We start from the raw sequence: 72,089 nt of genomic DNA, 5'->3' as shown, positions 1-72,089 counted from the left end.
CTTAGCTAAACTCTTGAGTAAAGAGTCTGATCATGAGTTGATTCAGGCTTTTGATCAGCTTCAGCTCCTTGTGTTGGAGACAACCTGGGATCCTTTCCCTGTTCTATAAGCTTTACCCATTGCTTCTCTCACAGACTCCTCTGCCTTCAAAGCCACAAGAGTGTGCCAAGCCCAGTTGAAGCTATAACTCTCTCTGACTCCCTTTCATGTCCCCCAGCTGGAAAAGCTGTAATGATAAATAAAAAGAAAGGCAAAGTGGGTACCTATCGGTGGCCCTGCCAAGGTATACCACTAAGCAAACACTCCATGCACAGCAGTTAGTGCAAGAGGTTTACTGGGGGAGGCGGAAGAGGGAGAGTGAAAGAGAGAAAGGCTGTATGGGAGTGGAGACATGAAAGAAGCAGACGGACAGACAGAGAAACAGGGAATAAACAAGAGGAAGAAGAGAGGAGCAAGAGGCAAGAGAGGAAAGAAGAGGCAAAAAGAGTGAGCTGCACCTGGTGGGCACTTCTAAGGGGTGCACATGTCACACAGCAAACTGTGGAAAAGCACCTGGCGACAGGTGATGACGTAACTGCTTTGGAGGCAGAGGCAGGCTGCTGCCCTGGTGGAAACTAACATTCTTCTCTTTTGTTTACTAGAAAAAGGTGAAGAAATTGAAAGGGTTAGTAGGTGAGGTGGGAATGTGGGCACCATGTTCTCTAGGCTACTTCCTTTTGTCTGGGAGTGTCAGCATCTTTGGGGAACCTGAGAAAGCTGAGATGCTAGCCAAGTCCTAGGATAGCTGGCTGTTTCACTTGTTGTCTGGGCTCTGTGAGACCATCAGGTGCTAGGAAAGTGCAGGCCTGGATGAAGCAGTTTGTGAGGTTGGACCACTTGGGGGTAGCCATTTTCATGCTGTCTGGGATGCAGATTTTGAGGGGATCTGGCAGGATGCTGGCAGAGTAGAAGATTAAGTTAAGAAGTTTAGGAAGAATTTTTTTTCTTAGATCCTAGTAATTGAGGAAGAGGAGTCCCAAGACCAGGGAAAGGTGGGGGAGATCCCACATCCAGGAAGAGGCAGTAGGTAGGGAAACTTAGGCTGTTGATTGACAGTACTTACCTGGAGTCTATTGGATGACCTGTGCGAGGTAGATTCAAGTCGACTTCCTGGAGCTTACAAGAATGTTTTGAGTTTACAAAAAGAGATTAGTTTTAGACACATTAGCATTCCCACTGTTTGTAATCTGTACTGAAATCCACATTGTAGAGAAGGCAGTATACTCACACCTTTGTGTCATAGGGGACCCAAAAATGATTCTGGTTAAAAACATTAACACTCTTTTCTCTATCCAGAAGACTGAGTGTATATAGGTTAGACAGATGTTTTTAGCACAATAAGAAACACTTTTAAGTCTCTACTTAGAAAACAACCAAAGGGGATTTAAAATCTTGAGCTTGTGACTATGATAATAGCAGTGGTACTCTGCCAGAGCTAGATTAATAGCTTATCAGAACTCCATTGGTTAAAGTTAAGACTCAACTTTTGAAATCTGACTACAACAATAGTATATCAAGAGAAAGAAATCTGAAACATTTTCATTATTTTTATATACCTTAAATCACTTTCTTTTTATCATCATTTAAACTTTTTCATCCTCAGACCTTTGTAACTTGCATTTATATGCCTTAAGTCACTTTCTTATCACAATTTAAGCTTTTACATTCTCAGACCTTTATAACTTACATTTATACACTTTAAAACACCTTAGACCCTAAAACATTTTCTTAGATCTCACACCTTAAACTTTAAACTTTACACCTTTTTCTATCTAATCATTTACCATGAGACACAGGTGGTTGATTACTAAGGGCAGTCATTGTAGAGCAGTAAAAAGTTACATTGAAATCTGTTCTGTGAGTTTATCTCTTTTCTGAGTCTGGTAACAAGGTAAACTGTGTCTAGACCTGGTAGTGGCTCTAGGCGAGTGAGGCCTGTGGCCTGAACTTTACACACAAAGAGAACTGAGGAGGCAGCTGAGGCCTTGGTTGCTGCTGTTAAACTGACAAAGCCATCATTAGCCTGGTCGGCAAACACCATCAGAGGTCTGCGAAGGATAAATTTCACCCGAGTAAGCTGAAGGGCAAACCAAGCAGCTTCTGAATCTATTAAAAATGGCAGAGACTCACTGGCCACCTAGACAGCAACCCCAGGTTCCTCCATGGTTGTTGGGGACAGAGGTCTCAGAGCAGCATCAGTCTTCAGCTGCCAGGCCCAGAAGATCTGACACTTTCCTGTAGGAACTCATGAGGGGCGGCACCTACCTTGTCTAAGCAAAGCAGGTCAGTAACTCCCTGCTGTCCTGTTTGTCCACATTCTGGACAGGGTCTTGGTAGCAGTTAAGATGAAAGGCAATTTTTTGGGGTTTTTTTTGTTTTGTTTTTTGCTTGGTGTCTGCTTTGCTATATTTAAAGCACGCTCAAGGTGGAGGTTCTTCTGCATCCACCTATTTTCTTTGGAGGAGATAGGGGTGCTGCCAGGAGCTGACACATTTCTCTATCATGAAAGGCTTGTTTTTTAATTAAATACTTTAAATGCCATATTCTGCAGATCTCTGAAGCATTTGAAGACCACCTATCTATTAGATATATCTGATTAGGCAAACTTTGCTTGTTTCTAGTTACTTGTTTTAGGCTTAACTTTGAAAACATATACAGGTGACTAAGTAAGGCTTATCCCTGTAATTAATTATATTAGTACTTAGCATGACTACAATTAAAGAATTTGATCATTTATAACATGACTGTTAACTTGTGTTCCTTAACAGTCTATAATAAGTTAGCAACTTTCATAAGACTAGGACTTACATTTCTAATATCATACAAAAGCCCATACCAATCCAAAATATTTGAGAGTTGGTGCTTCCTTAGTCTAAAAGGAGATACAATGAACAGTGAGTTCATTAGGACTAAGAAGTGTCACATGATATGTACTCTTTAGCCTTGGTAAAGAGGTTGCCAGCCTTGTGGCTGCCTATATCCTGATAAGGTCACCAGCCAAGATGGAAGAGAGCCACACACATGGTTGCTCTTGAAAACATGTTTTCTTAAACAACAGTTGAATCTAAGTTACATGCACATATATGCAGAGTTGAATCCAAGTTATATACATATACACGCAGAGTTAAATCCAGGTTACAGTCACACATATATAGAGTTAAATCCAAGTCACATATGCACACACACACACACACCTACCTTAAACAGGAGTTGAATCACATATATATACTCATGTATAGAATTTTAATTATAAGCCTTTTGTTATAAATTTAAGGCCAAAGTTTGTTACAAATTATACAGATTTTAAACCATACTCAATGAGCAATTTACAAATCCTGAGATAAGAGTTTACAGTATAATCTTAAGATAGTTTTATTTTTTTGTGAGAGCGGAGTGCAAAGAAATCATTGAGATAAAAGATTTTTAGGAGTGGGGAATTGTGGTGGTATTGTGTTCCCCAAAATATTGCGCATTCTAATAACCTTATCTGGGGTCAGAGAACAGAACAGCCACTATATTAAACATAGGTTTAGGCAGTGGTAACACACGCCTTTAATCCTAGCATTCTAGAGGCAGAGATCTGCCTGGATCTCTGTGAGTTCAAGGCCATACTGGAAACAGCCAAGCATGGTGACTCTCGCCTTTAATCTCAGGAAGTAGTGGCAGGAGGCAGAAAGGTATTTAAGGCATGAGGACGAGGAACTATAGCCTGGTTAAGTTTTAGGCTTCAAGCAGCAGTTCAGCTGAGATTCATTCTGGATGAGGACTCAGAGGCTTCCAGTCTGAGGAAACAGGATCAGCTGAGGAATTGGCAAGGTGAAGTGGCTGTGGCTTGTTCTGCCTCTCTGATCTTCCAGCATTCACCCCAATACCTGGCTCCCAGGTTTGTTTTTATTAATAAGACCCTTTAAGATTCATGCTACAGGAAAGCAGAGCCTTAGAGATAAGGGACTTTGGAAATGTTGCAGAACAAGTTCAGGTATAAGATATTTGGGGACCATTTGTCTGTGGCAGTAGCAATTGTTAGCGATTTGTAAGAATTTGGAAATTAAGTCTGTCAATTTTGGCCATTGATTTGTATTGAGGCCAGGCTGTTGTAATAAAACCTGAGTCTGTGGAGGAAGAGAGAGAAGGTCACCAAGTGGAGCACTGTCTGAGTGTGTTCCTGTAAGTTCCAGGAGGAAGTTGAGAGTGGAAGCGAGCTGCAGGACTGCAGGTGGAAATGGAGAGACAGCATAGTGGGTCTGCAGGACTGCAGATGGAAACAGAGAGACAGCACAGTGGGTCTGCAGACTGCAGGTGGAAACAGATAGCACAGTGGGTCTGCAGGACTGCAGGTGGGAACGGAGAGAGACAGCACAGTGGGTCTGCAGGACTGTAGGTGGAAACAGATAGCACAGTGGGTCTGCAGGACTGCAGGTGGAAACAGAGAGACAGCACAGTGGGTCTGCAGGACTGCAGGTGGAAACAGAGAGACAGCACAGTGGGTCTGCAGACTGCAGGTGGAAACAGATAGAACAGTGGGTCTGCAGGACTGCAGGTGGGAACGGAGAGACAGCCCAGTGGGTCTGCAGACTGCAGGTGGAAACAGAGAGACAGCACAGTGGGTCTGCAGGACTGCAGGTGGAAACAGAGAGACAGCACAGTGGGTCTGCAGACTGCAGGTGGAAACAGAGACAGCACAGTGGGTCTGCAGACTGCAGGTGGGAACGGAGAGAGACAGCACAGTGGGTCTGCAGGACTGCAGGTGGAAACAGAGAGATAGCACAGTGGGTCTGCAGGACTGCAGGTGGAAACAGAGAGATAGCACAGTGGGTCTGCAGGCTGGCTGCAAGGTGAGAGAAAGCCAGGAAGGAGCAGAAGAGAAGAGAGGTGTCCACATGGGTCAACAGGCCACAAGAGCCAGAGCCACGTGGAGAATACAGCCGGCTAGATTAAGCTGTGGGTCTCCCAGGCTACTTGGAGAGGGGATAAAGCAGGAGAGATGTCCACCCGGGGGCAGCAGGCTGCAGGAGCCAGACAATCACATATGTGTCCACGTGGAAAGTAACACAGGCAGAATCAGACTCTAAAATTTGGAACTAGATTCACTCACAGACAAATGATCCGAACACATCTCACAGATCAACAGATATGTAGTGGCGAACCAGTGTGTGCTGAGCAAGACGAAGCCGGCCTCTTCGTCTCTGACTCCCATGTTGCAACAAACATACAGACAGGACATTTCCGAAGTTTAGAGAGGGAAAGCAGACAGAAACAAGCAGGTTTTGGAGCAAAGATAAAGGAAGAAAATGGAGAATTCTTTCTCAGTTCCCCACCGCCTGGTCCAAGGTATACTGAGGCCAGATTTGGTGAGATGATTTTAGATCTCCTGCCTGCTATAACTCCCCATCTTCTCTCCTCTTGAGTATCCATTCCCTCGTGGCTCTCATCGACCCAATAGTCTTCAGTGACACGTATACCTACCATGTCTTTTTTTGTTTGTTTGTTTTTCAAGACAGGGTTTCTCAGTGTAGTTTTGGTGCCTTTCCTGGAAGTCACTCTGTAGACCAGACTGTCCTCGAACTCACAGAAATCTACCTGCCTCTGCCTCCCAAGTGCTGGGATTAAAGGCATGTGCCACCACCACCCAGCTTTTTTTAAAAATTATTTTTATTTAATGTGCATTGTTGTTTTGCCATGGGTGTTGGGTCCCCTGGAACTGGAGTTGCAGATAGTTGTGAGCTGCCATGTGGGTGATAGGAATTGAACCTGGATCCTCTGGAAGAGCAGTCAGTGCTCTGAAATGCTGAGCCATCTTTCCAGTCCCCCACCATGTCTTTTTTTGCAGATCCATGTCAGTATAATTTATGTACCATATTAAGTAAATACCCGGGTAAGAATGATGCCAAAGCATACATATCTTACAGTTGTCCAGAGCAGTTTTTCAGGCCGGCATTGTTTTAGTCTGATTTTTAATCACCACACAGGAAAACAGCTTAGGTATTAGAATCAAAACACAAAGAATGTTTATAGTACTAGGAGAATCTGGAGTAATAATCTTCAAAACAAATCAGGGTCAGCAAGATGGCCCAGTAATGGTGCTTCTTGCCAAATCTATTGACCACATGAGTTTGATTCCAGGACCCTCATGACAAAAGAGAAGAACAGAGTCCTGCAAGTTGTCCTCAGATTTCCATAAATGCCATGCACATCAACACACCCAAATAAATAAATAAATGTTTTAAAAAAATTGATGCAGAAGTTACAGGTGAACATTCATGGCATGTAGTGTGTGTGTGTGTGTGTGTGTGTGTGTGTGTGTGTGTGTGTGTGTGTGTTGGGAACTGAGCCTAGGGCCTCCTACATGCCAGGCAGGCACTCTCTCCCTGGGATATCTCTCCAGCCATCATAACCACTTTCTTACTGTGATTCTACAATGGTATAAAGCCCAGTCTCTGCTCAAACCTGAGATGCTCATTATTTGTCAGCTGCTGGAGGTGATGGCAGCTGATGGTTCTTGCTGAGTACTCATAAGGGAATTAGCCTTAGCCAAAAAGAGGCATTTTGCCCAAGATCTTGGTGCCTTTCTGGCCACCACTTTCGAATGACTGATAAATGTTAGAGCAAGAACAGACAGCCTTGACTCAAGTACAACAAAAATAAACAGCTGTCCATGCTGCATCCTATCTGTGAGTGTCAGCTCAGACCTCGGCTTCTTCACAATCCAACCCATCTGTCTGCCCAGTCCTGCTCCCTTGACCTCTCTAGAGGCATTAATGCCCAGAGTCCCAACCACAACCAGCCTGGGCATTCCTCTCTGGCTGGCAACAGATCCTGACAGTCTTACCAACCTTGACAGTAGATTGTATGATAGATACCTTCACAGTAGATGGGCTTCTGTGTTCAAGACACATGTGTGCTTTTTATTGAACTTGAGAATGAGGGGGGAAGGAATGATCCAGCCATTTAAAATTTAGAAGGTACATTTGAGGAGGGAAGATTTGAAAATACCATCATGTACTTCAATTTCATTCCCAGGAGATATCTAAAAAGAATTGATGTAAAGTTTAAAAACTTCCCAGAGGCTGTAAATACATCAACCCATTTCCTTCAGTGATGCACTAGACATACCATGTTTGAGGTAAAGTTGAGAGGGAGGGTATGCTATCAGTCATGTGTAGGGATACAGGATATGGCATTTATAAAATAATGGAGCCATTTCAAAATTCAAATTAGTAAAATTAGCAATGTTCTACCATCTTTAAAACAATAATTCAGGAATTAGTTCTTTGAAATTCATCTACATGCTCTATATGGTCAGTGGGGGTGGATAGGACCGTGACCTGCAAAGGCCGTCTTGATGAGTGTTAGTCCTGGGACATGTTGGATCTCTATGTTTTTATTCTTCATGAAGACTGTTTCCTGGATGCCATTTAGTGTAATGCTCATTAAATTCCAACTAGTAATTTTATTTTTGTTTTAAATTCATTTCCAAGCTCTAAGCTTAAGACCAGGGTATAGGACAGTGAACAGGAATGTTATAGCCCATTTTGACATCAAAGCTGAAATCACATCAGGCATGCACCTTTAGTATACAAATTGAAACGAATACATTTACAATGTTTATGCTTGTGCTCCACATAGTATGCCATGCTCTGCTGATTTATTTACATGAAGTTGTCCTGGTATATTAACTGTTTCAAGGGGTTCTCTGTTACACAACCTTAAGATCCAAGCTGAGTCTGCTGTCTAGTCCATATGTCAAGACTGGCTTTACAGACTGGGACCTATCAGGCAGTACGCAGGGTCCAACTCTTTGTCTTTCTAGCTAAGTGAAGAGTTGCTGTTTCTCTCATCTGTGGTTTTCCGTGAATTTAGGTCAGGTAAGTGTGCAGCTATAGCTCTCTGTAGGACACAGCTATGCTGAAGCATGAAGGACATTATCCTTCCTCAGCACTGGTGCTCTCAAGTTAATTTTGGAGTCCACTGAAGTATGACTGCTAAGGGATTAGGTGTGGGCTTATCCACCCTCTTAAGACCATAGCGTTCCACTCACCCTCGATTGTCTAAAATGTGAGAGAGACTTTCCTGGGTTGAATGCTAACCAAGGTAAGTGAGTGTCCCCCATGTTGCAGGGATCAGAGGCAGGGCCTTGCTTCACTTCATCTATTACTCTGAGAGCAATTCTTTGCTGAATTTCCTGTAATTTCACTATAGAATTGGTAAGCAGAAGTCAGTGCAAATCTTGGGCCATCAGTCATACCACACCATGGCCACAGACTTTGGGAAGTACATACTATGGCCTCTCTAAGATAGGTCACTGGTTTATTTTTTTTCTAGTAAAAGGGCTTCTGAAAAGTATGATGTTCCTGCCATAGATAGCATTCAATCCAAAAATAAGATAGGAAAATACAAATGAATATCAAGAAATAACAGACAACAGACTCAGAACAATAAAAAATCCAGATAATGGCATCATTTACATGCATTCTCTGATTGTGCTTAACATTTTTAAGGAAATAAAAATTAAGATGGAGAATACCTGCAGAGACCTGAAAATATTTTTGAAAGTATCCAAATGGTATTTCTATGCTCCAAAATTTGACAATCAAAACCAATAACTCAAAATGGTCTTAACAGTAGGCAAGCCTTGCCAGGAGAATGCCATGGCAAGTCACTGCATGGCCTCCCCTAGGGGAATGAAGATTTTTCATCTTTGAACTGCTCTTTACTTCTAAACCCTGGCTTTAAGTGCTCAGGCTGGATTGGCATATCTGAATTGTCTCCTTGACTTGGAAGAAGCCTCTCTGGGCAAGGAGCACCTGGGACCCTTCTCTCTTTCTCTAGTCAACCCCAGGAGGAGCAAAATCCCAAGGGAAGGAAAGCAGTCATTTATATGAATGTAAGAATTATAACTGAAGAAGAGTGGAAAGCTGAGCAAACAGTTGATAGATGACAAGGACATTAAAGAAGCAACCCTTGCATATGTGAGCTGAGGAGCATTTGGAAGTCCCTTCCTGTTCCCAAGGGTTTCTCCTGTCTGCTTCTCAGTATCGTCATCTCTGTAGTCAGTTACCTTCTCACCGGGAGCCCCTCCTCATGTTACTGAATGACACTGTTTATTCTCCAAGGGAATAAAATGAGTATCAGTAAGAGAATAATTCCACAAAAGACTCCACTGACAGTCTTTCCCACTTCTCTAATGGTATCACTTTCTCCAGTTTCAAGTGTGTTCAGAGCCAGCTCAAATGCACACAGAGCCAAATGTTCTCTATGGGCAAGGACACTGGGCATCACATACAGCTGAAAGATGCTACACTTTTCTGACCTTGATTCAAGGCTAGAACACTAAAACAGGGTAACAATCAGAAAACAAAGGAAATAAGAGAATGGTGAGTCAAGTTGCTGGCCTAGTCCCATGTATAGCAGAATGAGGTGGAAAATGGGGCACTGACCTGGTGCTTCCTGGTGACAGAGCTCCATTCTTCATCCAAGCTGTTGATGTACGTGAAGAGTGAGGTCTTTGAGAAACGGTTTTCACCCGTTTCTTTAGAGTCACGTGGCTGAAAGACAGCTCTAAAATGTCCAAAGTCTTTAAGAGTGCACAACTATCTGGAGCCTGAGAGACCCACAGAGGTTCCAGGGAAGACAGGTAATGGAGGATGAGCCTGCAGAGCATGCAATATCTCCAGAACAACCTAAAGAAGGTAAGTCTTATGGGAAGATACTTTTAGAAAGTGGTATCGTGGAATAGAGAGGTGCATGCAGCAGGAGAAAGGGTCTACAGACAGAATGCCGTGACCAGGGCTGCCACCAAAAACCACGTGGAAGTCCACGACCTGTGTGTGCTGCACTGGCTGCCACTGACAAGGAAGCTTCCTTTGCAGTGATGTTGATGACTGCAGACTCGACTCATGACTGAGAATGAGACAGTGAAGGCTTCTGTGACAACAGCCCCTCCTCCCCTCCCAGCACACAAAGAAACAGTCCAGACAGGAAGCTGGTGAGGAGAGTCCTTGAAATTGTGATAAAGATGCTGAAGTGTAGCTCTTCACAGTTGATGGCGTCTGGCAGCTGGGGTGACAGTGGGGTGGGAGTGGGAGGGTGGGAAGGGGTGGAGAAGACTCAGTTTTCTTTAAGGGTCCGGCCACTGAGAGTTGGACCATGATCCAATGAGTATATGGGCAACACAAATTAGCCTTGGTGTATTTTTCTTTTTGAGGGTGGGAGGGTAGACCGTGGAGGAATGGGAAGTGAGTGTGATCAGGTGCACTGTATGAAATTCCCAAAGAATTAATGAAAATATTACATCAGGGGAAAAAAGAGTTAACAGTGCACATGGTCATCTCTTAAAGTGACTGTAATTCATCACACTGATCCTCGTGTTCTTTCCCACAAAAAAATACAGTGTTGACCTAGACTGGCTATTAAGGTAGTAGAGGGTTTGATGCATGTATTCCACACCCCACCCTCATGGGTGTGGTTTAGACCTAGATTAAAACTGGCAAGATAAAGCAAAGGTTTGCTGACCTGTGGTATTTGGATACTTTGGGTGAATCTTGGGTCAAATTCTTGTTGAGAGTCTAAAGAGAAAGTAACAACAATGCCCTGTGACATCAACATGCCAGACCACAGGGGAAGTTAGTCTTTAGTTCTTTAAAAGGAAAAGGATACTGCCACACAATGCAGAGTCTGGGGGAAAGCTGCATCACTTCAGAGGAAGCACCTACTTTTTTAAAGACCTCATTAAAAAATGCTGACCTCACGGATGCCGGATGCAGAGAACAGTGCTGCTGGGAAGTCACGGCTCACGTTTTTCAGGCTCCACTTTCCTCGCTTGCACTTCCTTCCCTTGCAGTAGAAACGGGGGATTTGAGTAATGCCACAACAAAAATGTTAAATGCAAAGAAAGAAAAGGGTAAAATCACTGATAAGTGATTTTCAAGCAATTCCAAGCAGTGACCCGGAGGAACTAGAGAACGAATTTAGACAACACTGAAAGCCTGGGGTTTGTAGACTATGGAATTGATGAGAATCCAAGTAAACCAATTTCTACTGCTTACCATAGAGCAGAGTTTACATATTAAACCACTGATTTGCATTATTGTGAGCTGACTGCCTGTGTGTGAAGTCCTTTGTGATTATATATTGAAATTTAAGAACGCAAAGTCATTTTTCATGTTGTCCTATCTTTACATATTTTCCAACACTAAGAAGACTGGATTTTGACGTTTGGAAAGCTCATGCTCAGCTCAGGTTAAATGTCTCTGCTTCGTTCTGCACCACTGTTTTCACTGAGGTACTCAACATCTGGATATCATCAATATCTGGATGCCATCTTTCTATGGGGCAGGTCTGTGGGAGGGTTTGTCCAAGCAGGCTGACTGGGTCTAAGCGTAAAACACATGGACTAAAGGGCTAATCTGGTCAAGATGGTGATTTCTACGCAGATAATCACCACTTACCACAGAAATTGCTGCTCTCCTGTCTACTTATGCTCACTTTAAAAGGGTTATTTCACTCATCTTTGCAACTGATTTTCCCCTTCCACTTTTTAATTAATGTGTGTGTGTGTGTACACATAGAAGCATGTGCATAAAGAAGCCAGGTATCATTCTCAAGAACACTGTTGGCCTCTTTGAAACACTGTCTATAGCTGGCTTGGAGCTCACTGCCCCGCCTGCAGGGCTTCAACAGGTTCTCGACCACCCTAAGGACAGAATGATAGGGACAGGAGATACAAGGAAACACACCAAGTCTGGATTCTGATCAAGGTGCAACTTTATTTTTCTCCAAGAGGGTTTATATAGTTTCTGCAGGGTGGGGGGAGCAAGAAGCTGTCATCTGCATAAGGTAGGGCAAGCTAAGGATGTTTGTATAGGATGTTTACAGGGTGAAAGGGTCAAGGGCTCTGCCTCAATGTCCTGTTGCTAGGCAACCTGACTGTAAGATGATCTAGTTCCCTGTCTTATGGGGGTCTGTATTTTTCCACTAACTAGAGATTCTATCCTTGTCCCTGACAGCTCACTAATAAGAGGTAGGCTGACTGGCCGGCAAAGCTAGGATCCTCCTGGCTACCTGGTCAGCACTGAAATTACAAACATTCACCAGCACATGCAGTGCTTTTAGGTAAGTTCTGAGTGTCAGAATCAACTCCTTATACTTGTCAGACAAATCTTTACTGACTGAGTTATCTCCTAAAAGCTAGCCCCTAAAAGTCTGATGTTTTAAAGAAGACAGAGACTAATTTAGAAGCAGCTTATTGAAAACAAAACAAAACAAAACCAGAATGTAAGTGAGATCAATGCTAACTGGTCTAAGAAGGTAACATAGTATAATTTTGATCCCAAATGTTTAACTCTCAGCTCAGTGAAAGCAGAGCAGAAACAGGGCAGAGCTTGGCATGGCCTCACCTGGGTTTGGTTGTTGCCGCTGCCCAAGTGAAACACAGGCTGTATGGCGTTTTAATGGTGTTGGTTCATTGGGAGATTTTTCTCATGGGGACAGAAATCCAAACTACAGACCCCAGTTCTCGGAAATAGCAAATGTTTTCACTGTTGGCATCCCGAGGTGATATTAGATCTTCAGTGAGAATGAGGGTGTAGCTATCTTGAGGCTGGGATGAGAGGACATCTTCAGTGCTCTCGGTGGTCAATTAGCCCAAGATCTGAAGATGTGGTACCTGGATCATTCTGTAGTGAGACAGTGAAGCTGCTTTTGGTGCCCTAGAAACAGCTGCTAAGGAAAGCTGGGAGCCAACCTGGTGCAGGATGCTTGGTGACTCTCATAAGGGAGTCTCTGGACTCTTTGGAATTGTTGGGAAAATGTAACCATGCTGAGGTAGAAGGGGACAAAGATGGTTTTTCCCCCAGAGCCAAGCAAGCTATAGGACGGAGTCACCAGCAGAAGATGGCATGCCATCGGTGCAGCTGGTACCAGAAGGACAGCCCGGGAGCTAGGCGAGATGGCAACCTCTGTCTGGGTACAAATGACATCGGAACTCTCTCAGATCAACACTTTAAGAATGGCGTCTTTTGATACTAGAGAGAGTTCAGGGGAATGTCATGGTAGATGGCACAGTCATGTGTACTGTCTTACAAAGTTATTCTGACAATGGTTGTGAGTCTGAAAACACTGTGGTATTACAGATGGAATAGGCAGGGAAACCGCAGAATGCAGTTCTTAGATATGCTTAAAAGATAAACGTCATATATGATATTAGTGTTTTAAAATAAATTTTGAAAAACTGAGTAGTAAAGTCTTTTGAGAGAGCTGAGTAGCCATTTTCTAAAATCGTTTCCTATTTTACTCCACGTAAGTAAATAAATTTAGAGGAGAGGGGGAAAGCATAAACACACAAAATCAACTACCCATGAGTAATGGAGGAAAAGATGAGAATTATTTTGGGGGAAATTTCATGCATAAATACACTGAAGTTACATGATTTCCACCCATTCCCCTTCCTCTTCCACTGCCCTAGGATTCCCGACCCTTTTTCCTCTATTATTGTTACATATGTATACAACCTACTGAGTCCATTTTGCGTTGCTTCTATGTAGATGTGTTTAGGGCTGACCACTTGAAACTGGCAAAGCTATCAGGGGCTCATCCCTAGAGAAGTCTGATTCTTCCTTTCTTAGCATCCTCTGACTGCCCATAGTTCTTCATCTGGGGGTAGGGCCTTGTAAAACTTCTGCCGTCCCTGTTGGTACATTGACGGATATCATCAGTGCTCAGGTTTTATTTAGGCAGCCATATTGTTGAGATTCACGGGTGCAACTTCTCTGTTGAGTCTAGAAGACACTATCTTGTAGCAGGCTTCCTGGTCTTCTGGTGTTTACAATCTCTATGCCCACTCCACCTCCTTCGCCATCTTCCCTGAGCCTTAGGTGTAGGGGATGTATTATAGATGTACTAATTGGGGATGGGTAGCTTAGCAGGTATACTAACTGGGCATGGGTAGCTTATGCCCACTTATTCTTTGCATTCTGACTAGCTGTGGATCTCTGTAGCAGCCTTCGATTGCTGCAAAAAGAAGCTTTGATGAGGGGGTGTGGGCTACACTTACCTGTGGGTGTGTTTATAATATAGTCAGAGGTTATATTGATTTAGAAAAATGGTGGTAGTTTCTCTTCTAGGGTTCATGAGTTCTCCAGCCATGGGTAGTTCGCTCAGTTTACAGTATCAGGCATGAATTCCCTTCTATCGAGTGGCTCTAAGTCCCATTAGACAGATGTTGGTTACCCTCAAGAAATAAGTACCATTGGGGATATGGCTGGTCATTGTTGTGGATCACGGGCTTAAAAGCTGAGTAGGACTATTGATTTTTTTTTTCTTTGGCAGCTTGAATAGCACCTTCTGGTACTGTGGGAGTTAGTTCTCAGGAAGGAGAATTCCAGGTCAGTACCAACTTGATTCCTCCAAGCTTTGTGTCTAGAGTGTGTGGTGCCCTCAGATACAGGGTCTTACCTTTTTTCCCTTTTCTGGACTACATTCTCTTAATATAAATGCAAGGCTTTTTTGCCTAGTGGTATGGTATGTGAAAGTTCAAATCTACATTTTCTGGAGCAGAAAAGCTGTTTGAGGGATCATTGCATCCATAAGAAAAGTATTTGGACTAGACAATTCCATAAATATGGGAGAGAATAAAGTAGGGACTATCTATATACCAGCCTCAAAACTTTCCTTACAGTGACAGGGTCTCTCACCATTTATTTCTATGCTCAAAAATATATAATTCATACCATCTATCATACAAAATGGGAAATAAGACACCCAACTCCTGTTCACACTGGGCACAACAAACCCCCTATATAATTTGAAAACCAGTCACTTCATTTTTTCCCCCTGAGTGCTGGCAAGGGAAGTCCACAGTAGACACAGTGCAGTATGGCGAATGGCGGTTGAACAGGACTTCTGAATGAGGGCTGGTTCTGAAAGGACACATGTCTGACATCAGCAAGCGGGGTTTCTAGGCGAACAGAGTCAGGCAGGAAGGGCAGCCCATGCACAACACGTTCTTTATAATTCCCAAGGGCTTGGCAGTCAGATACCTCAAACTGAACCCTCAAGGGCTGCTTTCCAGACCTTTTGCAATCAGCACTGTTTATTTTGGACTGCTGTAAAAAATTACTGCACACTCTAGAGGCTTGAGACAACAGAAACTTATTTGCTCACAGTTCTGGAATTTGAAGACATGAAATTAATGTGTTGGCATGGCCACATTCTCTCCAAAGGCTCTAGATAGAATCCCCATCTCTCTGGCATCTGGTGGCTCCTAGCATTCCTTGGCCTGTGGGATCTTATCTTCAGTTTTGACTCTCTGCCCATAGGACCTTCTCTGCTTCTCTCTGTGTGATAACTGTCCTTCTCCTGTCTCTTGGAGGACACCAGAATTAGCTCAAGATCCTTACCTAATTACTTCAGTGAAAATATTTCCAAATAAGGCCACAATCAGCTTCACTACACACTTTGATGATTACAGAGGAAAAAAAATTAAATACTCAGCCATGACAAGTGCTTGGCAACTATTATGGTACCTGCAATATGTTTGCAAATGGGAGGAAAATACAGACTAAATATATTTGGGTTTTATCTATTAGTTATATGTACAGCTCAGGTTGTTTAGGAAAAGTGAAAACGCCATTCAGTGTAAAGACCTGACATCAGAATAAGCTGTTGCCATATGTGGAATTAATGCCATCTTGGTAAGTTTAGTGACTCTGGGCCTGTTTCTTCATTTTCAAAAGAAGTAGCTTGTATATCTTTAATCTCTAGATAATGACAGGGTTTTTGTTTGTTTGTTTGTTTGTTTGTTTGTTTTAAACGTGGAGAAGGGCTCACTCATTGTCTATCTCAGTGAAAGACAAAGGAGACCTAAGCCAGAACAGATGTGATTTAAGATATGAGGATAATTCATGACTCCAAGGCTTACAGAATAAACAGTAGCTACCAAGTATCTTGGCTCTCAAAGTGGATGGAAGCAAGAATGCTAAGAGAAGGCTCCCGGTCATTGAGTGATGTGACCACTGCTGTCTTCATGGTGACACTTCTCTCCTCTACCTACTGCCATTAACCGAGCAGTCATTCTTACATCCTCTGAGGGAAGATTCCTCATGGCAAAACAAACAAGGGACATACGCCAGCTCTTCATGTGAGTACCTGAGATGCTGCTTAAGGGTGTCTGGGGTTCCTTTCCCCCCTTAGACAGTCTCTGCTATCAAAGACATACACAAAGTTTTTGAAAAGATTTCAAAACGTAACATGACAATGAATGCCCTTCCGATTCTAATACCGTCCTATGGATGTGGGAGGGGACACACGCACTTTGCATGCCTCAGTTCTTTCATCCTGTTCCACTTTCCATTTTAAATTCTTTCTCTTTTGCTCATGGCCTGTGTTATCTTCACATTTACATTTTAATAGTTAACAGGCTTGTATTTTTAGTTATTTTTGGCAATTTTATGATCACATTTGGCATATTCTGTACCTATTTCTTGAGGGATGCATTTCAGAAAATTTCTAACTTTTGAAAGCTCAAAGGAATTAAAGCCTTTCTTTCCACCTTCCGTTTTCTCATTCCTCTTTTTTTGAAATCAAGGTTTATAACCATGTTCTGCTATCTTAATTTTGTATTGAAATAATGAGATAAACAGCACACACCCTGCTAGTCTGTCTACTCCTCTTGTTTTAATGGGTGTCGCCAACCACTTTTCATAGCCATGTTTCCTGACTTTTCTCCCTTGTCTTTAAGTTTAGGATGTAGTTTGGCTTTCCCCAGGCCCCATGATAGTGTGGTAGGTTTTGCCTTAGTATTGGGTGTTGTTAAGGAGAATGCTAAAGCCAGGCTGCTACTTCTCCTTCCACCCCTTCCTTCCACAGAAGTGACAGCTTTGTTGCTGCTTAGATCGTGGGCCATCCTCATCTAGGTCAATATGCAGATTCTCAAGAACTCCATTTTAAGTATATGTATAATATTAAAGTAGTGTTAACTATACAATATGCTGCTGGTCTATTATTATATATTCATAGTAGATTCTGATTTAGATGGTAGAATTTAGAGTTCTGTTGCTTGAATTTTAATCCTTGAACCTTAAGTTTTTTTTAAGTAATTGACCTCATCTCTTATTAAATGGATTTACTGGCCCCCTGGAAAAAAAAGTTGCCAGGGTATATGCAAAGGGTAATTTACTTTTGGGTGGTGACTAATTCCTTGATTTGTACTTGTCTGTGTTTTGAGGAAACTAACACAAAATGGAGGGAAGCATTTTAAATATTTTGAAAGGAAGTATTTCTTAGACAGGCATCACTTCTTGGTCTTGACAGCTTGGATGGGCTGATAGGTTTATGTACAGAAGTGTGGTTGGGGGGGTTTGCTTTTTTAGGGGAGCCTGCCACCCAGCTCCCTAATAAATCACTCATGGGGGCTTATTCTTACTCATGAATGCCTGGCCTTAGCTTGACTTAGTTTCTTGCCAGCTTTCCTTATCCTAACTTACCCCATCTATCTTTTGCCTCTGGGCTTTTCCCGTTCTCTTACTTCCATAAATCTTACTCTTACTCTGTGGCTTGTTGTGCGGCTGGGTGGCTGGCCCCTGGAGTCCTCCTCCACATGGAGTCTTCACTTTATGTCTGGACATGGGAAAGGGGCACTCGGGGGTGCTGCTCAAGGAGTCTTACTCACACTGGTTTTGTCTTTCCTGTGCAGCATCTGGTTCTTTCACTTCCCCCTTAAGTGCTTCCTGGTTAGTAAATAAAATACTCGGTTCTGGTCCCTGAGATTCTTCACTAAGCATCATTTCCAACTGAAGCATCCAATAGAAAAACTCCTGCTACTGAAAAACTCCGGTCTCTCAATGAATTTCCAAGCTGTTCTACTCTCAATGGATGAAGAACCCAAATATTCTATGACTAATCACTTTCCTGCTGATTCTGGGGTTACTTAAGCTTGTGAGCTTCTGCTCAGTTGTTTGTAATATTTGTGCAAACTTTCTATTCTGCATTCGGTGGTCATCTAGAAAGGACCTTATTTTGGGCATGTCAGGATATGAAATCCATGTTAAAGAGATCACCCCAGGAGGAGTCACAAACTACTCTGTAAGATAATTTGTGAGGGACAAAACTGAGAACACAAGTAAACTTCACAGAACTGAGATGGGATTTCTTCTATCTTTAAAGGATTTGGGATATAATTAAGTAGGCACCGATTCTCTAATGTGTAAAGTAGGGGCACGTCTGCCCTGAACACTAACACAGGCATTGGCTGCCCCTGTCGGTACATCAAGACCAGAAGATCCTCTCTAAGAACTCTAGCTCACCAGGACATATGCTGTACCAGGGTACGACTCTAGTTTTGGCAAGAGTGAAATTTTGATGGGGAATATTATTAGTAAAGTGTTTTTGATCATGTATCTTGACTTTCCAATGTACTAATATTATGTCAAAACATATGTAAGCATAAATTTGCACATACATAAAGTACAATGAAATAAAAATGGACAAAATTATTCCCGTCCACCACTGGACTGTCTGAAGAGCAGTACTATAGAATATGGCTGAGAAGGAAGACATTACTTCTGACTGTTGATCTAGGAAGACTTTATGGAAGAGATGAGGTTCATTAAGTAAATTCTAGACAATAAAGGTGGACAGAGTTATTGAACAGAACTTACCAGGAAATAAAAAAAAAAAAAGAACAAAACACTCAGCTGGCCAAGAGTTCTCTTTTTCTTGTTCCTTTATTAAACCTTACAGTATACTGTAGTGATTAACTATTTATCTCATTGACTTGTTGAAATGCTGGTCCTGCTACTTGTCATCCACACAGACTTGGATAAATCACTTCATCTACAAACAGCTTAGGTAGCTAGCATACTCACTGCCTGGATGTATAATCCTAGTGCATATAACTAGCTTTAACTTTTTTTTAATTTTATACCTCATAGAAAGTGAATTCTCTGAGACCAACAACAAATCATTTGCCTATTATACGGTTTGGTGCTTTACTTGAAGTAGGCACTCAAATATTAGTTAAAATGTTTGATTAGGAGCTGAACTTGTGTGCAGAGTTGAATATTTGAGTAACGAGTATCAGTAAACAATAAGGGAATGACATGGTAGGATCAGGCCGTGGGGGAATCACAACATCTTGAAGTACACTATGATTCAAGAAGTGATGACAGAGTTGGGCCTGGTACCACAAGCTTGTACTTCCAGCTATTTAGGAGACAGAGGCAGGAGGAACACAGATTTAAACCCTGCCTAGGCCACAGAGTGAATATTTTACACACACACACACACACACACACACACACACACACACACACACATATATATATATATATATATATATATATATATATCTATCTTCCTGGCCAACTTAGAGAGCCCCCACCTCAAATTTTAAGATGAGATGAAGAGATGGTTTGGGGATCTAGTTCAATGGCAGAACTATAGGTGGCCTAGGCAAAAAAAAATGAGGTAATACAGCAATGAAGTTTTAAGAGAGAGGATTATTTTAATATTGAAGACAGAAATCTCGTTTGTCTACAAAGGTGTTGCTCTCCCAACTGAGGTAGATTAGAGTGCATGCGTATTTTTGTCCTTTATAGTTCACTCTGTGCAATACATACTCTCCTTTTCTGGTTATTATTTGCCAATTTCCTCAAATCTTTAAGATTAACTTGCTCCATGATGTTAGAGGTCCAGACATTTCAGAAAGATGACAATGTGCATCTGAACCAATGACACTAATACATAGCTCCTCGAGACCACAGACTGTAAGGTGAATTAGATTTCAAATCTGCTTCTCTCCAGTCATTGTACACATCCCTTCCCAATGCCTCGCCTCTATATTCCTCAGCCTACCTGGGATTAAATCAGGTACAAAGCCCTCTTTAAGAGCCAGGAGACAATCTCAGGCTTCTTGTTACCTTCCCACCCTCTGTCTGAAGGAGCTAGCCATGCTTCCTTTCTGCTGGGAAAGAATTGCTTCTCAAACTAACAGGACTAGAAGTTTTGGATGCCAAAGACTGCTGGCAGTGACAGGGAGTGTCACCTTCCTGACACAGCTGTTACAGAATGCCAATCATTATTTTCCACTGTGGTGTGAAGGTCACCTCAGGCAAACCAGAGAATATTTAGCCTCATTGTTTCAAACAAGTGGGAAAGCATGTCTGGTTGTGTTACTGAGAGCTCCCTTTAAATAGTACCAGTCAAAATCTTGAGTGCCCATTTTGCCAAAGAAGATGGTATCGATTGTAGTTTTAAATTAAGTTTACTTCACTGGGTAGTATGAATGTAAGTATACATATGTTCACTAGGCAGGTTTTAGAAACATTTCCATAGGGAAGAAAAAACTGTAGCTCATGTTAGTATGTATTCTCAGGCATCTTTCAGTGACATATAGGAAAGTTCCTTAATTGTATTTCTCATTTAACTACCTAGAAAGATATAATTTCCAAATTACTTTTCAAAATATCCCTGCTGATAAGAAATGGGAACAAATTATAATGTTAGCAATGAGAAGACAGGGTTGCTGGTGGAGGTGGGAATAGAGGGTGAGGTTTGAAGAAGCAGAAATCAAAAGGCAAAGGGCAGGGAAATTCAACTGGGCAAGCAGTTTTCTAAAAGTTACTTTATAAACCAGAAGTCATCTCTGGCCAATTATTCTAACTGCATAATTTCAGATCATTGAGAAAGCTGTTTAAAACCAGGAAAAAAAGGGGACAAGAGTTTTAATATTTTAAAGAGAAATGGAATTATTAAAACAACCAGAACCATACTTTTAGTGGTTTGGATGATAATGATTCCCATAGCTCATGTTTGAATACTTGGTCTCCAGTTGGTAGAACTGTTAGGGAAGGATTAGGAAGGTGTGGCCTTGTTGGAGGAGGTGAGTCATTGGGTGATTCTGAGATTTCAAGACTCCTGCAAGATTCCTAGAGCTCTCTCTCTCTGCCTTGTCTCTGCAGATTAAAATGTGAGCTCTCAGCTGTCCCTGTTACCATGCTTGCTTTGCCATCAATGACTTTAACCAGCTATAGTCATTTGATGAGAATGGCCCCCATTGGTTCATATCTCAATATTTGGTCCCCAGTTAGTGAAACTGTTTGGGAAGGACTAGGAGGTGTGGTCTTGTTGGAAGAGATGTACTACTGGGGGTGGGCTTTGAGGTTTCACAAGATGTATACCATTCCCAGTGTGCTCTCTGCTTCCTACTTCTGGATTAAGATGTGAGGGCTCAGCTGATCCTGGCACCATGCCTTTGTTCCACCATCACGGACTCTAACCCTCTGAAACTACAAGCCCAATGACATGCTTTCTTTATACTTTGCCTTGGTCATGTTTTGTTTATCACAGCAATAGAAAAGTAACTGAGACAATACTGTCTCATACACACATCTTACTAAACAACACAAAAACAAGACAACTTTGTACAGAACTAAAGGAAATGTAGAAATGCTGAAATCCCTACTTCTGGATTTTATCACTAACTTCTTACATTGTAACAAGGACAACAACAATGGTGGAAAGTGAACCCCAATCCAAAGTCTAATTCTGTTACTACAAGGAGGGGGAAAGGCAATGTAGTATCTGTGACAGTCAGTTGAAGCTTACGAAAACCCAAACTAGGGCATTGTGCGCAAACTGCTGGCACTTCATTTATGAATGACAAAGTACTGTGAATCTTTAACTAGGGATTCATTAGAAAACTCAACACAACTAAAGATCTAGCACTGAATTTCATTTAAAAAGGTGGGGGAAATTTTCTTACTACAGTGGAAGATGTGTTCAGTTGTACCAAACAAAGACAAATGTTCAGTCATGGAAAAAGAGCAGAATATATAACAGTAAAACCCCCAAGCCCCACCAGTAAGACAACGCAAGAGAAACAGTGTTAAGACCAAAGTTCTAAGCAGTTGCACAAAATTCACTAATTAGTAAAAATAACTCAAACTGCTGGCAACATACTTCCATGTTACTAGTACAGATTTATCTGGAGAATGCTAAAGTTGCTGAACTTAACTTCAGTTGTTAAATGTCCATTTGGTCTTAACAGAATTTCTGTTGGATAGTCTACACTGTCTCTTAACTATGTATTACATATAATATATATTAGTATATATATTTAAGGTAAGGCTCTTCCTTTTAGAAAAGAGATATACTCAGTAGTTTTGTATTATTTCTAGTACTATAAGGTTCTACTTCTGGAAAATTTAAGAGTAAATCTGTATTTACATGAAGACTTAAAATGACAAAATTAGCATCACAAATTTATTTTATTTAAATATTTTTTCATTTATTTTACATATGGACTGCAGTTTCCCCTCCCTCCTCTCCTCCTGGTCCCATTCCCTTCCACTCCTCTTCCTTCTCCATTTTGCCTCCCATGGGATTGAACAAAGCATGGCACATCAAGTTGAGGCAGGACCAAGCTCCCCTTGCGGCAAGGCTGGGCAAGGTAATCCAGCATGGAGAACAGGTACCCAAAAGCCAGCTAAGCACCAGGGACTGGTCCTGATCTCACTGCTAGGAGCCTTACAAAGAGACCAAGCTACACAACTGTCACATACATGCAAAGGGCCTAGGTCAGTTCCATGGGGGCTCCATAACGGTTGGTCCACAGTCCAAGAGCTCCCACGAGCTCAGGTCAGCTGTCTCTGTGGGTTCTCCCATCATGACCCCCCTGGCTCATACAATCCTTCTTCCTTTTCTTCAGAAAGACTCCTGGAGCTCAGCCCAGTGCTTGGCTGTGGATCTCTGCACCTGCTTCCATCAGTTAGTGGATAGAGTATCTCTGATGACAATTAGAGTAGTCACCAACCTGATTACAGTAGATGGCCAGTTCAGGTACCCTCTTCACTACTGCTAGGAATCTTAGCTGGAGTCATCCTTATGGATTCCTGCAGGTTTCCCCAACACCAGGTTTCTCCCTAACTCCGAAATGTCTCCCCTCCATCAAAATGTCTCTTTCATTACTCTCCCCCTCCATCCCGCCCCCAATCCACCTCCCTTACCCAGCCCACCCAAAACGCTCCCTCAAGTTCCCATCCCTCTATTTCCCCCACCCATGCCCACAGTTCACCCAGGAGATTTCTTCTATTTCCCCTTCGCAGGGAAATCCATACATTCCTCTTTGGGCCTTCTTTGTTATCTAGCCTCTCTGGGGCTGTGGATTATAGATTGGTTATCCTATACTTTACTCCTAATATCCACTTATGAGTGAGTACATATGTTTGTCCTTTTGGGTCTGGGTTATCTCACTCAGAATGATTTTTTTCTAGTTCCATCCTGCAAATTTCATGAGGTCATTGTTTTTTACAGCTGAGTAATACTCCATTGTATAAATGTTCCACATTTTCCTCATCCATTCTTCGGCTGAGGGGCATCTAGGTTGTTTCCAGGTTCTAGCTATTACAAATAATGCTGTGTAGTATGACTGAGCATCCTTTGGGTATATGCCCAAGATTGGTATAGCTGGGTCTTGAGATAGATTGATGCCCAGTTTTCTGAGAAACCACCATATTGATTTCCAAAGTAGTTGTACAAGTTTGCACTCCCACCAGTCAGTGGAGGAGTGTTCCCCTTGTTCCACATCCTCTCCAACATAATATTTTGGAATCTGAGTAAACCATTACAACCAAATCACCATACTGCTACTAAATCAGTATGAGGTGGCATATATCTCTTTACCTCTCCAAAGTTGCTGCCACACATAGGCAGGTATGTATGCTAATGATGAACATATAGGGAGCAGGTTATAACTGAGTTATACTGGTTAGTCTCAAGAGCCCATAAACATTTGTATCATTTGCCTAAGAAAAAAATACAAGTTAATTTTTATTTATATCCTAAATATCACAGAACAATTGAACATTAGTAGACCTGAGCACCAGATGAATTCAGACTACAAACATCAAGTATTCTGGCCTATCATCATGTCTTAATGAGCTCGCACATGTGTCTAAGGCATGCTCAAGCAAAGATGGTGGCCTATTTTTATATACCAAGAACAAAGAATTTCAAAGGTATAGATAGATGACTTCAGAAACTCACAAAATGTCTGTCATTCATGTTGGAGTTACTTTCTCAAAGTTCTTTTTCAGACTGCTTTTTTTTTTTTTTTTTTTTTTTAGTTTTTTGAGACTGGGTTTCTCTGTGTAGCTTTGGTGCCTGTCCTGGAACTCACTCTGTAGCCCAGGCTGGCCTCTGCCTCCTGAGTGCTTTTGTAATGGTCTTTGTTCTAGTATCACTTCTCTCTACTGACTTATTTCCTGGCTCAAGAACGACAGCTGGAGAACAGGGAGCCTGTGTCCCACTCGTCACTGTATGTCTAGCTGATGCTCAGCATACTAACTGAATAAACGGATTCCTCAGTTTACATGAAAGATGAAAAATAACTGACAAACAGGAAAGTATTCTTTCTCCTCTCCTTCCCTGTTCTGTCTCTCACTCTCCCCTCCTTTCTCCCCACTTTCCTTCTCTCCAGGACTGTGAGTAGATAATCTCATTTTAAAGGTGCGTTATTCTAAGTCACATGTGGAATATTCTGTTGCCTTACATAATATTCTAGAACAATTATGAAAGCTTATACAAACAGAAAAGCTTTGATAGAAAAATCCCCAAAACTATCCATAAAAGATATCTACCCCTTACACCAGTTAAAAATACACAGATGATGCAATTTTGAACATGGTCATTTATTTTATGCAGTTGTTTGAATCCATTGTTTAAAAATTCTCAAAAGGCACTTTAAAAAACATTTAAAAATACATTTTTTCTGACTTAATGGTGATCACTTAAAATAAGCAAGTCACCAGACATTTTTAAACCCTTCATTGACACTATTACTTTAAATAATTTTTAAATTCCAAAACACGAACATTCACTGTATAATACAAGACACTGCTTAGCAGTGAGGTTAGTTTCCCTCTAATAAAACACTTCATGTAGATCATTCATTTATAGCGCCCTGCAAAGTTACTCAAATTTAACTAATGTAACTGAAAACTTAGGAGGTAAGGGAGTTGAAACGAAGTACATTCAACTGTAATGCTACTTTTAAGTTGAATCTGTATGAAGTTCTCATTTTAATCTTTGTTAAGATTTCAATACAGCTCTGATATATAACCAACCGTCTAAGTTATCTTTAATCAATAGAGGTTACATTAGTGTAAAATATACCACAGCTTATCTACCAGATTTCCCACAAATGTTTCTATCAGGCCTACTACAAATCAAGAGAAGGGAAGTCAATGTGTTTTTTCTTTTCTTTTAAGAGGAGGGTAAGTAACTTTACTTCCTTTAACTAACAATGTAGGACTGTTATAGGTTGTACACGTTCAATTAGGGTAAGTGGCCTGAGAGCCTGTTGTAGGTTGTACACGTTCAATTAGGGTAAGTGGCCTGAGAGCCGGCAGACACTACTGTTGTATTTTTAGCCTCATGGGAAACCTAAACATAGTAGGCATAAAATCATCACAAATGATAGACATTCTGATCACCCAAATCAACCTCAAGGAGACAGCACTATAAGGAGTTAGAAAGTGGAGGTTAAGCAGAAAGAAAGTATCAAAGACAGAACAATGACCTCCTGAACTCACAGTCCAAGGACACAGCTAGGTAGGAGCTGACAAACCAAGTGAGGATGTCTTTCAAGTACAACAGGGCCTCGATCTAGCAATACAGTTTGACAGGCTAAGAGGGTAAAAAGATTCAAACTCAAGAAACAACCATGAAAACCAGTTAGCAAACTTAATGCTCAAACCCAATTACTACATTCAAAACACAGTATATGAACTGGTCAGTGATTTATTTTGTCATCCTTTATAGTAACAAATTGATCTCTGAAATTTAGATATGTTCAAATAGTCAAACTCTGGGACAAAAACCTGCTTCGTTATTTATGAATTTCCCACTAGCAAAACATAAGCATATTATTAATAGAGAACATAAGATTTTATTAAATCTTATGCCTTGAAACCACACTATAATCAATTATTCACATGACCGAGATCTTAATCTAAAAGATGGCAAATAAACCATTATCCCACCAAACCTTGTTTAATGTGCTCTACCATATACTTGGGAGAAAAAATTTGCTTCATTAGATCACAGGATAGGCAAATGATTTTGAAAGTGACAAAACCTAAGCTGATGGTATCAATTAGCAGAAAATACTTGGTGTATTATACAGTAGCATTTACTACTTCTACTGGAAATTTTTATCAACTAGTGGACATTTTTCATGATATTAATTTACATATGTTTTAATGAATCCATATGTACATATTAGTGCTTACTGAACCCTTTTTGCTCAGTGTGAAATGACTCAACTTGGAGGATTATAGATTTTGATAGGGAAGCAAAGAATTTTGCCAAAACCAATGATGCACTGACCCTTAAAATGCTATAGCGTTTTACTTTTAAAACAGTATGATCCTGGACTACACTGATTTAAAACATGTTTTAGTCTTTGAAAAATGCCTCTCTCCTGGGCAGAAATCCTGAGTGTGTTCCAAAGACTATTTGCACCAAAATCAAGTAGGTAAACAGGCAATGGATCTCAACACAGGATTAGGTTGAGACTACCTTCAGGTCTTCTTTAAACCAAACTGCTAGCCCCTATCTTGGAGTTTCTGACTTAGGTGACCTGGAAGCGGTGGAGAGGGGCTGCAAGTTCCAACAAGCTGCCAGCAGTGCTAAGTTAATACCTCTCACTAGAAGGCATCTGCTTTATGAATGCATACTCCAGGGCCTCATGCTAAAAACCAACACGAGATCTCCATCTCAAACTCCGGGTAAGGGTGAGAGAATCACAACTTAAGAATCACCATACCAATTTTGCTCTCTGACCACTTGGACTATTACTGGCTAAAAGTACCAGATGGTATATAATATTCATACATGTCTGTGTGTGTATACATATCTCATTATTCCACACATACATACATATACACATATATGAAATTAATCCTAGAGCTGACATAATACAAACACACAGGTTTGGACTATAAATCCCAGCCTTTTTCCTTACTAGCATTATGACAGTGGAAACATTATAAAATTCTTTGAGCCTCAGTCTCCTCATCTACAATATGGGAATAATACCCAATTTGTGAAGATTAACACAAATGTAAAGAATAAGATCAGTACCTGAAATACAGCAGGCACTAGATGAATACTACATATTACTTACTGTTAGAAATATGCAAAATATTTCCTTTAGATCTGATCATTTATCTAAATCAAATTATTTACACTCCAAGGTAACAGAATAAAATCTTATACTTAAAACCATGTCCTTTTCTGGGCCAGACAACATTCTAATAATCTCATGTCTATTCATTTATATAATCCTCATTTAATATTCTGTGAGGTAGGTAGTATCATTATCCCTAATTTTTAGATGAGGAGATTCAGGCACAGAAAGATTAAGTGAATTGTTCAAGGTCACATAAATAGTGATGGGGAACTTAAAAGCCAGGCTGCTTGACTTTGTAGCCCAGGATTCATTGCAACGATTTTTTTTTTTTTTTTTTTTTTTTTGGTTTTTCAAGACAGGGTTTCTCTGTGTAGCTTTGCGCCTTTCCTGGAACTCACTTGGTAGCCCAGGCTGGCCTCGAACTCACAGAGATTCACCTGGCTCTGCCTCCCGAGTACTGGGATTAAAGGCGTGCGCCACCACCGCCCAGCCATTGCAACGATTTCTTATGAATGAATGTTAAGGTTTTCAGAGAAATCATTTACTCTGCTAGTAAAGAAGAGTAACACACATAGGCCACAGATGAATTCATGTCCAAACCATGGTAAAGAGCTGTTCAAAGAACAGACTACAATGCCTAGGGTTCCAGTAGATGGCACTACCATGAGACCAACTCAAACCAAAGTCATTTGTAAAGCTGGTTTGATTTTCATCATGTGGACAGTGATCCATAACTAGCCAATGAAATAAACACCCCTTCAAATATATCATCTATAGAGGTTATGGTTTGGCACAATAAATATAAATTACTTATACTTATTATTCAGCCAAACTACAGAGTCAATGGTGTAATAATCATGCAAACTTAACATAATGAGAAATGTAAATCATTCATAATTAAAAATAATTTTATGGAAAATCTGTAAAATATTCTGCTCTACACTCAGTATTGCTGATGACAAAAAAACAAAATAACCAAAAAAAAAAAAAAAAAGTTTTTCTATCCTCTCAGGAACTCTGTGCAGCCACTGGGGTTGGAATGATACACAGATTCCTTCTGATAGCAGTTTTGAATGGGACTCAGCTGTTGGAATTACACTGGCAAGATAATTATCTCCAAATAAGAATTCAGCATGAAGTAAGTTGTTATTTATAAATGAAGTATATGATGTTTTAGTTTGTCGATGTGTTCTTTACTTGCTAGTGTTATTACTTAATTCTGGCCAAAAGCCACATTCAAAAATTTTTGCCAGTGTTAACAGGCACATCAGACATAAAAATTAATTTTAAAAGTGCTTTAAGTAAGTTATGAAAGGCACAACAAATTTCATCTCCACAGGATGAAAATAAAAGGAACAATAATTATGTAGTTGGAAAGACTTCGAAACAATCGATTTACAATGTCATTAATAATTCCCGAGAGCAGTACCAATACAAGAAAAGCTTGTCCAAATAGCATTAAATTTAATTAAGTTACCCACAATTAACAAAGGGTGAATTTGGGAACAGAATATTTTTAAATGCATGTTTTATAGAATGCTGCCAATGCTTTGAGTAAATAAGCATTAATAGTGAGAATGTTATTCAAGGGTCAAACATTTAGAAAGGAGACGATGGGGACTTGGTACAAGGTTAATTATATATAGAACTAAGCATATAATGCAGTCAAGGCCCATAATAATCAGAAAATGTGGTTTATTAGTGAACTTCAGGGTAAGTGTCAATCTCATTCTACTTCTTGAGGAAACACTGCCAATTATAAGTAATAGAATCACAGACAAGTTTTCATTCGGCAACTGGGAGGCTGGTTTGTATCGTATACACATGAGCAGAGTGTATACTGAGCAACAGTATTTCTTTCTAGCTTTAAGGCAGATCTGTTCAGCACTGTGTTCTATCGGTGCGGTGTAGTAGGTGATTACAAACAGAACCACTCCAGCTTTAGTGACAACACACACTGTCAGGAACAGGGACAGTCTTTCTAGCTCTTCTGTCACCATTTGAAGAACACAAACTCTTCATTCACACACACACACACACACATATATATATATATATATATAGTGTATGTGTGTGTATGTATATATTTATATTTATATATTACTGTATCAAAACACATTTTAACAGACTTCACAGCTCTTTAAATGCTTCAGATTACAGTCATCCACTGGAAAAATTTCTATATGGAATGTTCACTTCAGATGAGTTCCTCAATGGGATTTCAGGGTTTTGTCAGAAAGGCAGGAGTCCTTCAGTGCAATGTAGACCATTTAACCTCAGTCCACTCACGTTCTGCTTTCAAGGGTTGCCCAATTTTACTTTTGTATCTTCTTTTTTGTTTGCTTGATTAATTTCTTTTAGTATATCCTCAGGCAAGGCAGGTTGATATCTATATAAATAACCATATGGGCGAAGATGATAAACGAGGTATTCTAATTCATACATAGTTGTAGAATCAACATAGTGAAAAGAAATTGCAATATCAGAACAGCAACCAGGACCCTAAGAAAATAACAGAATTGGACATTGTTAATAAGCGGCACAGTAGCACACATTCCACACATTCACACTAGTTATAATACTGAAGCATCAAAGCTTGAGGGAGAAAGCAGAGGGGCCTAACCCATCAGATGGTGTAAGACGCCAACAGTTTTCTCAGTTCCCAAGAATTTAAAACCAAACCTGGAACTGCCAAAGCACTTTACCTAAAACTGTGTTTTCTAACACTATTTAGTGCTTAACCATTTAAAATTCTTGATTTCTTCAAATTAAAGGGGACGCTATACAAAGAATAAGGCTTTATTTGTCTGATATTTTTTAAATGGATGGCTAAAACATTGTTCTTAAGCATTATAAATAAAATACAGTAAGTAAAAAAGAACTATAAATTAGAAAGAAAACAAATTAGCCCCTTGTAGGTGACTCCAAGCTACTGGAAGGTCGCAAGAGTTTCAAGTGAAAAAAAAAATCATCAGATATAAACAATGTTACAACAGGCAGATTCTTAGCTAGTTTTAAAAGTTCTCAGAGGGCTGAGAATACGGCACAGTGGTAGAGCACGTGCCTAGTATGTGTGATGCTTTAGGTTCAGGACTGAAAAGAAACTGTCTACATTTTCATATATGTCAGTTAAGTAAAAAGCCCAAGTAAGATGGTTCCAACTATACTAAATACGTAGGGGAATCTTTAAGGAGTAGCCCCTGGAGATGGAGGGAGGGCCCAGTGTTAAGAGCACTGCTGCTCCTGCAGAGGACCCAGGTTCAGTTCCTAGCACCTACACACATGGTGGTTCACTATCACCCAACACTGCAGTCTGAGGATCCAACACCCTCTTCTGATCTCCTGTAGCACCAGACATACACACAAGCAAAACAGTCACCCACAAAAAAAAAAAAAAAACTAAAACAAACAAACAAAAGATACAATAATCCGAGGGAAACTATACATTTCAACAACAATTCAAAAACTTCCTGGGCAAAGATATCATTTTCATTACATTAATGAGTTATATGCAAAGAAAGCTACATGAGTGTCAAAACACTTTCAGAAAAAAGAGGGAAAGCAATACATACTTAATGGTTCAAAAAATCTTAAAGGTAAAAGGTTCAAAACAATATGGGCCAAATCCCCAAAGAACCACACAGGACTAGAACCCCAGGCTCTGCCCCTCCTACAGGTGATGCTATGGTATACGATGAAGTTGTACTACATAAGTCTAAGAAATGATACTATAACAACTTGGAAAAATCAGGAGCTCTCCATCTCAGACTATGTTTCAGACAGACTAAAGTTAATGTACAAAAAAAAAAAAAAAAAAAAAGCCCTGAAATAAAGAGTAAATTAGATTCTGTCATTTCTCAGCTCCATAGCTCTGATCAACCTATCTTATGTCTTAACTTGCTACATAAACAATTTTGTAAGCAAGTGTAGTGGCACAACTCTGAAATCACAGCACTCAGACACTGGAGCATCACTGCAAGTTCAAGGCCAGCCTCCTTTCTCACACAAAATAACAACAAAACAAAACAATTAAACCCAAACTCCAGAGCAACAATAAAATCCATATTCTTAGTGGTTATTACAGAGAAAAATATGTACATTTAGAAACTTTAAAAAAAGGAATTCATACTGCAAAGAGAAAAATTATTGTAAGATAAATGAATAATGGTATTTTGGTTTCATGCTGGGTGTTTTAGAACCTTCTGATAAATTTTAGAAGATTTATACAATTTCAATACTCGCATTTTGTTTTAGAATCTTCAGCCTACTAGAATACATTTTTATAAGGAAAAAAAAACCTTACAATTTAAAAGCCATTATGAATCAAGTAGAAGATACTTTAATTTGCTCTTATAAAGCATACTGTTAAACATGCCCATTTTGAAAAGTACCCTTAAAAAGAAGGATATTCTTTCTACTGCTTACAAAATGGCAAGCCTTGTGTCCTTTGCTACTGCTGTGCCTGTATGGAATATCTGACACTCTTTATGAAATGCCCTGTGTATCTGGGCATATCTGTCACATGATTGTAATGGTGAATTTGAACATATCTTTATATGAGAAGGGGTTCAGAACGTAAAGCAGAACATCAAGTCTTCTAATAGCAGACAGAGAATGTCGTATGCCATTGGAAATACTGGTGGCATGAAGTGGTACCCGGAAGTATACTATTTATATGTCAGGGCCAAAAAAGACAGCATAAAGAACTAGTGACTTGTCTAAACGCATTGCTAATCAATAACAGAATCTGAAATGCCAGGTTTGATAATCGTAGCCTCATTGAGTAATTCACTCTAGTGGTGCTTATAATAGGCATGTAGGTTTTCTCCTATCAGCAGTAAACAAATTAATTATAGCATATTCAGATGAATGAAGCAGAGAGATATATCAATGTCAATATATCTCAACATGTAAAAATGGAACTTTGTAAGAAGATGTAAGTGCTATAATTTGATTTTAAAATCCACAACAAATGCTGACTTATTTATGTTTGTATCAACATGTAGGAAAATATAAAAGCTTGCATGGCGATGAGTAACATTTAATTTCTGGCAGTGTTTAGGGGAAAGAGATAAGGGAACCAGACTGGAAGGACACAAAGGCCTCAACTGTCTACAAGACATCTGTCAATAGAGTTATACTTGGTCAAGTCAGATGCACATCTGAGATAGTTCATAAAGACAATGGTAGTCAGCTACAACCCTGAGAAATGTATATTAAGATACAAACTAGAGCCACGTTTATCATTAAAAACTGTCATAGGCTATAATACACTGCAATTACAAGTAAATGACAGGCAGATCACAACTATTTTACAAATGAAGAAACTGAGGCTCAAAGATTAGCCAAATCTTGTACATCAAGATCACCCAACTATGAAGTAGAAGAATAGGATTTGAACCTAGTCTTTCTGAACCTTAATTTTCTCCCCTGATAACTATAAGGCTCATTATTTAAATTTTCACACAACTCGCTAGCCTTACCCAAAGTTTGGCTCAGGGTCATCTCCGTATGGTAGCCTACCCCACTTCAGGTCACAGTCTCCTTGATTTTCTTTTGTGTAGTGGTTCTCAACCTTCCTAATGCTGTAACCCTTTAATACAGCTCTTCATGTTGTCGCGACCCCCACAACCATCAAATTATTTTTGTTGCTACTTCATAGCTATAATTTTGCTAGTTATGAACTGTGAAGTAAATACTTGTGGAGACAGAAGTTTGTCAAATGGGTCATAACCCACAGGCTTTGGAGTACCTGTCATTATCTACAGTCACATCTTTAGAAGTGTGCCTATTCATTCTGTAGCTCTTTGTGTAGAACATAAAGAAACCGGAACTTGATGTACTGACTTCCATATGCTAGTGGCTGGCATACAGAGGTATCAAGAGATGTCTACTAAATGACTGGCTGGGGCCTCTATTCTCATCTGCTTTATTATACTGTCAGTCTATACATTAAAAAAAATTCCAGTTATTGATACTAATGAAACACGTGCATATTAACTAGTCTGTTGTTTTATTTTCAAGTAAACAGAAGTCTGACCCAAGTATTTATACAGTAATAACAACGTCTAGACTTACCTCTACGGGAGGATAATAGTTGTAATTCCAGTACCAAAATGTTTTTGGTAGATAACCTTTGATTAAGTGGTGTTCTGGTACAAATGGGTGGAAAGTTTCTTTCCCAGTGGTATCTCTGGAATCTCCAGCTTCTACATTTATAATTTCCATGCACCTTCCCAGTGCTAAGTCTTCGATGGAGGAACTATGCGTACATTTTTCTGTTTTAAATGCATCAACAAATCTTCTCAAGGCTTCTTTGCTTAGCACATACCCTGCTCCTCCACTCATGTAGCCCTGCTTCACATACGGCTTAAACCTCCTCCCGAAGTAAATGGGTTGTTCAGGGTTATACCTTGATAGCAGCCATCTTAGATTGTCCAGTATGACGTAAGTGTCATCATCGGCTTTCATAAACCAATCAGCATCTTCTAAATAATGGTCATGCACATACTGAAAAGCTTTAATTGTTTTCCAGTAGAGTTGCTCTCTGCCTTCTTTGGTTTTCAATCCCACAGCAGGGAAGTCTTGATTTTCTTCTGAACTCATAAATAACACTTTATTACAACGCTGGGCCCATGTAGCTTTGACATGTTTGGCCTTTTTCTCTAGGTTTTGAGGGCTTGTCATAACCCAACAAAGAATTTTAACTTTCTGATAGAGGTTCTCAGCAATGTCCGTGTTCTCATCTATGAAATAAACATTTTTAAAAGTTACATTTACATGGATGTAAAATCCTAATAAATCATACCAAAACAACTTTTCATAAATTATTTCCAAGGCTCTATTTACCCATCTGTTATTAATGACTTTGAGAAAAACACAACTTAACATGACTTGACATTCTAATTTCCTGTCAGTTTCATCCACAACATCTCTGAAGCATTACCAGCTCCTAAGTGCTTACTACCCGATCGAATTGATCAAAAATACCAACATCCTCTGGGTAGTTGGTTGAAGTGCAGTAGTGTAGCTGGCCCCACCCCAGAGCCAGCAATCCATACTCAAAGGCCATCTCACACAGTCTCTCCTCGCTACTTAATACCACAAAGAAAGTAGAGGAGCATTCCTGGGAATTTCTCACTGCTGTGAACGAACTTCTAAAAGACAGAAGAATAAAAACAACAACAAGCAAACCATGCTGCTCAAGTCAGTTCAGTTTTGAATGTCATGAGTCAATTGTTATAAATTTTGACAAGTACCCTGAGGTGTTCTTGAAGACTTTGATGATGCCATCACTTCAAAGCACAGGAGTTAATGTGCTCAGATAGTACTATGTACTCATTCCCAAATGCAAACCCAGCAGTTAGAAACAGAACAGAGCAATAGGTAGAGGTAGGATTTCTGGAATTATCCAGAGCAGTGTCTCTATAAGCTACCAGTTTGCAAAGCCATAGGAGGCTCTGTAGTTGTAACCAACCGTCTTATTAAATAAGAAACACAGAGCCGATTCAGAGAAGAAAGCCAAGAGGTCAGAGCTAAGAGCCTTACCCTTCCTGCTTCAGCCAAGAGAGCTCTCCGAAAGGGGGCCTACTTCCTGTGTGTATGTCTTTAAATAGTCTTTCTGTTCTGCCTTCTCATTGGTTGTAAACACAAACACGTGACTGCCTTGTCACTGCCTGTATGTACAGCCCTCCAGGTCCTCTATGGTATTGAGATTAAAGGCATGTGTCTCCAATGTTGGCTGTATCCTTGAACACACAGACATCTACCTAGCTCTGTCTACCAAGTGCTGGGATTAAAGGCGTGCGCCACCATGCTGTCAGAATATACAGCAGAATACCACAAACAAGGTTTGATGAAAATGTCTACTACACACAGTAGTGAGCTTAGGAACTTAAACTGATCCATAACCTGGGTGTAAACAAATTTCAGGCTGTCCACCAAAATGTGAGCATCACTGGTCTAGAGGAAGAGTTCAGTCTGAACATCCAGACTAGTGCTTTGTAAAACCACCTTTCTTCTTCGAAAGTTGTATACATTATACAGTGTATATTGGTCATCCACCACTATGTCCATCCAACTCCCTAGTATCCCACCCCTTCTTCCCTCAACTTCATGTCCTCTTTGTGGTTTTATTGTTATTAATAACTTGCGCTTAATTAGTACATAGTTACGTATGTACATAAGTATGTGGCCATAGACCAGGGCTTTTTAAATGATATGTGGTGATGGAGCAATCTTTATTTCCAATTGCTAGAGGCCTATACTTTTATAGATATGATAAAAATTAATCATTAGAAAACTCTCAGCTTTGGAATATGTAAAATACAAGCACTGATCTAGACAAAATTAGTTGGTAAATCACTGTTTTACTCCTGATTTCAACACTTACTTAGTTACAGACCAGTATGAATCTATAAGCCACACTTGATAAGAAAGCTCTAGTTAATCCTAAGAAGGTCCAACACTTTTAGGGGAAAGGTCAATTAATTGTTGAACCCTTGGTCTTGTAAAAGATTAACAAGGAGGTAGGGTTAAATAGTTAACTGACTAAAAAAGAACAGAAGAAAAGGTGAGGTGGCATGAAAGAATTCTCATGCCATGGAATACCAAGAACTCAGTCCAGAGCAGGCGACTCTACAATCTGTAGTTAGAAAGCATCCACTGCTCATGGAACTAAGAAATCAATCTCTTAGTCACACAGACACACCAAAGTGGACAGCAAAAATGGTACATGTAGGACAAGACAGCTTTCCTCCCACAGCTGGGATCTGGTAGATCCTCTCAGTCTTTTTATTAGTTCTTTTGTTCTAATAAATGTGCCAGCACAGAAGTAGAAATATGAACAAGAACATTTCTTACCAGAGCAGAATTCAGTTTAGCAGGGAACTTCACAAGTAAACCAGTAATTGTTGCACAGTAAGAAATGCAGTGACATAGAATAATTTTTGAAAAAGATATATTTATTTTAAATGTTTGGGTGTTTTGCCTGCCTGTATGTCTGTAATGCACATGGCATAAAGTGCCCATGGAGGCCAGAAGAGGGTATCGGATCCCTCTGGAAATGGAGGTACAACCTGTTATAGGCCTCGATTTGGGTGCTGGAAATCAAACCCAGGCCCTCTGGAAAAAACAGCTAGTACTCTTAACCACTGAGCCACCTCTCCAGCCAGTCGGACAGATGTATGTTCAAAGAGTTCTGTGTGCTGAGGGAAAAGAAACTGTGGGACTACTAAATGAGAGCAGTGATCTAAGAACGTAAGCAAAACAGAGAAGGGGAGAAATGGTGCGGCACTAAAAATGATGCAGGACAGGGTCCTCAGTAACAGCTCTCTAGAAGAAAAGGCATGGGGAAATTGGATCAAGTAGAAGGATGTGCAGGTAGCTGCAAGCCTGACTTAGGGAAAACACACTTGGCCTAAGAGCAAGAGATCTTGGAAAAGGGCAATGCAGAATTGTTAGAATTCAGTAAGAACTGGAACCAACTGAGATGAGAAAATAAGCATGTCCCCCAGTTTCATAGTTCCCAGTCACACACTGGTTGTTAAGATAAAATAAGGAGAAAACAAGAAAACAGCATTCTGGGAGTGGGGAAGAAAGGAGTTTAATTTACACACTGAGAGCGGGGTCAGGAAATGTTCAGCCTTATCTACATTCTGTGGCCTAGGAAGGTTAACAGATATTTTCAAATACATGTGCATACAGTGAGGTTCAGCAGCCTCCCTTAATCATCTGAAGACAGGGAGCTGTGCAACAGAGTAAGTACACAGCAAGTGAACTGGTCTGTGACATGAATCACTGTGCACAAAGTCATGCAACATGACAATGTGCTATACTACGCATGTGTAGCATTAGTTGATAACACACAACCAGGTTTTGATACCCTAACACCTAATCTATGTATGAGAGGTAGAAAGACACAATTTACTGCTAAGAAGAGAAAAAAACCAACTCTCAACTGGAGGGAGCTTTTCCATTTTGCAATTCCAATCACTCCTAAGCTACTTGTATTCTGTTCTGCCAAATCAATCAGTTGCAGAGACGTTTGTATTATGTTAACAATGTCTTCTCTTATTGTATGTAAATAGGCTGAAGATAAACTCAGTTAGGAAAAGGCAGGAATGAAAGTTTCAAGAATTGGTGACATCATACAGATAGAGCTAAAGAGGAGAAACACAGAGAAAACCAACATTCAAGGGATACACAGAAGACTCCACTGAAAAAGTCTAGTTTCAGTGCTAAGAACCAGGAGAAAAGCCCTGTAACGTACACTTACTTTCGTTACTTCTACACCTCTCTGCTGTGGGATGGTCTGTATGTCAAGTGTGTTGCTGATTGGTCAGTAAATAAATCACTGATTGGCCATTGGCTAGGCAGGAAGTATAGGCGGGACAAGGAAAAGAATTCTGGGAAGTGGAAGGCTGAGTCAGAGAGACACTGCCAGCCGCCATCAGGACAAGGAAGATGTAAGGTACCAGTAAGCCATGAGCCATGTGGCAAAGTAAAGATTAATAGAAATGGACTAAATATAAGAGTAAGAGCTAGACAATAACAGGCCTGAGCTAATGGCCAAGCAGTTTAAATAATGTAAGAGTCTGTGTGTTTATTTTATAAGTGGGCTCTGAGACTGGCGGGACTTGGTGGTGGGAGCTGGAGAGAAATTCTCCAGCAACAAATGGCGTCCAACGTGGTGGCAAGAGTTTCCACCTAAAAACTTAGAAAAAAGATTCTAAAACGGACCTAAAAACAGTTCCTAATTGTCTCTCTCAAATGAGCGGCAGCTGCCGGTTTGAGCTACTGGCGGGTTCCTAGCGTGCGCTCTCGACCTGCAGTATGGTGGGAATGAGGCCTCTGCAAGTAGCACATTAAACTGTGTGGTGAATTTAGCCTTTGCTAGTACAAAACAAAAAAAAGAGGTTTCTGGGCTACACGCTACTTTGGTAAAAGTGTAGACCCACTATTTCTGAGAGTTATGGCTCCCAGAGCTGGCGGAAAGCGGACCGCCGCCATGTTGGGAAGCTGAAGTGGGCGGAGCCAGCAGCCACTGCGCCATTTCAGGCTTAGAAGGCTGCAGTTTAAAGCAATAGGCTCACGCTAATATAAAAAAATAAGCCACGTAAAGATGGCTACCACACAAAGAATCTGGATTATGTTCTCTTTGATATTCGTAACTGCAGAAAAACATTTGATTGTAAAAGCTGTTGAGTTATGCCAAAATGTATATTTTAAAGGTACCTTGACTTCAAAATTTGGATATAAGGATATGTTGCTTTGGAAAAGAGTCTCTGCTCTTGTTTCCACAGAAAGCCAGAGACTATGGATTTGTTCCAGATTAAGATACATCAGGTTTGACCAGCCAAGACCCCCTGAAAGGTCTCCAATGACACCATGGCCCAGATGATTCAACATCCAGAATGGTTTCAAGTCAACTGGCTCAGATATACAGCCTCACGGACTACTCCATGATCCTAAAATTTTCTTTCTGTCTCCAGAAGATACAGCGCCCCCCTCCAGCAGGAAGTAGTAAGAGAAGCTACGCCCAAATTCCCAAATATACCAAGCTGGCTTTAGAGATGGAATTGGCTCACTCCCCCTCTAAACCCAGACATATTGCTCAAAAAAAAAAAAATGGTTAAGAGATTCTTATGTCCCAAATCAGAAGAGCCCTCTGGTGTGGGACAGACAAAAACCAATATTTTTATTTAAAGCAGGTTGATTATAAATACAATCTCTTTCTAAAGAAAAAAAGGGGATAGTTTAGATATGATAGGATGAAAGGGTAGATTAATGAACCTACTTTTAAAGAGTAACAACTTGTTTAAAATGTTTTACATCGCTATAGATTTTAGTTTATTGATACAAGTTTAAACTTAATTTTGTTATACTGTATATATATATTTCTATTCTTGTTTGAGGTATTATGTTTATGTAACTCATTTAAAATTGTAATGGATAATTAAAAAATAGATTAATAATTAGTCATCTATGATAATCATATTTGTAGCCATGTTAGTTAAGTCTTTTAGGTATACATAGTTATGTTTCAGATAGATAGGTAGTCTTCAAACACTTCAAAGACCTACAGAATATGGCATTTAAAATGTTTTAAAAATTTAGACTTTCTGGACAGTGAGACATGTCTGCTCCTGACAGCACCGATTTACTTCAGAGAGGAGGATGGGCATCGAAGACACTCCATATGGAGTTTATCTTCACCTTGACAAAAATAGCCATTTGGGCAAGAAACTGTTCTTGCCTGGACTGCCTGATCAACTGGACATGCAGGACCCATACAAAGGTGACCACTGAACTTTGCTTGACAAAATGGTCCTTCAGGTTCCTGCTTTGCAGAGAAAACTGCCAGACATTCTACAGGACACAGAGAAAAGTGAATAAGAGACTCTAGGCCTGTGGGCTGAAGACAGATGCCCCAACTTTACAAGAGAACTTTGAATGACTGTCCAGGCTGCCAGCTGTCTCTGTCTACCCTACAAGACTCCTAAAAGTTGCTTATATCCTTCTCCATTTCTCAGGTAGTAGTATATCCTTCTGAGGTCTTTGATGTGGTTAAAGACTAGATACTTACAATTTTCCTTAGTTATAATAAAAGATAAGTTAGATATAAAACCTTAAACTTACAAATATAAGATAGATAGGATCTCTTCTTTAATATTGTAACTGTAATTCTTGCTTGATAATTGTTTTGTTATATGTAATTTTACTATGTTAAAGTTAAAACCTTCCTTTTTAAGAAAAGAAAAGGGGAAGTGCTGTGGGATGGTCTGTATGTCAAGTGTGTTGCTGATTGGTCAGTAAATAAATCACTGATTGGCCATTGGCTAGGCAGGAAGTATAGGCGGGACAAGGAAAAGAATTCTGGGAAGTGGAAGGCTGAGTCAGAGAGACACTGCCAGCCGCCATCAGGACAAGGAAGATGTAAGGTACCAGTAAGCCATGAGCCATGTGGCAAAGTAAAGATTAATAGAAATGGACTAAATATAAGAGTAAGAGCTAGACAATAACAGGCCTGAGCTAATGGCCAAGCAGTTTAAATAATGTAAGAGTCTGTGTGTTTATTTTATAAGTGGGCTCTGAGACTGGCGGGACTTGGTGGTGGGAGCTGGAGAGAAATTCTCCAGCAACACCTCTCTGACCCTCAAAAAGAAAAATGATTAGTTAACCACTGACAAAAATGTAAATTAAGATATACACACCTTATGTGTTTCTCTAGGGTAACAGAAACCAGACAGTTCATATAAATCATAACAAAACTGACCCTAAAGAAAAATTTCCCCAAACTCATGTCTTTCTCTATATTATGGTTTATGAACCACTTCCATTTAAAACTAATTTAAAATTATTAACTTCTTAAATAAATCTTGGGTTTTTCCCCCAAGGCAAACAGATCAAAAATCACCTTAATATCTGACACACAAGGCTCATTTCAATCAACAGGTGTAGACGGCAATATATTGAGATGTACATAACTTTCCAGCACATTCAACAGTTACATACTTCTTACAACACACACCTTACCTTTATGTTGGCTAGAGTCTGCATTGAAGTTCACTTGTCCCTTGGGGTGATTGTGTCCATTATCATCCAAATGTCTAGCATGAGGATCATTATGAAGCAGATTAGGCTGGGTGTCACCCTGTTCTCCCAACAAATTACTGAATAGTTGAGAACATAAAAAAAATCCTATAGCTGATCCACAGAGGAAGGTTAAAAAATTCACCCAAGATTTAGAGGCCATTTCCCGAGAATGTATTTCTGTAAAAAAAAAAAAAAAAGAAAGAAAGAAAAGTAATAAATAATAATTTAAAAATTAGCATCCTGTTATAAAATTATCAAGCAATCGACATGATCAAGAAAAAAATTCTGAGGTTTAGTTTTCATGGGAAGCTGACACCTTGTGTAAGAAAGTATTTGTAGTAGTATTTACCGTCTCCTCGCCTGTGCTGCGTTCACAGCCCTCTGTGAACAATCCTAAGCAAGTAGTAGGTGGACTCACTACTGTTGGCAGAGCCAGGGATCCTCCATGACCTGAGCTTGTCTGCCAGGATCATTTTCATTCTTGGCTGTCAACTTTTGTAGCAATCATCACTTACTCTATTCTCCAATGCGGAGTTAGCAAATTCTGTGAAGAACCAGAAATCAAAACTGCTTCGGGCTTTGTGAGCTACAGACTGTCTCTGTTTCATCCTGCTCTTTAGACAGGTAAAGCCACGTCTCTCCGAGTTGGAGAGCCTGGACAGGATGGCCGGTTCCATCTGAGAAGCCGGTGGGGGCTTTGGGGAGGGAAGACTAGAGAACAACTGGCTCTCTTGAAGAAACACCATGAAGATGAGCTCCATGAAGGGGAGACTGAGCGTTTGCAGAAACAAAGTGAGCGGCCTGAGATGAACAATCCAAAACAGTAGGACAATTAAATGCATGCAGTCCCTCACAGAATGGCCCTGTATCCTTACCCACTTCTACAGAAACATAATTCTGAGTAATAAATACTCAGTCTGTGTGCTACGCTACTACAAATAATAAATTATCAACAGTAAGGAAAAAAAAATAAGTGTAAAAGCCATCCAGCCTGGGTGGGTAGGGAATGGCCATAGGTTCTTGTTTTTGCAATGAAATTTTATCTAAATGCATCCATGCCCATCCCTCTATTCCTGTGTATGCTGACTGTGGCTGGTTCCAAATCAGTGCTGAACAGCTGCAATAGAAGAAACACGCCCAATAAAGCTTTACCTAGCCCTTAACAAAAGTCTGTTGGCTCCTACTCCAAAGACTTGTTTCATAGCATTGCTGGATGTAGACTCTGGCTGCTCAAGTCTCTCACTGTTAACCCACTGGCTTACCAAGTCCTGCATGGCATCTGAGTATCATCAGATTTAGTATGGTCCCTAGAATATCAGGAGCTCAAAGACTACCTACTGAACTACTTCCCAACCAAGTTACTTTTTAAGTTTGCTAACAACCAGTGAGGGTGGCCTTAAGTATACAATTTCCCATTCGCCAAGAAAAAATTTTAAATGCTAAGCATCTATCATATGCTAGGTACTATCCACATATAATTTCAGTTTCCATTCTCAAAATGTCCATTTTGTAGACAAGAAAATAGAAAATTTAAAAAGTCAAGCTTGGGAAATAGTTCAACAGTTAAGAGACCTTGCTGCATAATCGTGAAAATCAGAGTTCAGCACCCATGTAACAAGCTGGGTAGCCTGCAAGTACTTATAATTTGACTCTGCGGAATCTGATGCCAATTCCTGGCCTTCATGCACACACACACACACACACACACACACACACACACACACACACATCTTTGAAAGTCAACAGGTAATACAGGCTTGTTCCTGACACTATTTCCAACATAATACAGTATAACTATATTAGGTAGTGTAAGTAATCCAATGATAACATGAGAAGTCGTTAGGTGTCATATGCAAATACCTTTCTATTTTATGTAAATGGTTAGCACAGGTACAAAGCACAGATTTGCACCCTGATCTACCTGGCTAAGAAAAGTCAGTGTTTTATCCATCACATTCTTCATTTTTCAAACAATCACCACTCACAGAAAGGACAACAAGCATACAGGGAGATGAACCTACAAGTCAGTGTTCTGTTAAATCAAAATGCAAAAGCCAATAATCACCTATCACAACCACAAAACTAAAAGAGCTTCACCACTGTATTTACAGAACACTTGACTAGGCTCATCTACATTAACCAATGCACATGAGAAAAACTGAACAAAGTACAGCAGACTGTCTGGAGATACTGGTAAAACAGTGAGTCAGTGATAACTAGGAAAGCAAGCAGAAAAAAGTAGTCAAGATAGGTGAGCCAGGTATTTGGCACGGCTCTCCTCTGGACAATTATGGTTTTTCTTCCCTCTCAGTGGGAAAACTGGTTCCAGGACTCTTCAGGAATATCCCAATCCACAAATGGCTAAGTCCTTTATAGAAAATGGAAAGGTGCTTGCATATAACAAATCCTCCTACTGTACTCTCAGCATATTTAAAGAACCCACAATGTTGAATACAATATAAATGATATGCTTTTATAGTTTTTATACTGTATTGCTTAGGAAATAAGAACAAGAAAAACATCTGTATATGCTTACTACATCTGCATTCATCCAATAGTTTTAATCTATGGTTGGCTCAATTTATGGCTGTGGAATGCATGGATATAGAAGGCTGACTATACTGATTCAGAAAGAAAACAGTTGAGGCGGCAATAAAGCTAAGCAAAACTCAGTTAACGTCTTTCTAGAAGAGGTGCAGAGGAACAGTTGTTGTTGGTATTTTATAATTTGTTCCCAATTTAAAAATATTTTGGGATGCTCTGATGCCTGCCATCCACACTTAACTGTTCTCAGAGCATCATCAGTCAGCATATGCTGGCTCCTCCTTGTTGTTGTCCTCCTCCCAATTTCAAGGACTCCTGCCTTTATGACTATTTGTGAACTATTTTCTTTCCTGTCCTGAAACAAAGCAGCCACCTCGTGAAGGTGGAATGCATCCCCAAAGCCCAGTTCAATTTCTGATAAAATCATGTCCACCGTCTCAGACTCTTCACGGTTGTACTGCAGGAGACTAGACCGGAAGCAGACATCGTTCAATCATCTTGCACACTATGGGGGTTTGCTTGGGTGGGAGGGAGTTGTCGATGCCAAGTGCCTTCTAAGCCTTACACATCATCAGAATCATGTGAGGAACATTTTAAAAACACACACCTCTAGGCCTATCAATTGTGACCTCAGATGCAAAAAAAAAAAAAAAAAAAAAAGAGAGAGAAAATTAAAATACCTCTTGATTTTAAAGAGAGAGCTTTGCATTATTTGTCTGAAGAAAAAATTCAACCAATATAGATTTGTATAAAGAAGGAAAAAATCAACCTAAACCTCACTACTACTCAGAAATAACACCACTAACATTTGGTAAGAATCTTATAGATCTATACCTATAAATATCAGGAGCTAGGAGAAGAGGTACTATGGCAAACACGTCAGAAATATTGCATAATAGTAACTTCATATGGAGAAGGCAAAGAGGCTGAGTAAAGGTGCTTGCTGCCAAGCCTAGCAACCTATGTTCGACTCCTGAGACCTGCATGGTGGAAGAGAGAACTGACTCGGGCAAGTTGTCCTGACTCCACGTATGTACCATGGCTCACATATATGTGTGAACATATACACACATAAAGAAGTGCGAGACGCTGTAGAGCTTTTATGGATAAACTTTACAGATGAATGCAGACAGATCAGTAGCACTGTCTACCACATTAGCAAACTGAATCAAGGATTCTGACTCTTAACCACTTTGTTACAGTTTTAAAGAATTGAGATTACACTAGTCATTCAAAGATTTAACATGGAAATTCTATTTATTTGAATTTATTAAAAAAAGAAGTGAAATTAATCTAAAGAAGTTAAATATTTAGAATGATCTTTCTCCAAATAAATAATCCTTTTATAAGACACAGAAAATTATCAAAACATAGTTTTGTAACATCTATTTGAACCATAGACAGCATTTTTTTCCTGTGAGAAATGTGGAAATGTGTGTGCTCACATCTGCTCAAACTCAACTTCATTAGCTGTATTTGGTAAGTGTTTGTTCTGAGCTCACTGTTTCATTGCTTCATCTCGGGTCTCTCTGAACCTGGACTCCAAGTTCATCAGCAGTCATTTTATCAGCTCTCCTACTCGGAACTCATCCCTCCTGCCGCAGTCTGCCAGCTGGAACTCAGTAACTAGTGCGTCGGCGCTAACTGATGCTACAGCTGCAGTTCCTGCAGCCTCCAGAATGCCTACTGCTTTCATAGAGAAGTGCAGCTTGATTCAGCACACCTTGTCCTCCAAATTCTGTAGAAATAGCACTATAGTCTTCTCACATGGGTACTACACACGACTTTAATCCCTTGTAGAAGTTTATTTATTTATTTTGGTTACTCCCTGTAGACCTAAGTTATCCGGTAGTGTTCCCTTGGCAGGCAACATAGTCTTGATAAATTGAAGGCTGGGACCATCCTGCACTGAACGAGTCTCTTTTTCCGAAAGCACCTGCTCACTTTGTATCACTGTCACAATTCAGGCATGCTCTCGATTCTGAGGCACCAAGATAGAGGGAATGTTGCTAGGACCTGAACTGAGGGCCTCACACACGCTAGGTAAGCCCTTTCACTTCTTATTTTGAGACAGTCTCCCTAAGTAGCCCAGGCTGGCCTGTAACTACATCTGTATCCTGAATGTGTGGTCCAGTAGTCTCGAAATCCCAAATGGCTAGGGTTCCAGGCCTGACTCATTGTTATTACGTATTATGGTAATCTGTAATCAGTGACCTTTGCTATCAGTATCACTACTGTTTTGGGACACCATGAAACACACTTGTATGAGACCATGAACCTAATAAAGCTTCTATGTGTTCTGATTGAATCACTAACTTCCTGTTCGCCATTTGCCCCCTTTTCTAGGATACAACAATACTGAAATTAGGTCAAGTAATAATCTTACAACATATCCTAAGTGTTCAAGTGAAATACACACTCTAGACACTTACCAGCTTAAATCAAAAGCTGGAAATGCTTAGGAATGGCATGTCCAATCATGTTTCTTATGCCAACTAGCTACGTAGTAAAAGCAAAGGAAAGTTCTAGAAGCAAACTGGCATTGCTATTGCTGTGTACACTTGAATGACAAGAGGATTAAACCGCCCCACTGATGACAGGGAATATTTTGATGAACTGGATGGAAGATTAACTATGGTATTCCGAAAGCCAAAGCCTAATGAGAGCAAGGCTCTAACTTAATTCTATCAAAGCCAGAGGTGCAGAAGGTACAGAAGAAAACCATAAAGCTGGCAGAGGTTGCTTTATGAGGTCTAGAGATAGAAGTGCAAAGGGAAGAAAATACTGATAAAGACACTGCAGCAAGTCATCGAGTGATATAGTGACAGACACTGCCAAGGCAGCTGTGTGACATACCATTTTCAGTGTAGCTAAAACAGCCTCGTATTAGAAAAAAACATGTCATGTAAGACCTTCATAGACAGAGAGGAGCTGACAATCCTGGCTCCAGAGCTTCACAGAGTAGGTCCAACTTCCTTGTTAGGGGCAGATGCAGCTGATGACCCCAAGTTGAAGCTCATGGTATTTATCATTCCCCAAATTATATTCCCCTAATTCCCTTTAGAATTATAACAAATGCACTCCCCCTGTGCTGTGTAACTGAAGTAACAAGCCTTGGTGACAGTACCTCCTTTGGCATGGCTTACTGAGACCTGCTTCTCAGGAGGAAGGCTTCTCTTCAAAATACTACCCATTCATTACCACTGCCCCAGCCACCCAGGGCCTGATGGAGATGCAGATCACGCTCAATGCTGCTGTTACACCTGCTAACACAGCATCCATCCTGAAGCCTGTCGGTCAATGAGGAGCTTCAAATCTTATTTAAGAAACAGATTTTTAAGAGTGCACCTGCTTTAGACAGTGATTAACCTGATGGATCTGGCCAAAGGAAACTGAAAACCACCTGGAAAGGATTAGGGATTCAACATTCTCGATACAAATGTGAACATCTGTGATCTGTGAATTCCCAGGAATTCAAGGCCAGTGGAGGCAGCAACTATAGATATGGTAGCGGTAACAAGAGGACTAGAAGTGTGGACAGAGGTTGCTGAGATTTCACGTTAGAACTGAAAATGAAGTCCAAATGTGTGGCTGAGTGACTAGAGTTTCATCACAAAACTTCAACAACTGAGGAGTTCATTTTTACAGAAGGGCACAGAGTGGTCTCTAGAGATGGAAATTAATCCTGATGAAGACAGTAAACACTGCTCAAATGACAACACAGGATCCAGAACATCCATAAACACAGCTGAGAAAGCATGGCAGAGTTCTGAGAGGGCTCAGTATGATTTTGAGGGAAATCCAATAAGCACCAATTGTTATCCCACAGCTTCCCTGTGACAGTGTCAACTGATGTGGCAATCTTCATGTCAGTTTGCTTTCAGAAATGGTCATGTGACCCCTCCCCTAACCTTCAGCAACCCACCCCCCCCCATCAGTGAGAGTCAACAGGAGTCCTCCTTTCACTAGTACGACGACTCATTGAGGGCTTACCAGACTGCTGAGGTTTTCTAGCAATAAACTTTTATTTTTAATCACTGCATATACTTTTAAAAGACAATGTTATTGCTCAATTTCAGCACTATGTAAATCTAACATGCCCTGAGAAACCAAAAATTTTTTGATTCATTTTATGTTGTGATATTTGCTTTACTGCATAGGTCTGGAATGGAACTCACAATATCTGAGTTACACCAATCAATGTATCTCTTCTACTATGCTGAGTTTTCAGTCACATCAGATCACTAGTACTCTCTCACCAGGACTCCAACGCCTAATTTTACTGTGAGACAAAGTCCTCATCCAATTCTCAAGATTTCAGAATCCCTTTGGAACTCATAACAAAGTCCCTAAGACCCTATTGTCTTCTGATCCTTCAAGTACTTTACATGTTACATCTTGCCAAACTTTTACCTTAGTATTTGAAATTTTGCTCTAGATTACTGTATTCATGTGCACATTTACATATTCACAATATACTTCTCTCTTCATGCCCCATTAACGTGATTATACATCTTTATTTTTCTCTCATACTTTCCCTTTTAAAATTGAGATGACTCTTACATGGTGATACTTTACAAAGGCCACTGTGTTAAACCTTATTTTCTATGATCTTCATAGCAACATAAAACTTGATAGTAGTACCTCTGCATTAATATGTCAGGTCATGTTAAGATTTGAAGCCGGGCGATGGTGGCGCACGCCTTTAATCCTGCACTGAGGAGGCAGAGCCAGGTGGATCTCTGTGAGTTCGAGGCCAGCCTGGTCTACAGAGCGAGATCCAGGACAGGCACCAAAACTACACAGAGAAACCCTGTCTGGAAAAAAAGATTTGAATGCAAAGTGTGCCCTTCTTGACTCCTGTGTTGAGCACTGGACCCCAGCTGGTCGTGCTGTCTGGGAGTTGTGCAACCTTTTGGATTGGTGGCCTACCTGGCAGATGTAGAACTCAAGGGGTGCAGCTAGAGTTACAGCTAAGAACAGGCCAGGTCTCTCTGCTTCTAACCTGGGGAGACATAATAAGCTCCCTATGCCATGAGTACCAAGCTGCCAAACCTTCCTCACCCTGAAACTGTGAGCTCAACTAAATCCTTTCTCCTACCAGATTGTATTATAATTAAAAGAAAACTGGCATCTACTTCATTTATTGAATTTCAGTATTAATATAAATCCTGCATATCAAATTCTCTATACTTCTCTCTGGAAATATAGACATTTTCTTATAAGGCACAACGCCATTATCAAATGTCCACCACAGCTAACAATAATACTCTGACTGACACATCTAACCTCTGTTAGCAATCAAATTTCCTTTGCTGTCTTCTAGGATCATGGTATCTGAACTAGCTCTAATGTTATAGGTTGTATGCATGTGTGTGTGTTCAAGTAGGCATCTGCATGTCTGTACATGCTTACGTGTGTGTGGACTTCAGAGATTGCTGCCTGCTGTCTCTATCTTACTTTTTGAGTCAGGATTTCTTAATGAACCTAGAGCTTACTGATTCAACAAGATTAGCTGGTCAATGGGCTCCAGTGACCAATTCTGCCTCCCCAGTGCTAGGATTATAGGTTCACATCATCAGGCCTGGCTTTTTACCTGGACGCTAGGGATCCAAACTGCTGTGTTGTGGAAGCACTTTATCAATGGAGCCATCTCCCTAGCGCTTCATAAATGTCTTTTTACAACAGGTTTGTTCAAATCAGAACTACACTGGTATTCATGGACAAAATTTTTTAAAAATAGGATATTTTATGTAACAATATTTGTGGTGGTTTGAATGTAATTGCCCCCCATAATCTCATAGAGAGTGGCACTATTAGGAGATGGGCTTTGTTAGAGTGGGTATGGCCTTGTTGGAGGAAGTGTGTCACTGTGGAGGCAGGCTTTGAAGTTTCCTATGCTCAGGATACCACCTAGTGAGTCAGTTGACTTCCTGTTAGCTCCAAGATGTAGCAGCTCCAGCACCACATCTGCCTGCAAGCCCCCATGCTCCCCTTCATGATTTTAAGGGACTGAACCTCTGAAAATGTAAGCAAGACCCCCCCCAAAAAAAATTAAATGTTTTCCTTATAAGAGTTGCCGTGGTCATGGTGTCTCTTCACTGCAATAAAAACCAATAGCTGAGGAGCCCCCATGGTACTGGACCAGGCCCTCTGGATAAGTGAGACAGTTGTTTAGCTTGAACTGTTTAGGGGGGCCCCAGGTAGTGGGACCGGGACCTGTTCCTAGTGCATGAGCTGGCTTTTTGGAACCTAGGGCCTATGCTGAGACACTTTGCACAGCCTTGGTGCAGGGAGGAGGGGCTTGGACCTGCCTCAACTGAATCTACCAGGCTGAGCTGAATCCCCAGGGGAGACCTTGCCATGGAGGTGGAATTGGGGGGTGGATTGGGGGGGGGAAGGCTGGGGAATGGGAGGAGGGAGGACAGGGGAATCTGAGGTTGATATGTAAAATGAATAGAAAATCTCTTAATTAAAAAAAAAAAAACCTAACTAATACAGAAGTTGGTGCCAGGGACTAGGATATTACTGTAATAAGCCTGACCATGTTTTTGTTTGGAGGAATTTGGATTTTGGTACTCTGGGTTCTGAAAGTAGTAGAATGCTTTAAGTACTGCTTAATGGGCCATACTAGTAGGAGCATGGAAGACAGAGGTGCTAAGAGTTATGTTGGGGACTCACTCAGTAGGTTTCAGAGGAGAATTTTAGTATGTTGCCTAGAGATTGTTCTTGTGATATTTTGGTGAAGAAAGTAGCTGCCTTTTGCCCTTGTCCGAAGAGTCTACCTGAGGTTAAAATGAAGAGTTTGGATTAACTGCATCGGCAGAAGAAATCTCAAAATAGTCTAGTACAGACTCTGTTGCATGGATTTTTAGTGGTAACTCTAATGAAGAATTATAATGAAAAGGAGCAAGCTGAGCAGGATAAACTACAAAATGTAAGTTTTGAGAAGAGGGCACTAGGAAGTGGAATGAAGCTAAATCCTGTGTTCAAGGAGATGAACAGATTAAGAAATGGAATAAAGGGAGTGGTGGCCTCAGAGCAAGATCCCACCTAGCTAAATTTCCAACTTGTGAAAAGGAACTGAAGAAAAGCTTAGAGTCGGGTATAGTGGGGCACACCTTTAATCCCAGCACTGGGAAGCAGAGGCCACCTTGGTCCACAGAGCAAGTTTCAGGACAGCCAAGCTCAGGCAGCGATGGACAGAAAGCTGGTGAAGATGTGATTGAACAAGGGGGTCATGTTCCAGCCCCATAAGCAGCAGAACTTGGCAGCTTCAGCCACATGGTTCTGGCTTTAGAGTTAAGGATAGTAGAAATGGGTTATGGAATTTGCCTCCGCGCCTAAAGAAAGCTGCTGAGGCCAAGCATGTGCCAGGGGTGTCCCTGAATGGAGGCAGAGTAGACAGATCATTGTGTGAAGCTGTGAGGTTGAAGCCTGAATTGCCTTGGATAGCCAAGGATGTTAGAGATGCCAGAGTCATGGGATACCTGCTGAGGAGAGCTGCTATCAGCGAGTGGAACCAGCCCAAAAGAAAGAAGTGTGTTGCTGTCAACAAAGCTGAACAGAGCTGGAGATCTGAAGAGCTTTTTGACATTAGACATGGAGCTGCAGAGTGTAAAGTTTGCTCAACTGGTTTTTGGTCTTGCTTTTGTCCAGTATTTCCTCACTATGCTCCCTTCCTTGCGTTTTGGAATGGTAATGTATATCCTGTGCCATTATATGTTGGAAGCACATGATCTGCTTCTTGATTTTGATTTTTACTAGGAGATTACAGTTAAGAGATTGCCATATGTCTCAGAAGAGTCTTTGAAACAAGTTTGAGACTGGTATAGATTATAGGGACTTTTGAAGTTGGACTGAATACTTTATGATATAGCTATAAGCCTTTGGGGGCCAAGGAGTGGAATGTGGTAGTTTGAAAGAAAATGGCCCTTAATGGGCATGGCACTATTAGGAGGTGTGGCCTTGTTAGATGAAGTGTGTCACTTTGGGGGGCAGGCTTTGAAGTCTCTTTTGCTCAAGCTTCCCTTAACGTGACTTTCAGTTTATTTCCTGTTACCTGCAAGATGTAGGACTCTCAGCTACTCCAGCCCCACATCTGCCTGCATGCCACTAAGCTCTCCATCATGTCATGATGATAATGGACTGAACCTTTGAAACTGTAAGTGAGCCACTCCAGTTAAATATTTTCCTTGTAAGAGTTGCCGTGGTCATGGTGTCTCTTCACAGCGATAGAAATCCCTAAATAAGACAATATTAAATATGAAACCAAAGTGAAATACATACTTATCTAAAAAGGCAATTAGCAAAACTGACTCAGGATACAAAACCTAAATATCATAAAGTAATAAAATACATTGTGCGAGAGTCAAATAAACTTGGGTGTTATCCAGTGTGTTCCATTCTGTGGTTTAACAGTTGAGATCTAAAGTTTCATCTGAGTGAAGCATGCCACTATCACAGAGGCCCACCTGGGTCATCTCACATCTATCTCCTCCCTTCTTAAGAATTCCTGTTTGTTTGGAACAGGGTCTCTCACACAGGGCAGGCCAGCCTCAAACTTGCTATGTAGTATAGCTGAGGAGGAATCCTATCTCCACTTCCTAAGTACTGACTGAGATTACAGGCAGGCACTAGCCCTACCCCAAGATTTTCTTTCTTTTTTTCTTCCCTCTTTTAATGAGAACTTGCTATTTCTTTTTCTTTAAATTGTTCAATCCCCTTTCTTACAAGACACTGCTTCTCTGCCAGTACAAACTTCTGGCAAACAGCTGATGTAATTCCTCCACCTATCTGGGATTTTGTCTTTAAAACTTGTTTGACATTTCTATGCCTTAGGAACACATTTCAATCTGTGTCACCTTATTTGCTACTTGGAGCAACTCAAGTAAACTCTCTCTTTACCATTTTGTACTCCAGTTTCTCCTAAGAGTCAACCAAAATATTCTCTGGAAAAACTTTGAAAGAAGTAAGACAAGGAAGGAAACTAAACAAAAGATTCCAAGGGAGGTCACCTGGAGGGCCATTTAACCCAATCCCTCAAGGCAGAACTGGGTGATCACTGCTTGAAATCTGCCTTGGGAAGAAAATGTTCTAGCAACTTCTACAGCAGATACACAGGCAATGCAGCATCAGGCACAGTTAGGGCAGCCACATTCCATGAAAACCAGGAGGAACTAGATGGTGGAAATGAGCACCAGGAGCAGGACAAAGTAAGACTGGCCTTTGGCTTCATCTGCTGCCATGACTTTGAGGTAGGGAAAGTTAAAAACTATTTCCGATTAGTACTGTGGAATTCTCATAGAGTTGGCCAATGACATACTACATTAGATCATCTTACAACTGAGGCTCACTGGTGATTAGGCCCAAGAACATGTCCAGAGATCACAATTTTTAGTACCACTGTAAGTTATGAAGTCAGCTAAGAATTAGCAGACATTTTAGGGAAAGCTCTACGTAACTAATGAAGCTAAGAATCATGCCGAATCCACACAGTTCACAGTAGGAGCAAACCAGTAAGCAGCACCCCTCCATCAGCTCCTGCCTCCAGGTTCCTGCCCTGTTCAAGCTCCTGCCCTGACTGCCTTCAACAATGAACTGTGATATAAAAGTAAACGAAAGAAACCTTTTTCTCTCCAAATTGCTTTTGGTCATGTTTTATCACAGCAATACAAATCCTAACTAAGACAGACACTCAACTTATGATAGAGTTAGAAACTAATAAACCCACTGTAAGTTGAAACTATGAGTAAGGAGAAAATTTATTTAATACCTGATAAATAATACATCATAAAAAGTTGAAAAAACACATTGAATTATTTAAAATCCTGATGCTAGGATGGCTCAGTGGGTAAGTGCTTGCTACACAAGCCAGAGTTCTGAACTATGTCCTCTGGACCTCCACACATGTACCGCAGAAAGTACATACCCATACTCACACATCACACACAAGAGTAATTTTCTTAAATTTCTGTATTATCATTAAACAAAATCCTGATGCGCATTTACCCCCCATGGAGTTATGTTCTGATAAGCCCATCATAAAGACAGTTAGAGGCCATGTGTTCCTACCATAGGGATATAATCACTGGCGAATTTTCTCCTGTCTAAAGACTTCCAGAAAGCAAAATAGAGCATCTTGTCTGCCACAGTTATTGACGATGCTCCTTTTCTCAGGACAGCAGTACAGTCCGTTCTTCAACTTCAGCCAAAGAAGCAAACTACAGTGCTTCAACGTTCTCAACCACTACCTGCCTTGGGTGACTGCAAGCGGCACACCTATTCACGCTCCACACCTGCTATCTAGCCTGAACTTCACACCGCTCTACCTTGTCATCAGGACAATTTCCTACTCCCTTTCTCAACTGAAGTTGAAAACTTTAACCTTTTCTTACTTTTAATGCGCATATGTGGCTTCTCTTTGGCATGCCCACACTGCCCCAGCACCATTCTAACAGTCTGGAGCCATTATTTAATAAACAAAAGCTTGCTTGAACACAAGTACTAGAAAGCTGTGACAGTGGAGCTGATAACCAAGACAGCCACGAAGAGACTCCCAGCAGTGTGTGCAGCATGAACGTCCTGAGATGGTTAAGACTGCTGAGCCTTCCCGGCACCACAGGAGGAACTACAACTGCTGAACTTGCAGACAAGACCGAGCTCTAGTGCCTCTGCCTTCCAGCTTATCTGCACTGCTTCGAAAGCTCATTTTTTCCTCATATTACATCCCAACTACGGTTGCCCCTCCCTCTATCCTCCCCCACACCTCCCCTCCCCCAGATCCACTACTCCTCCATTTCTCTTCAGAAGAGAACAGGTCTCCAGGGATATTAACCCAAACACATTTAAGCCCATTCTTAAAGTTTGCCATGAACTTTTATATGGATGGCTCTAACTCTTTCAAATTTTATACCCTAAACAACCTGTCCCATTTTATCTTATGGACAGATGTGTGGTCATCTTTTAGTATCCTGACACCCATGGCTCCCCCATCACCAAGTTAACTACTCTCCCATGAAGCCGTTCCCCATTCCTCCACTCACAGCTCAATGGCACTCGTGACACAGTATCAGAAGGCTATGCACCTCGCTCTACCATTGAACTATAAACGTCCCGTCTTTGCTAGTGTTGTGGTCACTGTGACATAAACAACACAAAGGAGAGAAATTTGATTTTGATTCCCAGTTTCAACAGACTCAGTCCATAGCCGCTTGGTCCGCTGTACTTGGGCAAAACATCACATCAGTGAGAACAAGCAGCAGAGTCTGTTCTTCCATTTCAGCCAACAGGAAGCACTCACCGTGATTTAACACACCAGAAGCTTCCCAGGAACAGCTAATCTTCCTCTTCACCCCATCAGCTCTGTAGCCACCAGTAGGCTGAAACCCAATTCAGGGCACAGCCATGAAGATTCGGCAGAGTCTTTTGGAAAGGTTTCTCTTCTTCCCTATTTCTATCTTCATGAGAACAAAGTACTCTCATTGGCACTATTTACCAAGATGTCTACCTTCTGAGTCTACCAAATTGCCATATCTACAGACACTTCTTCCCTTTCTACACCCACAGATTCTACTAAGACACTAAGCTTGTAGAGCCTAGGTTAACTTTACCAGTTACGGTGGATGTATCAGTGTCCTTAGATGTTCTCCTACTAAATTAAATATTTGTGTAAGTAAGAAAAAGGTGTAAATTACTGTCGCCATTATCGATGGCGTACTACTGCACCAGAAGCACACACCAGTGCAACTGTAAAAAAAAAAAAAATCACAGATATATATATATATATATATCTGCACACACACACAAAAAAAAAACCAAACAGGTAATTGATAATTTGACCAACTGTGAAGAGTTGGAAACACTTAAAAAGGAACCATTTAAAGACAGCTATTTGTGAAGTGAATCACATTTTTCTATATAGATAATGAGTAATTATATAGAAAATAATTGCAATAGAAAGCAAAAAAAAAAAAAGCTGTAGGTAACAAAGAATAACTATCACTTTAAAAGTACAAGGTCCACATAAAGAGAACTAGAATTCCACTCAAGGGTCAAGAATAAACAAGGAATGAATGGAAAGGCAAGACACTGTTTTTGACATGTCAACAGTCATGGGGAAAGGAAGAGTAGCATTAGGAATCAGTTTTCCCACCCAGACAGTCTACGGATAGAATCTAATGCTAACTAGTTTAGAACTCTAAAAACTATCAAAGGCTGCAAATTTCCTGTGAAAGACTTGGAAGCGATTTCAGCTAATTTCACCTCTTAAAAGCAACTACCCATCTTTCCCTCTACTAGCTCTGCTTGGTAGGTAGCTGTTTGTGGAGCACATATTTGTGGAGCAATTGTTTGAAGGTTATGGGAACAACAGTGGGCAATTAAAAATCTGTCTTTTGAATCCTATGAACTGCTGACTGCTGCTTCTGATCACAAATCCAGACACAGATAGGTGGCCACTGCTGACACACCTCACCTCTCTTGGAAGCCCCTCCATCTGGCTAAGTGACTTCTAGGGGATTTGAAAAGCTGATACTTTCCCTATCCCTTCTTATTTTTTTTCTCCTTCACATCTTTTAGGAACTAGACATTAAGAACTAAGACATTCAAAAGAGCAACTGCATGCACAGGGCAATTACAAAGCCAATTGTAAAACCTCAGAAATACCTTGGTTATATTTATCCGTGACACAAGACAGGCTACAGCCATCAAAAGCAAAACACCAAACACCAGGGAATGTGACAATCTGATTTCATGACCACATTATTAATTGGGGACATGTTTTTTTTGTTTTCAAATAACACAAGGCACACAAGTGAGAAAATATGACTCACTCAAAGCAATGAGGAAGCGAAACCTAACAAACGGTCTCTAAGAGAGTCCTGACAGCGTCTATTACACAACAAGTTTAAAGAGACAGAAAACCTACAAAAGAAACCAAATGGAAAATCGAAAGCTAAAATGCATTGTTAACTAAATGTAAAATTCTACTACAAAGAAGAAGAAAAAAACAAATTTGGGCAAGCAGGAAAAAGAAAGAAACAGCAAGCCAAGAACAGAGCAATTGAAATGACTGAGTCTGGGGAGCTGAACAGAAAAGGTGAACAAACGTGAGTGCACAAGGTCTACAGGACACCATGACGGGAGGCGCCCAATGGGCATCCTGTGAAATCCTACACAGGAGGGAAAGAAGACGCAAAGAACCACCACTAGCAATCCCCACGTTCAACACAAGATTTCAATTCAGCCTCCAAGAGGATAAACACAAAGATTTATACCAACGTGCATTTTAATCAAACTGTGGGCCAAAGAGACAATTTTGAAAGCATGAAGAAGGCCTACAAGTGACTGTCAGGAGATTATCATATTTCTCATCAGAAACTTTGGAGGACAGAAGGTAGTAGGCCGATATATTTAAAGTGCTAAAAAGAAAAAAAATGTCAACCACGAATCCTACATCTGACAAAATTTTTCTTTAAAAGTGAAAGGGAACTTAAGACATTCTTGTGTAAACAAAACCAAAAGCCGTTCATTACTATACACCTGCTCTGCAGGAAATGCAGAATCCTCCAAAAATAGAGTAGACAATAAAAGTAAATAAAAATTAAACACACAGGTAGATAGAAAACCGCATACTATTACAACTTTGGTTTTTTAGCTCTACACTTGGTAATTTTTTGACACACAACACAAAGATGTCATTATGTGGAATGAGTAGTGAACTGGAGGAGTTCTAAAGGAAAGGCATTTTGTATGCTATTGACGTTCAAGGGGTATGGACTCATGCTAGACTACCGCAGCTTAAGGATAGAGTAGAATTCCCCTGATAACCAAAGAAAAGAGCTAACCAACCTACTCAAAGGAAACGAGACAGTAATGCAGTAAAGGGGCTGGAAACAACTTGGAGGAGTCCCTCCTGATTTGTAACTACTTTAACAGAAAATGGATTAAACTCTAACCAAGAGGCAGAGACAGGCAGAATGGATAAACATGATCCAACTATGTCTTATCGATGAGACTAACTTCTGATCCAAAGACAAAGAGGCTGAAAGTAGAAGGACAGAAAAGAGACACTGCATGCAGTCAGTAACTAAGAGGACTGCAAGATAAAAACAATTACGTGTCTAATAAACAGACCACTAAAACATATGGAGCAAAAAATAAGTACAAATATATTTCATGATCATGGACTGTTTATCACTGTTAAGATATGCTGTTGATGTACCGTCAGTATAATTAACAGAGTCAGTAAAATCCCAACAATGTTTTCTACAATAGAAAAATTATAATTTATAAAAATTAATATCTAGATGGACTCATGAAGCCCTACTCAAAACAATACTGAATTTAGCAGCAAAAACAAACAAAGAAACATAAAACATTTTACATCTAAAAACTTTATTAACAGTTTAAAAAAATCAATCCACATAATGAACAAAACACAACTCATATAAATAATTTGCGATTTATGGGGCTTATATTATGTGATGAACCCCTAAAAATCAACTACAACAAAATCAGTCCAACTCAAAATGGACACGTGATTTGAATAGTTCTCCAGAAGACAGACAATAGTCAATAAGCAAATAAAACAATTCCTCATATGTCTATCATTAGTGAAATGCCAGTTCACACTCATGATGATGGCTACTATCTACAATCAGAAGATAACAAGTGTTGGCAAGCAAGTGACGAAACTGGAACCTCTGTGTGGCAGCAGAAATGTAAGAGTGCTGCAGCTGTGGAGCAGTACAGCAGGTCCTCCAAAGCTAAAACTAAGTACCACTGGGTCTGGTGGTACTCGACTTTAATCCCAGCACTGAAGGGTTAGGCAGAGCTCCGTGAGTTCAAGGTCAGTCTGATCTACATATTAAGTTCCAAGCCAGCCAGAGTTACACAGTGAGGCTCTATCTCAAAAAGGAAGGGGGATAACTATCACATGATCCAATAATTCCACTTTGGGGTACATACCCTAAGGACTTGAAAGCAGAGTCCCAAAGAGATATTTTTTCCACTAGTAGTCACGGCAGTATTAAAAATAACTAAAATGGGGTGTGTGTGTGTGTGTGTGTGTGTGTGTGTGTGTGTGTGTGTGTGTGTGTTGGGGGCAGGGGCGACCCACATTATCTACTGACAGATAAATGAATTAGTAAATATACAAGGAATTATTGATCAATCTTTAAAAATGAAGAGAATCCCAATCTGTTACAGATAAAAGGAGGACATTTTGTTTAGTGAAACAAAGCAATCATAGGAAGACAATATATAATTTCACTTAATACTTCAAGTAAAACTCGGTCCCAGGGTAGAACTTTGATTGACGGGGGTTGTGGGGAGGTAGAATAGGACTCCCTGTTCAAATAGTATTAAGTTTCAGCTTCACAGTATGCAGAGCTCTACAGTAAGTGAATAATAATGGGTGCATCACAATATAAATGCAAACACCACTGAACTGTACAATTAAAAATGATTAGGAGTAGCATTTTAGGTATATTTTATCTCAATTAAAAAAATCAGTGTTAAAGATATCAGTTTTCTATGGATCAATCTGTTTATGTAATGTGATCCCAGCCAAAACACAGAAAGAGTTTTAAAAGTTAAATAACTCTAAAAAATATTGTAAAACTTTGGGAAAATGAGAGTGCAAATTTTAATATTTATTTATTTATTTTTAAGATCGCATCACTATTGGCCCTGGCTATCCTGGAACCCAAAATGTAGTCTAAGTAGCCTGGAACTCACAGAAATCTGTCTGACTCTGTCTCATAAGTGCTAGAATGCCTAGCCAAGGAATGGGTAATTCTTGAATGGTGAATGGGTGGAGGGAAACATGCAATGCATATTGCCTTTTAAAACGTCTACATGGAGGTATGGTGGCATACACAAGTAATCCCAGCACTTGGGAGGTGAAGGCAAAGGGATCTAAGAGTTAAAGGCCATCCTAGGATCAGCCTGGGCTACCTAGTCTCAAACACACTTCCACAAATTTCTCACTCTCATAACTAAACCATAAAAAACAATCCAGAGATGTACTGAAATGATTTAACAATTTGATGTCTATAAAAGCATGTCAATTAACAAGAGATTTGCTGAGCAACTCTACAGACTGCCAGAAACCACGCTGTTTGAAATGCCATCATGAGACTGACCCTCACTTCTTGCATGGATGCCTGATCTTCTGCATCCGAAGCAACCTCAATTTCCAACTCGGAGCTTCAGATAAGGGTGTACAGACATAACACTCCACAATTATCTTACCTCCATGGTCTCCAAACACCAGGCCAGATGCTTATTAACCTTTTGACAGCCAGTCTCGATGTGTTTTTAAAACTATGAAGTACTGTAACACTAGAATTCTGCCTCCACACCGCCCTCCTCCCAACCCTCTAGTACTGGTTTCGTCCTCAGTGACATCTGCTCTTTCCCCAGCTGCATAGTCTTCTGCACTGCAGCAAACCCACCACCTCCTCCTGTCGGCCCCAGGCAGACACTGAGGTAGTTTCTACCAGAAGGACTTCATCAGACTGAAATGGTTTGTGAAACAAAACAAGCAAGAACATGTGGAAATGTACTACATAATCCATGCAGCACTTGACATCAAGAAAGGGGTGGCTTATGCAAGGCATGGTATGAAAATAATTAATCCTTTGGAAAGGACAAAAGCAACGGCTGGGGCCTTTTCTAATAATTAACAATTCCCAAATGCTTCTAAGAGTTCAATATTTTAGAATAGACTAGGAGAAAACACCATTTTGCGTATTTGTATGGCGAACTGAGAACTTCCTAAAACTCAGAAGATAGGCCTATGGAGAAACAGTGTATTCAGTGGACAAGTCCTGGAGGCCAAGCAGCTGTCTCAAAGAACTGTTTCTTTATAATACGTTTTAAAATGAGTGTGCAACATAAAGACAAATGATTAACAACATAAAGAAATGAAGAACACAAAAGACTCAGGAAAACCAACACAGTAGTCAAGGCTACTCAATTTCCCCAACGATTAAGGAAAGGTTAAAAAAAAATGAAGAGTGTCTTTCTAAGCTAGCATACTGGCAGAATTTCTACAGCTTATTAATATACAATATTTATTAACTGGAACTATATACTCTTACAACATACTTCTACTGTCTTTTCAAAAATCATTTGGCAATTATCTTAGAAGCTTAACTGAATATACCTTGAACAAGCATTTCACAACCAGAAATTTAACTTATGGGTAACATTCATGGAAGCCTTTCCAGCTATCCATGATACCATATGCTCAGATGTTGGTTCACAGACTATTATTATACTCTGCAGCTGTTAAAAACTGACCTACACGTGTTGATGAGGGCAATGTGCACCTGTGGCTAAACATTTTTAATTGTCAATAGGTGTATTTTGTAAAAATAGAGTATGAAAACAAAACAAGTCAAACAAGAGAGAGTGAAAGGGGACCTCAAAGGACAGAGGGAAGAAAATATAAAAGGAGCACTAGGTTTCATTACCAGCTCTAACCATGCCCTCCTCCTACCCACCCCCAAGCAGCATGGTGGTTCACACCTGTAATCCCCGCATTTGGAAGGTAGAAGGGCCAGAAGTTCAAGGCTGTCCAGACCTACAAGCCCTGGTCTCAGAAAAGGCAAAACCAACACACAGGAATGCCTGTAACTCCTCATCCCTCACCTCATCCCCAGCAGCACTGAAGACATCAGTCCCTCACCTCATCCCCAGCAGCACTGAAGACATCAGTCCCTCACCTCATCCCCAGCAGCACTGAAGACATCAGTCCCTCACCTCATCCCCAGCAGCACTGGAAGTCACTGCAGACATCAGTCCCTCACCTCATCCCCAGCAGCACTACAGTCACTGCAGACATCTACTCCTCTCCACTCTATCATCATCACATATTTCCCCCTATACAACCTCACTCACTTTAACTGTACAGAAGACTTCTTTTTTAAAACAAACTACTGAAGCCAACATAGCACAATGTCATTGTACTTTAAAAATAGTGTGTACACGCACACAGACACACACACACACACACACACACACACACACACACAAATTTCTGTATATGTAAAACAAAAATAAATTTTACTTTTCTGACAGAAATTAAATAAAGTTAGTTGTACTGGCTGGTTGTGTGTGTCAACTTGATACAAGTTAAGAGTCATCAGAGGAAAAAGTCTCAGTTGAGGAAATGCCTCCATGAGATCCAACTATAAGGAAGGCATTTTCTCATTTAGTGATCAATGGGGGAGGGCCCAGCCCATGGTAGGTAGTACCATTCCTAGGCTGGTGGTCCTGGGTTCTACAAGAAGGTGGGTTGAGTAAGCCAGGGGAAGCAAGCCAATTAGCAGCACCCCTCTATGGCCTCTGCATCAGCTCCTGCCTGCAGGTTCCTGCCCTGACTTCCTTCAGTGATCAACAGCAATGCTGAAGTGTAAGCCAAATAAACCCTTTCCTCCCCAACTTGCTTTTTGGCCATGGTGTTTCGTTGCAGCAATGGAAACCCTAACTAAGAGAGTAGTTAATCTAGAGAGTAAAAAATGAAAACTTATTAATCCCCCCATTACATCTCTTGATCCTTTTCAGAATTTTCTAAGACTGAGAATCACATGGACTCAAATACACACTTCCACCATGACCACAGGCAACACATCCAAACTCAACAAGCCCAGAAGTGAGTCCATAACTTCACCCCTTAATCTGCCCATCTTACCTTAAATACTGGTAATTATCTAAGTTATCAGCAATCTTTTCCTCTTCCAGTCAGAATCGTCTGATTATTGAAACTAGAAATTAGGAAAAGAAATTTTATGTGTATATAGGAGGTGTTGAGGATCAAACTGTGGGTCTTAGACATGCTAAGCAGACACTCTACCAGAGACACCCTGGACACACAGACATTTTTAATGTTCCACTTACCCTCATCCATATCCAAGTACCAAGTGTTGCCAGTTTTATTTTCTAATTTTTCTAACCCATCTCTTCTCCTTATCCACTGTCTTACTTCACTCTCCTCTCAATTGTAAGGTACTGAGGTATCGAACCTGTCTTCCTCCATATGTGGCACTTCTGAACTCATCCCTCCTTACCAGAATGACCTCTAACTCAAGCGTGGCCATGCCACTCCATTAAGCCTCACAGAATTCTACAGCCTACAAGTGTAAATTGCACCATCTTTAATTAACATGCCATATAAACCTCTGCTTGATGATTCTGTCCATACTTCCAAATCACCTTTTCACAGACCCATTCAATGATCTTGACTATCAGCAGATTCTTAACTATCCCAATGTAGTCAGCTCCACTGTTCGTCCTGTTACCTGACTAAAATGCCCTCTTCCTTCCACTTGCTGTGTTCTCACCTCAGTGCTTTCAAGTCACATTTTCTTAATCTTGGTACTAAGTGACAGTGTGAGCTGGCTAGTGGCACTGATGTGGTGGCTGTCCTATTAACTCATAAGACGTCTAGAAGCTTCCCAGCCTCTGTTTACTAGACAGCAATAGCATTTCTACTAGTAGTGACAACCAAAAACCTATCTGGACAAGAACCAATGTCCTCCTGGAAGAGTAAACTGGCTTCAGTCAAGAACCACCCCACTAGGAAGGCACAAGGGCTCGGTGAGGACCTGGGTTCAATCCTCCAGAACCCACGGGGAAAAAAGCAAGGTGCAGCAAGGCACATGCCCAGCACCGGGGAAACTGTGCCACTCCACTCCCACCCTCCCAGAGACTTGCTGACCAGCTATTCTAACAGATTTGATGAGCTCCCGGTTCAGTGAGAGATCCTGTCTCAAAGACATGGTGAAGAGCAGCTAAGGAAGACTTCTGATGTTGACCCACACTGGCACAGGCATACATACACACACACACACACACACACACACCCCTGCACTAACCTGTTGGAGCAGTTTCTCATACATACTAAAACACCTTAGAAAGAATATAGAAAGACTAATTGCAACATGGATTATCTTTAAGGAACAGGGTTACTAAGGTAACCAGAGAAGGACAGAAGCTTACTCTTCGCACTCACTGTCTTGTACCTCTTCTAGTTAGCTTCTGGCTCTGCTGCCTCCGCCCTGGTCTGAACTTGGTCTTTCAATTACTGCAACAGCCTTCCAGCCAATACCTCTCTTCCTCCCCTTCTTCAGTCTATTTCTGCTAGCATGCCAGAATGATCCTATCAACTGAAATCAGATCCTGTCACCCATTTTCTCAAAAGCCCCTGCCACCTGCCTAAGCTCATTTAAAAAGCCAAAACCTTAAAATGACCTTTATAGAGCCCTGCCTACTACTGTTTCCCCCGGTGTGTTTTAGCTTTGGACTCCTTGCTCCGTTCCTTAAACACGCAGTCTTCATGCCTGCTGTACGTGCTGCACACCGTCTTCTCTCAGCCATTCATGTGTTCCATTCTCCAGCTCCTCGGGCTCTTTGCTTCACAGGGGTCTTCCCTGGGCATACCTTAGCACTCAGTCTTTGCTTACCTTGCTTACAATCTAAAAACACGGCGTCAGATCAGTCAGCCTATCTGGAAGCCTAGCTACAAGTTTCCAAACCAAGAGATCTGCAGTGAACTTCGAAAATTTGCATTTCTGACAAATTCCTATGAGCTTGAGGCTATGAGCCTGGGGACCCCAGTTTTATCACCAGTGTTGCAGAGCCGCATGGGGGCAGTGCCCTGTGCTAACAGAGGCAGAGGCTGGAGTGATAGAAAAGCCAAAGACAAAAGCTAAGAGTACCACAGCAGATTCTCTAGAACCTCTCTACAGCATAGGCTTGCAGACGCCTTAAATGGCCCAGTTCGTGGTCCTTTGTTTTGGTAGCCTCAGAAAACTAACACAGCAAACAAGAATGCAAATGACTACATGGGGCTGGATATATTTTCAAGTCTGTGGTTAAAATGTGCCTCAGCATTCAGCTTTCATTGTAAAATAACCAGGTTTCCAAACCCAGAATCTCCCAATATTGCCTCCCCAGGCCTGCAAAACACTTCTTACTGCAGGGGCAGGGTAATTTGTTTCCGGCTTCTCCTTGGTTTCTCCCACCTTCTAATGGGATTCCCTGGTTCATAAAGAACACCTTCTTGTTTTCTCACACAGATACTGTCATGAAGCTGAGTATTCTAGCCCCCCGCCCCGGGGGAAGCGGCATTTGAATTAGGTGCAAAAACTTAACCATACTTTGACATTTGTTTCTTACCAGATACACAGATAAAAAGGTTAACTTCACATTTTATGGAGTAAGTCTTGTTTTTCTTTCTCCATTTAAAAGAATAAAAGCAAAGTATAATGACATATGCATATGGACCTCGTTATCTTGCATATTAATTTAAAATTTTAATTTTTAAAAAGACCTTAATCCCACCAGATTTGGTATTAAAAACCCATATCTTTCTTTTAACCTTGATATGATTTTCAACTAGCTGTTTTACAAAAATCCCTTTAAAATATTGTACTGAAAACCCAAAACTTTGGAGTGTAGCAGGCAAATAGCAGCATTAAGGTAACAATTTCTATGTACATTTTATTTATACCCTGTCAGAAAAAGAAAATTCCAAGTAATAATTTCACCACAAGAAGACCTGACTTTACATTACCATGGATTATAAAGTCAAGCTGCATAACACAATCTTCACTTCAGCACCATCAACATACAAGCAGTATACAGCCAACATATGCACAGTGGAGCACTTCTGCATACAATTAGCCAAACATTAACTCATTGTATGTACTCTTAAATAAACTGCTTATAAAATTCTAAATTTTCTTAACATTAAATTTATTCACAATTATAGGTTAGGATGATTTTTTAAAAGCATAACTGGGAAAAAAAAACTTCAAGTAGACAGAAACCACAAAGTATTTGCAAAATGCTTTGTCCTAAGTAAAAAGATACAGGAAAACATAAATTTCAAGAGAATCTTGAGACACTGAGTAGTTCTCCACTAGTCCTGAATTTTAAGTGACTCATACTTGTCTTCCTAAATCGCTGTTTTACTTAACATATGGTGAAAAGAGTTAACTGTTTGGTAACTTGAAACTTTATATTCATTTAAACTGTACAAAAATATATAGCAAGACTGGCAGAAAATAAAATTTATGATATACAATGCTTAGAATACACAATATCATGTGCATAAAGCTCATCTGACATTTATCTGCGAAGAGACTGGAAAACTGTCATCTAAATACCTTCTAAAAACTCAGATTTCCCCTTCCAAACTTACACCAGAATCAAACAACTTGTAATGTGCACAGCACTTTTTCTTGGCATCCAGGCAGAGCTATCTATAGTCTATGCTCAACTTCTAGTAAATTACCATATTTCTGTCCCTTACACGTTGCCTAATTACTCAGTCTGGTGCATAAAAGTTCTAACTTTGTAACTTTTAAATTCAGATTACGTTTTAAGTCGTTATGTACTAAAAGGCAATATCGTGGCATCTATAATGAATTAAAAAAAAGAGAGAGAGAGAGACTGGAAAATAACTTTTTCCAGAATGTGGGGGAACCTTAATATTCCCGCCGCTTGTTTTTAAACACTGAGAGTGGAAGAGGGATAAAAATTAAAAAAATAATAATAATAATCCCCAATTCTCGTTCCTGAAATACAGTCAACCCAAGAGAATATCCAAATTCAAAACAGTCTAGCCACCGTCTAGAAATCCTATCACACTTTGTTACCAGAGGGGAGAAAAAAAATTAAATCCTTGTGCACGCCGCAAGCCCCCTACACACCTGGCTAGTCGACTCAGCCGCAGGGAAACTTGCAACCATGATAAACCAGCGGCAGACAAAGCTCGCCCCAGCCGGCGACAGGGGGGCACTCGGGACCCGGGCGGCCGGAAGGTGCCGGCACCTGAGTGCAGGGCTGGCGGCCGCTGGGCGCGCGGAGGCCGGGGCGGGGCGGCGGAGCAGGACCGCTAGCCGCCGGCCCGCCCCGGGCGCCTCCCGCCCGAGCCGCCGGGCAGAGGAGAGCGCAAGGGCGGCCGCTCGCCCGCCGCCCGAGACACCTGTTTGGCCGCGCTCCCGTCCCCTCGGTCGCCCCGCCGCGGGCAGCCGAGCCCCGGGACCCGCAGCCCTCGGGCGCCTCCGCCCGCCCGCCCGCCCGCCCGCCGTACCTGACATCAGCCGCGGCTCCCTCTCGCCCCTCCCGGCAGGCGGGGAGGAGGACGACCCACGACCCTCGACCTTCGCTGCCCTGGCCGGCCGCAGCACCGGCACGGGCCGCTAGCCAGGGCCGCCCGCGGCCGCCCAGATCATCCCCCGGCGGCGGCGGCGGCGGCGGCGGCCGAGGCGGGCCCGGCGCGCGCTCCCGCCGCTCGCTCCCGCCGCTCGCTCCGCCTCTCCCCGCCGCGCGGCCCGGCCGCGGCCCGCCTACGGCGCAGTCACCACCCAGGGGTCCGGGAGAGCTGGCGTCGCGGCCGCCGCACCAGCCCCAGGGAAGGGCGGGGCCCGGGCGGCGTGGGCGGGGACACGGCGACGTGCGGACGCGGGGATTGGCCGGCCGGCGTTCGCCCCGCCCTCCTGCGGAGGGGGCTGGGAAGTCCTGGCTTGCCTAGAGGCGTGGGTTGAGTTTCAGCCCCTTTCTAGGGAGGTTGGGTGAAGAGTCCCGCGCTCGCCTGTTCTCTCGGGGAAAGCGACGTTAGCAGGGACTGCGAGTAGAGCGGCTTTGTGAATTGTCATCTGCAGAACAAACCCTACCGCCGCGCTGACCTCTGACCCAGTCTTAGCCCCTTCATTCTCGTTTTCCTCTTGTCCTCTCACAGTATCTCTGTCTTTAATGTGGCCTAATGAAGTATGCAGAAGGGGACTGTGTAACCAGATGTGTGCCCCAGAAGAACAGAGCCCCCAGGCAGTGGTAGCGGAAAGCCTCTTGAAGGAACGCATGGGTGGCGTTTTAAATCTGTCCTGCAATGGGCAAGTACTTCAGAGCTTTGCAAAGCTCTTCTGCCCCTTATTGGCAAAGGCACTGTGAACCAGGAAGCTTATCTTTGCGACAAAGGAAGTGGGCTGCCACCTGTTGAGGCAGCAGGGTGTAGAAGTAAGATCTAGACTTGGCTGGCCTTAACCAAGGCCAGGCCCCGGGATGGAAAGGCTGGGCCCTGCTTGATAAATGCTCGATTTAGGAAGTTCTGAGCACACTACAACATATCTAATAAAAGTGAGGGTTTTGAAATAAGGCACTAAACTTTATCTGAGTCCATTTTCTGCCTCTAATACTAACAATACTGTTATAAAGAACAGGTATACTTTGGCTTATTGTAGACAAAGATCAACGATCAAAGAGCTACGTGTGGCGACATTTTTGTTTGTCAAGTCCTGAACTGGACGCAGGATATTATGGCAGGAAACAGAAGGCTTAAAAGAGACCTAGCCAAACTGGCTTTTATAGCCGTCTCCAGATAATCCATTTATTTATTAATCCATTGCCACATGAATGGATTGAACCATTCCTAAGGGCAGAGTCCTAATTAGCACATGTTTACTTAGCCTCACCTTCTATGAGTCCCGGAAAGGACATGCCACATTCAAACCATAGAAGGCTGGGATCTAGGTAATGGCCCATTTATTGTGTAATTTTAGGAAGTTACTGGACAGCATGTTTGATAGGAATAATAAACAGTGTATGTTGACTCTTGCTGTTAATTTGCCTTTAATTTACTTGGGTTCGGCTTTAGTGCCATTTGCTAGGACACTAATAACTGTCCACCCCACCCCACCCCAAATCTTCGAAAGGGAGTTTAAAACTTGAAGCAAAGTTAGTGATTTTAATCCAAAGGTCTCTTTTTCAGATGAGAAAATTGAGGGCAGAGTGATAAACTGATAGGCCCAGGCCAGAAGAGAAGGGCAGGGTGGGTGATTCGACACCCAGGTAAGTGCCCTTTCTATGACCTGCCAACTCCTCTCCCAGACATCCTTAGCTCTATCTCTCTCTTTGTGTACTCTTGCTCAGCCTTAACACTCCCTTAACACAGTTTTCCATAAAGATCATTTCACCAGTCAAAAATGGAAAAGAGAATCACCTGGAGATCAAAGTATTCTTAAATATAAAACATCCTCAGGATTCTACGTATCCCTAATTCTACTGGAAGTTATAATGACTAACGAATGACATCATTTTAGCAAAGATCAGAACCCCCACCCAAGGGTAAGTTCTAAGTTCAGTCATTTTAGCAAAATTACAGGTAAAGGGGAGTATAAATAGGAACAATATTGATCAAATGACCACTCCCTCCCTTAGTCTTTTTTTAAAGAGAGCTATTGTTTTATGAAAACAATGCATGTACATTCAAACCAATTCGAAACATGTAAACCAATTCAAATAAAAATGCAGATAAGTTATGAAAAAATCTCATAATCTAGAGATAATCATTTTTAAGATCCTGTCTGATACTCTTTTAGACATTTCTCTAAAACTGAAAAAAAAGAAAAACCCACAAAAGCACATACTAGCTCAGAAATTACGTATGTGACACATAATTCTTTTCTCATGCAATGATACATCCCAAATCCTTACTGTTCTAAACAACTCTTTGATGATCTTACCTTTACAACCATGCAGTTATCTCTTAGAAGTATCCCTAGAAATAACACTCATGGCAGCTAATTTTTTTCAGTATTATTAACTAGAAAAAAATGACTACTTTGGAAAATATACTTCATATTTAGGGCTCAAAACTGACTAGACTCCTCATTTAAAACATAGATAAATCCCAGCTAGCGTTGTTGTCTGTGTGGCATTTAATGTCTCAGAAAAGTGTGTCAAAGCTCTTGGGAGCAGAATCTTGTGTCAAAGCTCCATGAAATAAGTTGACAGACATTATTAGTTGTCTAAACAATATCCTTTCTACCTTTCTAGCAGAGGCACGATTCTTTGCAGGATGCCAGTACCCAGCTAAATTTGTTTACTTCCTCAGACTCTTATAAGTTATGGCTGGCCATTTGTTCATTAGTGAAAGTCGGTGTCTCTAGAGCCTAAGAAAAGCTTGATGGAAGAAATGTCTTTTCAGCAGTCTGACCTACACTTACCGCCTTTCTCACAACAGGGCATGTTGTGATGGTAATTTTGATGATTAACTTGATTGGATTAAGGAGCACCTATGATTGATTACTGGAGCACACTCCTGGGGGCTTCTTTCAAGTCATTTCCTTAGGCAATTAGATACTGATGGTTCTGATCCCTTGACCGATTCATAATATTAGGGCATCAATGTGAGATAGCGAAAAGCAGGTGATAGGATCTTTGGGGTGTGTCTTTGGAGGATATAGCTCTCCCTGACTCCTTCCTCTGCCCTTTACATTTCGTGGTCCAAAAAGTGAAGAATGCTCTCTAACATCTACTCCTGCTGTAGAGCACACAGGGCCAGGCAACCATGGACTGAACTCTCTAAAGTCACAAACCAAAGTAGTATTTCCTCCTTTATGTTCTTTATGCCATGTTTTATGCCACTGTGACAAGAAAAGTAAGTGTTGCAGACAACGCAAAGGTAGATCAACCTTTCCACTGTAACTAATAAAAGCTACGTGCACTATGACTAATGTGGGACGTGGAAGAAGGTTCTGGATTCATGCTTTGGAGAGCCACCTTTCCAGGTCCGGCCTGCATCATTGTGGACTGTTATTACACAAAGAAAAATGAGTCTCTTCTATTATAGGGTTTTTTTTAATTGGGTTTGTGTTATAAACATTGAATGGAATTTCTGATTGATATAATGAGATAGGCCATCATTCATTCATCACTATATAGAAACTTCAGCACAGAGTTGTGAGATGAAAATGGAGACACACAAGGCAGACAAGCAACAGTAAGACATTCTCTTCTCGACAGATTTACTTTTATTTAACCCCAATATTAAATACTCTAATATGGCCTGGTGTGAGGGCACATACACACTTAATCCCAGCACTCAGAAGGCAAAGGCAGATGGATCTCTGTGAATTTGAGGATAGTCTGGTCTACAAAGTGAGGCCTTCTCAAAAAAAAAAAATCACAAAAAAATAAATAGATTAACAAAGATTTCGTAATACTTTAGTTAACATTTAAAGTTACTTATATCCACTCAAATGGAAATAATAAAATACATCTACAAATTCTATAATGTTTCTTTCACAGGCATGCTTAATGACTTGTGTTGATGAATAGAAGGATGAAATAATGTGGTGTGACTACTCAGAGAGTTTATAAAGTATATTCCAGCTTTCTCCTTGTTCCGTTTCTTGAATCACATGCTGGGAAAAGGAAACTATCACATCATAGTTACAAAACTTCTGTGGCAACTTTACTCAGAGGCCACCTCAGTAAGTAATTAAGGCTTCCAGTCAACAACCATGCAAATAATCTTAAAAGCAGAGCTGCCAGCCCTAGTTAATCCTCAGATGACTGGACACATTCCTAGCCAACACCTTAGCTGGAGCCACCAGAAGGACTTTGAGCCAGAATCACTCAACTAAATTGCTCCTAAGTTTCTGCCCTACTAAAACTGGGATAATCCATGTTTACATAATTGTCTTACACCACTAAATTGGGATGACTTGTTACACAACCATAGGTCTATAAGAGCTGGGTATAGTAGAGTCTAGTACAATCCTGGCATATAAGCAAGTGTTTAATCATTTGTTGTTTGAATGATGAAACCTTTGAATGATGTAGAGTATATCTACCATACTGTAATGGGTTACATACAATGCTGATATTATCTTTGATCCCTGACATCTATGCTATATAAAGTTTCTAAAATAAACTCATATAAAACAGTCGTTAATCACAATGGGATCTGATATCTACAGTCTTGAATTAACATGGCAGATAGAATACACAGTTTAGGATTAGATTCTATGCCCGAGTACCTGAGTAATCTAACCCTTCTAAGTCTCAATTCCCCTAGCTTTTAACGAGGGACAGTTATCTCAGTCTGTCTCAAAAGACAGCTAATGAAATTTTATGTGACTGTGTAACTAGAAAGTAATAGCATTCTTTAATTAAGTTAGATTGATGAGGGACTGTAGAGATGACTCAGCAGTTAAGAGCAGGTACTCACATCCTGCTCTTCCAGAGGACCGGAGTTTCATTCCCAGCACCCACATCTGGCCGTTCACAACTGTTAGTAACTCCGGTTCTTCCCACCTCCTCAGGCACCAAGTGCATATGCTGCACATACAGACAAACAAACAAAACACATAAAATAAAGTAAGTAAATCTTTTCTTTGAAGTTAGATTGATGAAGTTTACTTTAAAAAATAATCATTAAATATTATGTATATGAGTACCATGGCGATTTTTTCCCTAAAGAGGAAGGAAATATTTTACTTACTGATTCATGTGTATCTGTAAAGTATCAGCATTATTCATAGCAAGCAGGTTGAATTTAATGGTGTGGCAGGATTATAGCTTATTATGTGGCAGACCTCATTTTATTAGCCTGTTGAAAATTTATTGTGCTTTAAAAAGAATACATAATTACGACTGGCTGCTTTTTCTTTTTAGAATTAATTTGTAACTGGATTGTGTGTCTGCCCCTCTTCACAGCACAGCGGTGCTTAAATATTCCTCGTCGTGAACAAGCATTTAACCAACGATGGTCCAACATTGCATCCAACAAGAAACTAAGGAGTAGAATATATTCTCTTCTCTTTCAGAGAGGAGGATTTGGCACACAGAGGTCAAGTTGAGGCAGTTATTGACCGTCCTTGGTTCTGTGGTGCTCTAACAATATACCAGGGACCTGGAAACA

General features: G+C 40.9%; 1 protein-coding gene and 1 non-coding gene across 4 annotated transcripts; both read right to left on the bottom strand.

Annotated features, from left to right (window-relative positions):
- Positions 1-18,249: 18,249 nt before the first annotated feature.
- On the bottom strand, positions 18,250-18,378 carry LOC131907548 (small nucleolar RNA SNORA3/SNORA45 family). Its single transcript, XR_009378451.1, has one exon. It is a non-coding gene; the product is annotated as a small nucleolar RNA SNORA3/SNORA45 family (small nucleolar RNA).
- A 10,896-nt stretch (positions 18,379-29,274) lies between these two features.
- Positions 29,275-66,650, bottom strand: C1galt1 (core 1 synthase, glycoprotein-N-acetylgalactosamine 3-beta-galactosyltransferase 1). Of its 3 annotated transcripts, XM_059257362.1 has the most exons (5): positions 66,477-66,650; positions 62,070-62,142; positions 40,763-40,999; positions 33,305-33,972; positions 29,275-29,728 (listed from the first exon to the last, which is right to left on the bottom strand). In XM_059257362.1, the coding sequence occupies exons 3-5, from the start codon at positions 40,980-40,982 to the stop codon at positions 29,525-29,527; spliced, it is 1,092 nt and encodes a 363-aa protein (XP_059113345.1). In that variant the 5' UTR covers positions 40,983-40,999; positions 62,070-62,142; positions 66,477-66,650; the 3' UTR covers positions 29,275-29,524. The 3 variants fall into 3 exon arrangements, with proteins under 3 accessions (XP_059113345.1, XP_059113344.1, XP_059113346.1); XM_059257361.1 differs by lacking the exon at positions 62,070-62,142; XM_059257363.1 differs by lacking the exon at positions 62,070-62,142 and having other exon boundaries at positions 29,275-29,615.
- Positions 66,651-72,089: the final 5,439 nt, after the last annotated feature.

The sequence above is a fragment of the Peromyscus eremicus genome, chromosome 3, assembly GCF_949786415.1.
Source record: "Peromyscus eremicus chromosome 3, PerEre_H2_v1, whole genome shotgun sequence".
NCBI classification, from domain to species: Eukaryota; Metazoa; Chordata; class Mammalia; order Rodentia; family Cricetidae; genus Peromyscus; species Peromyscus eremicus.
The sequence above is the reverse complement of the archived record's forward strand: the minus strand, read 5'-3'. Positions and strand labels throughout refer to the sequence as shown.

Bases quoted from the DNA above. Each gene is read 5' to 3' on its own strand.
- C1galt1 (XM_059257361.1), bottom strand. The intron at 33,973-40,762 runs GTAAGGTGTGTG...TTTATTTCATAG, and splicing joins AGACTCTAGCCAACATAAAG to ATGAGAACACGGACATTGCT. The intron at 29,729-33,304 runs GTAAGTCTAGAC...TTATTTTCTTAG, and splicing joins ACTATTATCCTCCCGTAGAG to GGTCCTGGTTGCTGTTCTGA.